This window comes from Cydia pomonella, unplaced genomic scaffold (assembly GCF_033807575.1).
Source record: "Cydia pomonella isolate Wapato2018A unplaced genomic scaffold, ilCydPomo1 PGA_scaffold_78, whole genome shotgun sequence".
NCBI classification, from domain to species: domain Eukaryota; kingdom Metazoa; phylum Arthropoda; class Insecta; order Lepidoptera; family Tortricidae; genus Cydia; species Cydia pomonella.
The window spans coordinates 8,381-69,328 of NW_026907911.1; the positions used below are offsets into that span (position 1 = coordinate 8,381).

The following is a 60,948-nucleotide window of genomic DNA, read 5'->3' on the forward strand; positions in this document are numbered from 1 at the left end:
CAACATGCCATATTTCGTGATTTTAAATAATAATCTTCAGTTTATTATCGGCACACAAAAACCTGCCTTAAGTATTATGAAGACAAATCACTGAAACGTCTTTTATACCGACGCCATTTTTTCGCATCGATCTAAAAAAACCTAAAAGCATTTCGCCACTGAGCAACTTTAGGATACTTAGTAAACTACATTACAGAATTAGTACGAAGGCCGTATTGTGTGTAAAACTAAAACGCACATCTGCCGTTTCGGAGTAGCTGAAGACAAGGCTGTCCCAGGGGGTCATCAAAGTTCGTCCCTTTACTGACCTAAGTGCTTCAGCTAATGACTCATTAACGCAGAATAGAAGCCTCTGAAACTACTTGTAATATTAAAGCTGTTTACTTTAGGGAATAGGGAATTCTCTGCGGTGAACAATATGTACGTAGTTTTAAGGATATTGTATAATGTACCTACGGGTTCAGTTTTACTATAATTAGAGCTAATATACAGAAAATAGTAATATATAAAAAAAACACTGTACGTTTCGTACCTAGCGGAAATTGTATTTCCATAAGCGTTATTTTTTTATTAGCCTATTTTAATGTATCTAATTACGATTTTTTACATTCATTTTATCAACTACATATAAATAAATAAATAAATATTATAGGACATTATTACACAAATTGACTAAGTCCCACAGTAAGCTCAATAAGGCTTGTGTTGAGGGTACTTAGACAACGATATATATAATATATAAATATTTATATATACTTAAATACATAGAAAACACCCATGACTCAGGAACAAATATCCATGCTCATCACACGAATAAATACCCTTACCAGGATTTGAACCCGGGACCATCGGCTTCATAGGCAGGGTCACTACCCACTAGGCCAGACCGGTCGATATGTTTAGTTAAAATACATAATTAATATTACAATTATAAATATTGACGACTGATTATTTATTTTGACGACGATTGATTATTTTGACGACCGGTTTGGCCTAGTGGGTAGTGACCCTGCCTACGAAGCTGATGGTCCCGGGTTTAAATCCTGGTAAGGGCATTTATTCGTGTGATGAACATGGATATTTGTTCCTGAGTCATGGGTGTTTTCTGTGTATTTAAGTATTTATAAATATTTATATATCATATATATCGTTGTCTAAGTACCCTCAACACAAGCCTTATTGAGCTTACTGTGGGACTTAGCCAATTTGTGTAATAATGTTCTATAATATTTATTTATTTAAATATACAAATGAAAATTAAACACCCAGAATATTTTTATACCATTTCCTATACAGATACCGCGATATTATTATTAATGCTCTCCGTACTGGCATTGGCAATGATTCCCGGAAAACATTTACCTGTTATCTATACTTTGGCAAGCCAACTTTTCAGTAAATTTGTATAGGGGATAAATCCTTCGCGCGTACCTACACTTTTCAATGTTTTTGCCTTTTTCTACTTATAAAGCTGGATTGCTAGAGTACTCTTATAAACAAATACATGGCAAGCTCACAGCACGCTGCAGACATTCACACATAGACTTTCCCGGACTCCGAATGATTGGATCGCGCCTTTGCGAAATAACACGTCACTCAAACGCATCCATAATAAATTCAATTTTCTCCGAACCGGCGAAATGACGACCGGACAGGATTAAACGCGTCGTATTCGCCTTTTGTTCGCCGCAACGCCGCGACGCTGAGCGACGCGAGCGATGTTTTTTTCCATCGCTCCTTTTTTGGTGGATTTCCCGTAGTTAAGCCCCGCAGCCGTCCGTGGTGAAAAATCAAGCCTGGTGCTAATTCCAACAAAAGGATTCATGTCTTTGAATTGGAAATGTTAGAGGCGTAGTTTCAGTTAATCCAAAAATATTGATTCAACATGGTTTCACTATCTATAGGATTGGGTATGTGTTATCTACCTACATGTTATAGTTCAGTTTAGAAACTTTTAAGAACTACAAAAGAAAATACCATTTTAAAATCATTTAAATTCAGTGTCTAATACGTGCGTGTCTCCTACAGGCTGAAGTTATAGCCTTATCTAAGTGACATTTCATGGCCAGCAAAGAATTAGTTTTCCAGTTAAAATAGGGAACAGAAACTGACCTAATGAATAAATAAGTAGTACTTAATAATAGTAACCGAAATGTTTTTTTTAAATATACCTAGCTAAGCTATACTTTGTACATAACCAAACTATTGGTAATAATGGCTTCATTTTGCAGCTACGCACGAACTCGATTCGTAAATATGTAATACGAATTAACCGTTTTATTACAAATCAAATAAGCAGTTCTTATCCAAAGCTGAATACGGATAAGTAGTTACATTGTTACTGGGCTTTCTCAGAAATGCGTACAAGCACTGCGATTCTCATTCAAAACCACTTAACAACAAATAAATGTAAACCTTATCACAGTGTAATACGGTTCCTATTGCACTTGTTAATCGCGTGAGATACGAGGTTGATAGAGCGACAAGATTGCCAATTAAAGCGTGTGTTGGCACTTGTTTTGTTTCTCGTTGGCAGCGAGGTAGCTCTTAAGTTACAATCAAGTGAGTGCGACCGTGTATCGGCGTTTTATGGTTCTCTGGTACGAATTTACGCTTAAGACTGCCGGGGCTAATTACTCAAAAGATATTACGTAGCCTAATATTATTAGTGTGTTATCATGACAACCCATACGATTTGACAGTTCGTAGACTAATAATGTTAGTGTAATATCGTTCGAAAAATGGGCCACTGCAGTATCGTGAATTCTTTGGTTGATGGTCTCATTGGAAGGTCAGGGGGTCTAGCCAAGATATCGACAAACGCTAAATGAAAAGAAAAAAAGTATTGGGATGACAGATGCTACGAAAAGTCACGTAACTATTTCCATACACTAATTTGAGTTTCAATTCCATACACTAATTTATGTTTCGATTGTGTCATCTTGGCTAAGCCCCCAGCGCTTGACAACGCCAGAGCCATGCGAAGACAACCGTAATTCGTGACAATTTTGTATTTTCATTTAGTTTTGTACAATACTTACGTATTAAATATAAGAAATGCTTGTTCTATCTATTGTTTCCTTAATATATTTTTCAGCTAATTTTATAAGTCATAGTGAAAAAAGTATTGGATACAAATAATAATAAACAATAAAATTCTTTATTGTGGTAGTGCAAAGAAAAGTTCATATTATAAACAAAGACGGACTTAAATGAGTAGGTAACAACAGGAGAACTTATCGCTATAAAAATCAATCAATCAATGTTCGTTTTTCGAAGTCAAACTTAGGATTATGTATTTCTATTTGTCGAAATTATACCTACTTTAACACTTATAACCTTTTAATAAAAAGTCTAAATTCAATTTAAAAATATTTTTCTCGATCCATTTCATGTAATAAAATTTTATCTTTAAAATTCCATAGCCGAAGTGCATTCGACTACCTATCGGATTCCATAATGGCAGTTGGAACTACCTATTTCATGTGCCTCATAATAAAGGCTGTGGAAGACACACCTTTACTTGTTTGTTTTATTCGGGAACCAGTATTTGTAAGAATAGGCTTTTGCTGCCAACACGCAGCGATAGGCGGGTAAAGATAATTATGTAGCCTGAACACGAAAGCAACTCGGAAGGCGACATTCATTTATCTTGTAAAAAATATTGTAGGTTGTTTTTTGTATTAAAGGTACAAGATATGATATTTAGAATTCACCGTCAGGTTTGTGAAACACTTGCTGATCGGTCGAGGACAGAGATGGATTAAGTTTTGCGCAGTAGAAAATGAGATAAATAAAAGGTGGATGCTTATACAACATACTTAGGAATGGGATGTGCATTAAGTACGTGTTGGTAAGGACCGACAATGCCGACGTGGAGAAAATATGGGCCGGGTTACCCATTAACATGATAAAAGTGATAAACCTAACGACGCCAAATAAACATTAAAAAAGTAGCCTACCACTGTACGTATAGAATACTAGTCTAGCAAGCAAGTCACAGAGCTATCTTTCGACGCTATGGTAAAGACGGCTAAAAACTAAAAAACCATTGGCGACATGTTTGTCGCCCCGTCTGGAGCCTGAGGCGTGAACTTCTTTAGCCAGTAATGCTAAACACTGTCCTTCTTTCGCAAGTCTTTCGCTTAGTGGAAAACGAAGTTCGATGGTATATGCTTAAACATGTAGGTATAATGAAAATAAAGGTTTCTAATAACGCCAGTTCATAAGATTAAAATTAACAAAGATTGCTACAAGAAGTACAGGGACAACGCGATAAACTTTTAAATTATAAGCGATGAAGTATAGACATCTCGTTAGTCACGTAATCTAGAAGTCCCAAGCTCGATTTATGTATATATCTCCTTCATTAATGCCTTTCAATTCTTCTTTGTGAGTTTATCTTCATATTAATTAACGATTCTCTTAAATAAAAACGATTGCATTGCTTACTCGAACAGCGCTGTGTTTAATTACTTATCCCGCCATGTATATTTAAAGTTGCTTAATGCTTTATTTATCAAATTTGCAACATGGAGTTCGCAGTACTCTAAGCTTTTAGATATGCAGTTTGTTGTTTATTTAGAATGTTCTCTTTACTTTGTGTACTTTCGCGGTTTGCGGTGCGCCGTACAAACGGAACCTGAGAAATTCACGTAGGCATGAATCGTGTTCTAATGTTGGGAGAAGCTAGGTTTCTTTGTTTGGTCTTTAGATAAAAAGTTGCAAATGATGTAGTTACTTTTTATCTTGACGTACGTAAGTACCTATTTTATACTTAATGAAACGTCATATGTTAAGAATTGTGCTGCAAAAAATCATTTAAGTACAGGTGCGACATGTGTGACAGGTGTGACATGTGTAGGTGTACAAATATGTTATTTAAAAAGACATAGAATTTCAAAGCAATTAAATATTAAAAAGAAACACACGAAACCGTTATACTTTTTCCAAAAGATAATCAAAATACCCTAAGTAGAGATACCCTAAGTAGATGTCTGTCCTAACCGCATAAATATAAAATATGATCACGCGTTAAAACACATTCTCAGTTTATTCGTTTTATATGTGTATTGTATCAAAGCTTAAGTTCCGGAGGTACTTCGTACTAAAATAGTAATTTACCTTTTCTTAGTAATCCTGTTACAGTATTATTCTGATCATTCTCAAAGCAAGTAACCAACCTTGAACTTGGATTGGAAATTGTTTTTAGAAAGAGGAAAATCTGGGCTCTCGTTCATTTACCTTAAAGTTTAGAGAGTAAACATAGAAGAAAATTTGGCACAGCTGAAATAAGTCTTTTGAAGCAAGGAAGGATTGGATTAAGAGCCCTTAATCCTTGGAGCGTTCTCCGATTTCACGAAATAACGCTCGATAGATGGCGTTGGCGCTCGGTACGCGAGCGCCGGCAACGCGACGCGCGTTTCAATGCAGACTAGAATAATCTTGATAGTTTTCAATATAATTTCAAGCAACATTAATTTTAGTGTCATATGATATCATATGGGCACTCTTTATTTTATTGTATATGCACAGTAGTTTTTTTTTTTTTATGTACACTTCTACTAAGTGTACAGACTACAGAGTGTACTATAACCCTTGCTCTTTATTCTGTCTCTTTCACACCAATGGAAAATGAAGAAGTTACTAAATGACTGCAGGTATAAATAAAGTATATTAGTGCGATAGAGAGACAGATAGTGTTTCGTTGTCGTATCGTAAACGATTGGCATGTTGGCCACACACTTGCTTAGTGCCTAGCCAAAATACCAATCGTTTGCGTATATTAGTGCGATAGAGAGAGAGTAGTGTTTCGTTGTCGTATCGTAAACGATTGGCATGTTGGCTACGCACCCATGATACCTAGCCAAGAAGCCAATCGATTGCGCATATTAGTGCGATAGAGAGACAGATAGTGTTTCCTTGTCGTATCGTAAACGTTTGGCATGTTGGCTACGCACCCATGCTGCCCAGCCAAGATGCCAATCGTTTGTGCATATTAGTACGAGAGAGAGACAGATAGTGTTTCGTTGTCGTATCGATTGGCATGGTGGCTACGCACCCATGCTGCGTAGTCAAGATGCCAATCGTTTGCGCACATTAGTGCTATAGAGTTTCAGTGTTATTTGAAATCACGTTAGGGTTTGTATTATTATTTTTGACCCGAATGAAGTCCATCCAGGTTCTTATGATGGAGTCAGGAGTTGGTCACCAGAACTCCTAATCTACTCATTATAACTCCATCGTGCTTGGGCTCAAAAGATTTGCCCTGACGAACACCATCGATCTAGATGAGGTCCAGGGTCTCATGACGGAGTCAGGAGTTGGTCACCAGAACTCCCCAGAACTCCTAATCTACTCATCATAACTCCATCGAGTTTGGGCTCAAAAGATTTGCCCTGACGAGTACCATCGATCTAGATGAAGTCCAGGGTCTCATGATGGAGTCAGGAGTTGGTCACCATAATTCCTAATCTACTCATCATAACTCCATCGTGTTTGGGCTCAATAGATTTGCCCTCACGAGCACCATCAATCTAGATGATGTTCAGGGTCTCATGATGGAGTCAGGAGTTGGTCACTAGAACTCCTTATCTACTCATTATAATTCCATCGTGTTTGGGCTCAAAAGATTTGCCCTGACGAGTACCATCGATCTAGATGAAGTCCAGGGTCTCATGATGGAGTCAGGAGTTGGTCACCAGAACTCCTAATCTACTCACTATAATTCCATCGTGTTTGGGCTCAAAAGATTTGCCCTGACGAGTACCATCGATCTAGATGAAGTCCAGGGTCTCATGATGGAGTCAGGAGTTGGTCACCATAATTCCTAATCTACTCATCATAACTCCATCGTGTTTGGGCTCAATAGATTTGCCCTCACGAGCACCATCAATCTAGATGATGTTCAGGGTCTCATGATGGAGTCAGGAGTTGGTCACTAGAACTCCTAATCTACTCATTATAATTCCATCGTGTTTGGGCTCAAAAGATTTGCCCTGACGAGTACCATCGATCTAGATGAAGTCCAGGGTCTCATGATGGAGTCAGGAGTTGGTCACCAGAACTCCTAATCTACTCATTGTAATTCCATCGTGTTTGGGCTCAAAAGATTTGCCCTGACGAGTACCATCGATCTAGATATAGTCCAGGGTCTCATGATGGAGTCAGGAGTTGGTCACCATAATTCCTAATCTACTCATCATAACTCCATCGTGTTTGGGCTCAATAGATTTGCCCTCACGAGCACCATCAATCTAGATGATGTTCAGGGTCTCATGATGGAGTCAGGAGTTGGTCACTAGAACTCCTAATCTACTCATTATAATTCCATCGTGTTTGGGCTCAAAAGATTTGCCCTGACGAGTACCATCGATCTAGATGAAGTCCAGGGTCTCATGATGGAGTCAGGAGTTGGTCACCAGAACTCGTAATCTATTTATCATAACTCCATCGTGTTTGGGCTCAATAGATTTACTCCGACAAGCACCATCAAATTACCATTATGATGAATAGATTAGGAGTTCTGGTGACCAACTACTGAGTCCATCATGAGACCCTCGACTTAATCTAGATCGATGGTACTCGTCAGGGCAAATCTTTTGAGCCCAAACACGATGGAGTTATGATGAATAGACTAGGAGTTCTGGTGATCAACTCCTGAGTCCATCATGAGACCCTGGACCTGATCTAGATTGATGGTGCTCGTCAGGGCAACTCTATTGAGCCCATACACGATGGAGTTATGATGAGTAGATTAGGAGTTCTGGTGACCAACTCCTGACTCCATCATGAGACCCTGGACCTCATCTAGATCGATGGTGCTCGTCAGGGCAAATCTTTTGAGCCCAAACACGTTGGAATTATAATGAGTAGATTAGGAGTTCTAGTGACCAACTCCTGACTCCATCATGAGACCCTGGACTTTATCTAGATTGATGATGCTCGTCAGGGCAAATCTATTGAGCCCAAACACGATGAGGTTATGATGAGTAGTTTAGGAGTTCTGGTGACCAACTCCTGACTCCATCATGAGACCCTGGACCTCATCTAGATCGATTGTGTTCATCAGGGCAACTCTATTGAGCCCATACACGATGGAGTTATGATGAGTAGATTAGGAGTTCTGGTGACCAACTCCTGACTCCATCATGAGACCCTGGACCTCATCTAGATCGATGGTGCTCGTCAGGGCAAATCTTTTGAGCCCAAACACGTTGGAATTATAATGAGTAGATTAGGAGTTCTAGTGACCAACTCCTGACTCCATCATGAGACCCTGGACTTTATCTAGATTGATGATGCTCGTCAGGGCAAATCTATTGAGCCCAAACACGATGAGGTTATGATGAGTAGTTTAGGAGTTCTGGTGACCAACTCCTGACTCCATCATGAGACCCTGGACCTCATCTAGATCGATGGTGTTCATCAGGGCAAATCTATTGAGCCCAAACACGATGGAGTTATGATGAGTAGATTAGGAGTTCTGGTGACCAACTCCTGACTCCATCATGAGACCCTGGACCTCATCTAGATCGATGGTGCTCATCAGGGCAAATCTTTTGAGCCCAAACACGTTGGAATTATAATGAGTAGATTAGGAGTTCTAGTGACCAACTCCTGACTCCATCATGAGACCCTGGACTTTATCTAGATTGATGATGCTCGTCAGGGCAAATCTATTGAGCCCGAACACGATGAGGTTATGATGAGTAGTTTAGGAGTTCTGGTGACCAACTGCTGACTCCATCATGAGACCCTGGGCCTCATCTAGATCGATGGTGTTCATCAGGGCAAATCTATTGAGCCCAAACACGATGGAGTTATGATGAGTAGATTAGGAGTTCTGGTGACCAGCTCCTGACTCCATCATGAGACCCTGGACCTCATCTAGATTGATGGTGCTCGTCAGGGCAACTCTATTGAACCCAAACACGATGGAGTTATGATGAGTAGATTAGGAGTTCTGGTGACCAGCTCCTGACTCCATCATGAGACCCTGGACCTCATCTAGATTGAAGGTGCTCATCAGGGCAACTCTGTTGAGCCCAAACACGATGGAATTATAATGAGTAGATTAGGAGTTCTAGTGACCAACTCCTGACTCCATCATGAGACCCTGGACCTCATCTAGATCGATGGTGTTCGTCAGGGCAAATCTTTTGAGCCCAAACACGATGGGATTATAATTAGTAGATTAGGAGTTCTGGTGACCAACTCCTGACTCCATCATGAGAACTTGGACTTCATCCGGGTCAAAAATAATAATGCAAACCCTAACGTAATTTCAAGTGAAAATGCGTTTTTCAGAAAATCGCAGCCAAATAACACTAGACCTTACTCATAGTGTTGTGTTCCTGCCGGTGAGTAAGGTTGCCAGAGCTCAACGAGGGGCGGGAGGGGGTTAGGGTCGGCAACGCGCATGTAACTCCTCTGGAGTTGCAGGCGTACATATGCGGGCCGTATGCTTGTTTGCCACCGACTTAGTATTAAAAAAAAAGTAACACTGAAAATCCATCAATAAGCGAGTCTGTTAGGCATACTGTAAAAAATGAACTTTTATTAAGATTTTCTAATCGCAGTATATAGCACTTCTCGGAACTCCGTAGCTGATTACGATCGCAACGAATGCCTGACAATCGAGCACAGGTCCGTCCTCTAAGCGCGCTCCGCGCGGACTGAGAGCGGGGCGTCGCTGCTGCGTGATTTATACGTGTTTTAAAAAAATATAAATTTACGGCAATGTAGGTCCCATAGTTACGATTTTTTTTTTATAGGTTAACATAAAGTTACAGTTTGCTATAATATTATTTTTAAAGCAAAATATGCGTACAATTTGCGGAAATAAAATATAATAAATCCCTGTTTTCGCCAAAAAAATGAAGAAAACTCGGAAGGTATTTTATCAGTTTTTTCAAATGAATCTTCGATTGTTAATCATTCCAGCCCCTCGTACGAGATATGTTGAATCAAATTGTAGTCATTCATGTACCAAATGATTCTTGTTTATAGCAAAATTGAGAACCGAAACGCCACATCTCACTGCAAAATTTGGAAAAGACTCCCAAAAAACCTCATTAAAAAAGAGGTTTAAAAGAGAAAATGAAAATTTGAACTGTTGGAGCCCCTAGTTTAGGAAACGATTATTTAAGTACGTTATCAGTTTTTGAATAAATACTAATAGTTACGTCGTAATCTTGAATGAAAAAGGAAGCATTTTACAAAATACGCTCGTCTGTAGGAATAAGGACTCTTAAGAACTTGAAAGGTATTTTAGAATTTTTTACCATACATTTTAATAACTCACTTCTGCGCCACTCGGACCGTACCTATTAATTATATTAAAACCGGTCACTCACGTTTTAAGCTCGACGTGAGGAGCCACACGCATTAGATCATCGATGCAGAACAGCATAACGACTCATGTAACATGTATTGTATACAATAGTGATATAATTAAGCTTTTCAATATCCTACTTTACTTAGGCCACTCAGCAAGCTTCGTGGCCTTAACACGGTGCTCGACTGAAAAGCTCTCCATTATATCACGATTGTATACAATTATATTTATATCATTCTCAAACCTCATTTATTTACCTGACTCAGAAAGAAATATATGTAACATACTTAGCTACCTACACATAGCTGCCATATCTGGTATCGGTGCCACTGGTAATTGTGTGTTATTGTGTTATAACGGAGTTTGCAAAAAAATGCTCTGTAACAGGATCCGAATTAAGGTGAAATTGGCCAGTGCCGTCGGATAAAAGAAAATTGAGGGTTCTGTGTGTAACGATAACGATTTTTAGTGAGTTCATTATTATCAAAGATATTTATACTTATAACTAATGTATGCTCGAATATATGGCGATATACCTTTGGTCTATCTATACTCGAGTAGATGGCGACACCGTTTGGTATTTAACACATATCAGTGAAAGAACATAGGTTAAATAGCCATATGTTATTCTAAGAGTTTTAGTCCTCTGTCGAAAGATGGCAGTAAGTTTAGTTGACTGTAAAATTTACTCTGACAATTTGCCTGTATACTAAATTATCTTTGATTATCACACACCTATGCTTTGAATGATTATTGTTCTATCGAAAATTTATAAACTGTCTGGCTCAATCTGGTGTAGAATTAAATATGTAGGGAGGGTCTAAGCCTAGATACCTTAGTTTAACATATACAGTGACAGATGTTATGTCAGTTTTGACTTATTAAGATTTGGCTGATTTGTGGAAATTGATCCACATATTTAATTGCTCATTTCATTTATTTTAATTGTTTGTTATTTTTCTTTATTGTGCCTTAATAATAATGTTCAGTAAAATCTACTAATATTTTTTACATGAATAAGTTTAGGGACCGAGTTAAAATTGGCAACACCCATAATTTATCTTTGTACTCGTATCTTTATAGTTGTATAATATATATTTGTAGGCGGTAGGCGTATCTACTCGTAGCATCGGAATTGAATTTTATTGTACAATTTTAATAGATGTCTATCACATATGTCGACATGTTGGAGAACTTTCATAAAGGGACCTTTGACGAGGGACCCCTAAAAGCTGCGTGCCGCTGCACGTTCAATTTGCATGCGTAACATGGCCGTTACAAGCGGAATTATCTCCAGCGCCGCCATATTTGTTTTATTTTTCGTCAGTTGACTTCGTAAATACGTGAGTGTAATTCGTTTTTAATGTATTGTTTATGAGAGGATACGTTATGTTCAAAAAAAAATAGTATGGTCGGCTTCGAAGGAAAATGGATATTTACCTTCTGTCTTTCGCCACCACCGGCAAATATGTTTTTATTTTGTATAATCTATTTATTTGTGGTCCCATGTTAGCCAAGCAAGCACTATGTTCTCTTATGTTATGGCAGAATAGCGCATCTTATTACATATTTCTAAACAGTAAAAGGGTAACTCTCTAAATGACTTTGTGCACTTTTTTCAGTAAGGTACAAGAAATATAAATTTACTCACATGTTTAGGCATATTCAGACTACTCTAGCGGTACTGCTGCAGTATTGCAGCACCAAATTACCCAGGTAATGTCAATTGTCTAGGACATCGACATTGATTTTGTCAGCAACGCTGCAGCAACTGGAATGGACCGGCCGGGATATGGACCGTGATTACCTTTTATATTGTTTTTGAGCTCTCGATATTTCGACGCAGTTCCATGCATCTTGTTAATGGGTAACTGGAGATAGCGGGTGGGTGTCAAAGTTATGTAGACCGCGCTCGGTCTACCGTCATTCGTGCGCGTCAGCTGCGTTCGCTTTCAACGTTACCACTAGTCGCGCTCACACTTGTTGTTGTTGCATGTAACTGCGTTGAAATATCGGGAGCTCAAAAACAATATAAAAGGTAATCACGGTCCATATCTCGGTCGATTTAAGTCTAACGCTGCAGCAGTAACGCTGGTGCATTCTCAATCCTGTAGGTACTGTAGGTGATTTTTTTAACAGCTGTCAGTCATATGTCATCTAGTATGGCCAGTGGCAATTAGCTGTCAGGAAGTTCAAATATAAAAAAGGGTTTAGCCGAGGAGTCAGGGGTAAGGTTCTTTTCCCATCGTTTTTCCCTTATACCACAAGCCGTATCCAACCGTTTTGCGAGGATCGTAGCCATAGGCACGACCTGCGCGGATGGTTTGGACACGTGCTACCTTGAATAAGGCTGACTCATATTGAATGGGAGGTAGGAATATGCTATACTCTGTAGGGGCCTGGAGTAGGTAGGAGTCTATAGTTCGGTAAGAATAGAATAGGGTGTAGTTTTGTGAAGATGTTTGCCACTTTCACCCGAGGAGGCGAGATATGTGAGGTTGGAAACCTTCAGTCTCGATCGCCCTGAAGGAATAAAGATCTGCAGGCGATTTCATTCTAAAAGTAGCGAGCATCTGAGTTACTCGAGAGTTGTATTGTGTTGTTTGAAGAAAAAATATATTATCATCAGAATCTACCTGGAGCGTTTACATTCCCCACCTCAGATAGACCGTACCCTTTTACAGTACCTATCAAGTTGGTTTTTGGAACAATATAAAATCCTTTTTATATTCTTGGTCAATCTTGGTGCATGCAAAAATGCATTAAAAATTTAATAAATCCTTAAGTTTAATGAGCCCTATAATAACCATAAAAGTACACGGCGGTGCTCTTTGAAAGCTAGCCCAACCATTCCCGGCAACATCTTGATACGGCTGACAATTCAATACGCGGCCTTCGGCCACTACAAATATCCTGTGACAGGCTTATCGTGTGTTTTGCCTAGTCGGTAAGGTCCTTTAGATAAGTCAAATTTAATTAATACTCTTCAGAAAATCTTGTAAAAATTAAAGTTCTTTTAAAACGCGATGTCAATAGGTTACTTAAGCAATGGTTGTAATATTTCTACTTGCAGTTCCAGCAAGAACTGATTATCGCAAGTAAACGTATAGGTATTTACCATTCTCACTTTATCAGATGTCTCTTGTTCTTGCAGAAAAACAATCAGAACATTCAGAACAGTAAGCTTTAGGCTTTCCAATATCCCTTTGGGATATTTTGTTCTTAAATATCCCATGGTGCTCAGCTCCCTTCTAGCTAACATTCATTACGCTTCAGCTAAAATTAACCTTTTATAATTTTGTTGTTGACAATTCTCGATTAAGTTTATATTGTGACCGTTCAGCTCTCGTGCTTTTAAAAACAATGTGATGTTTTTTTACTTTTTAGCGGACTCTATGGCCGCAGAAGTGAATAATATCTAATCAGACACTTTCCATTGCATTCCTTTACTCAACTCTAATTGCCTGTAATTCATATCTTAATATACTGACAGATCTATAAAAATATTTCATGGGAAAGTAGAACGGAATGCCAATAAATATTGTTAAGATTATACAAAGTTGACATTACGTAAGCTAGATTAATCTTAAAGCATGAATAGATTGAATCTAAGTAACAAAATAAATTCGAATAGGAGTACCTACCTAAAGGTAAGCACAAAAACTATATAACGTTATAGTAATCTTACAAGATTTCCAAATGTCCTGTGTCTATTACTACTTAATAGTTTCAATAACTTCGTCATGACCTTTTGCTCTTTGTTGATCAGATCTATCATAAATCCTTTGGTGATCAAAGGTATTATAGGTCCTTCCCTTTTATACACTCGGCGATTCATCTAGACTTCCAATGCCCTTCCAGCGCTGAGAATACGTTAGAAGTTGAAATTAAAATACCAAGTTTATTAAAGCCACGCGGGGCGCGACACGATCTTGATCTTGATACACTCAAAAAGACTGATAGGCGTTGATAATCTCAACCAGAATTAACCTTTATATTTATATTTTTCGTCAGTATGACTAATGTTTGTTACACTGCCGGTTACCGAGATACCAACATCGTGTCAACTAACCCCGGTCTCCCCAAGTTTTACGGCGTATTGTCTATTGATTTCCCCTTTTACGTTTACACTGGCTTTAAAATCATTTTTATGTTCGCCGAATCGAACAATCGTTCGCCAATTCGTCGGAATCGTTTTCATTCGTTTTATCGTTTATTGATGATGATCGCTATAAATACTGAAATCGGAATTGCTTCTTTGAGGTCACGCTCTGGTAATATAAATTACTCTGCTAATTTTAGTTTCGAATTTAATGATTATTTTGAAATTTTTGAAAAAAAAGCGGTGTTGGCCGTGTTGATATGGCTTCAATTCGGAGGTCGCGGGTTCAAATCCTGGCTCGTATCAATGAGTTTTTCGAAACTTACGTACGATTCGTACGAAATATCATTTGATATCTACTACTAGCTTTTCGGTGAAGGAAAACATCGTGAGGAAACCCGTGTACATCTGTGAAGAAATTCAAAGGTGTATGTGAAGTCCCTAATTCGCATTGGGCTAGCATGGTGGGGAACCCAAGCTCAGCAGTTGGACGTATATAGCCTGAATCATTTTATTATTATTGCTACCTATTATATTATTATTATTTTGAATTTATTTTTATGTTATTTTGAATTTTAATTACTACAGTCACATTATTCGATTATTTATTTATGCATGTATTTTGACGAAAATATTTTTACTCTGAAACTGTTATTTCGTAGGTTTATCATAAAATGTTAATAACTTAACTTGATAAACATTTCCGAATTTATACGACTATTTTCAAGTTAATGCACGATATATTTTTTGAAATATTCTACGTTATATATTTTACGCATTTATTTAACCTTATTTTATTCGTTTGTTCCAGGTATGTACGCGCAGACAACTGTAATGTACGCTTTTAAAGTAAGAGTCATCAGAACCCGCTACCTGTTCCCTTTGATCCTAATACGACTATAATAGGACCATAATGCGACGGAACTGATGTAGAATCTGTAGAGTCGGAGCATTTATTGCAGTGGAAGTTAAGGTGCAGTGTGTTGTTCCAGCAGAGTTTACGAAAAATCGTAGGGCTTTTTTATTATTATTATTATTATTTATTATTTAAGCCTTTTATTTCCAATAGAAAAATATACATACATGCACGAATAAATTATAAAAGCATTTAAAAGTATTTACGTTTTTCCTTAATTCTCTTAATCTAATTAAATTATATTATTTTGAAATTATTGGTTTTTTTTTTTATATAAATAATATTGAATATTGAGAAATAATAATTTATAACAATTTAAGTTCTATTGGATGTCCATTTATGGACATAGGCCTCCTCCATACTATGCCATATTTCCCGATCGGTGGCGGCACGGGTCCACGTGACGCCGGCCACGGCCTGGATGTCGTCTCTCCAGCGGCGTCTCGGGCGGCCGGGGGGGCGGCGGCTGTCTCTAGGGTACCAGTGTAATATTCTTTCGCTCCATCTTCCGTCCTTAATCCTAGCTGTATGCCCAGCCCATCGCCATTTTAATTGACATGTAAGTAAGTAAGTAAGTAAATATTCTTTATTGCACCAACAATTATACATTTTACATACATGTAAAACTACAAATGAATTTTAATGGAAAATAGAACCAGGTAACAACAGGCGGTCTTATCGCTAAAAAGCGATCTCTTCCAGACAACCTTTAGGTAGCAGGAAATTTCGAACTCATACAAAAGTCAACAGGTAGTGCAAGGAGCTAAATATGGAGACTTAAATACAAACACACATACTACTTATATAAGTATTAAAACAATACCTAATATACTAATAAATATACAATATATATATATATATATATATATATATTTATACTTACACATATACAATATATAAATGGCAACTTAAGATAGAGATAGAAAGTATAGTTTCAGCTGATTTTTGAAAATGGGGAGGGATTTAGCTAATCTTAATTCTACTGGCAGAGCATTCCATAACCGAACAGCCCGGAAGGTAAAAGAGCAATTATAAAATTTTGAAGTAGATAAGGGAGGAGCAAGAATATGAGTCTGAGAACATCTGATAGAAGAGAGATACTTGAAACGCTCTTTGAGATAAGGTGGTGTAGCGGGGTTAAAGAGAATGCCATAAAGGAGGGCAAGAACATGAGAGTCACGGCGAAGACGAATAGGAAGCCACTTGAGCTGAGAACGAAACTGAGACACATGGTCATATTTGCGCAAGCCAAATATAAACCTTATACAGAGATTCTGGAGGCGCTCAAGCTTATTCAGCTGATCCTGCGTAAGGTCAAGATAGCAAATGTCAGCATAATCTAATATGGGCAGTAAGAGAGATTGAGCTAGCGCAATTTTAGTGGCGTAAGGCAAGAAATTTCGAAGTCTGCGGAGCGATGCAATTGCAGCAAACATCCTCCTACTAACCTCACTCACCTGAGGTGCCCAAGAGAGACTCTGGTCCATCATGACACCGAGATTCCTTACCTGGAGAGAGAAGGGAATCTGAATACCGTCAAACACAATGGCAGGTAGAGAGCCAAAATCAATCCGGGCAGTAAGCTTTGAGCTACCTACTACCATAACCTGAGTTTTAGTAGGGTTTACCTTGAGACCGTAACGCTTACTCCAATCTAAGATGCTCTCCAAGTCAGTGTTCATGGCGCAGATAGTCTGTGGTAGATCGGCAACAGAGCCCTGAGAGTATATTTGAAGGTCATCAGCGTAAAGGTGGTAGGAGGACAAAATATTGGAAGTGATAGAGTTTATAAAGATAGAGAAAAGAAGAGGAGACAGCACGCCGCCCTGTGGGACACCAGCAAGCGTGTTGCACCACGAAGATCGAGAGGAATCCACCTTTATACGCTGCCGACGCCCTACTAAATAACTGCGAAACCAGTCAACTACCGCAGGAGATACATTAAGTGAACGCAATATGCCTAGCAAGATATCGAAGTCAACCGTGTTGAAAGCATTACTGAAATCCAAAAGCGATAATACCGTGATCTTACGATTATCCATACCAGCCCGGATATCATCAGTAATTTTTACAAGAGCGGTAGTTGTGCTGTGGCCTGAACGGAAACCGGATTGGTATGGGTTCATGAGCGCATGTCTGTTCAAAAAAGAAGTAAACTGCTGATGTACTAGACGCTCTAGAACTTTTGAGAGGAAAGGAAGAATGGAAATAGGACGGTAATCTGAGAAGGAGGAGGGACTGGACTTTTTAGGCAAAGGAATAACGTCGGCATCTTTCCAAAGCGATGGGAAAACATTAGAAGAAATGGAGCTATTGAGGATACAGGTGATAATAGGAGCTATGACGTCAATGAGAGGAAGGATCATGTTTCGGCTCAGGTTATCGACTCCAACGGCATTAGACGAGATGGCTATTACGTTCTTCTTAACGTCACTGTCAGTAAATTGAGCAAGAGAGAAAGGGGGATAGTCAGGAGTTGGGATATTTGAAAGAAAGTTAAGGGTGTCCAACTTAACTGACCCAGAAAAGGAGGCAAAAGAAGAGAAGTGCAGGTTAAGCTGGTCAAGGTCAACGCTATGATCGACTGAGTTTTGAGGTTGCTTCCCAACTCCAAGTGACTTTAGAAACTTCCAAACTTTGGCTGCCTTTACTGCTGCGTCTATTATTTTTGTTTTGTTGCGTATTTCAGTATTCTTCACTCTGTCGCTCAATTTAATGCCTAAAATAATCCTTTCGGCCTTTCTTTGGAAGATTTTAAGCTTATTTATAGTACTTTTTGTTATTGGCCAAGTTTGACATCCGTAAAGCAGAGTTGGGGTCACAACAGAGTCCATAACTTTCTTTTTGAGTTTTATATCCATACCCGACTTAAGTATATGCTTGTATGACCAAAATGCGCTCCACGCCTTTTTAATACGCCGCTCTATTTCATTTTCAGGGAAACGATGTTGTAGTGATATTAATTGTCCTAGGTACACGTATTCAGTTACATACTGAACATTTTTCTGATTAATTGTAATCGGTTCGGGATTGCTGTTCGTCATAACGCATGTCTTTTCTGGGTTCATCTGCAGACCTCGCTTTTCGCTCTCGTGGTTTAGTGATTTGAGCATATAGATAAGGTCTCTTCGATTTTCTGCCATTAAAACTATGTCGTCGGCGAAGCGGAGGTGATTTAAACGTTGCCCGTCTACTTTTATACCGCAATACGACCAGGCCAAGTTTCTGAAAATGTCCTCCAATAGGGCCGTGAATAGATTGGGTGATATTGGGTCTCCTTGTTTTACCCCGCGGCTTACCTTAAATTTGTCACTCTTTCTTTCTAGTTTTACTACCGCCTTACTTCTTTTGTATATTTCCCGTATTAAATTTATATATTTCGTTTCGATTCCTTGATTTCGCAATGCAATCCATAGAGCCTCATGTGATATTGTGTCGAAGGCCTTAGAATAGTCGACGAAGGCTATGAATAGGCTCTTTCCGTGTTCTTTGTATTTCTCTATCACTTGACGTAATGTAAATATATGATCTATTGTAGAGTAATTCCGCCTAAATCCCGCTTGCTCTACAGGCTGTTGCGACTCAAGTTTTTGTAGCATTCTGTTCCGTAGTATACTCGTGAAGATTTTATATATGCATTGTAGGAGGCTAATTGGGCGGTAGTTATTCATTTCGAGAGGGTCGCCCTTTTTGTATAACAGAGTAATTACTGATGTTTCCCATTGCTCGGGGATTACTTCTTTGTATATAATATTGTTAAATAATTCCGTTAATATTGGTGTAAGAGGTTCTTTTAGGGCTTTTACGATATCGTTAGTCACTCCGTCGTCTCCTGGGCTTTTCATTCCTTTGAGCGAGCTAATTGCATTACGTACTTCACTCTGCAGCAACGGAGGCACAAGGTCAAAGTTTTCAATTTCGTCTTGATAGAGCGGTATACTGCTGAATTCGCACGCTTTGTAGAGATCCTGGTAATACGAAGCGGCTATTTTTATTATATCTCTCCGGTTGCCATGCTTCTGTCCTGTGGTGTCTTTTAGAGATGGGATCCAGGTCTTATAATCTATCAAACGCTTGTCACCTCTTTTCGCTGATCCCCTTTTGACGAGTTCTTCTTCTATGATTTTCATCTTGTAGTTATTTTTGGCATCTCTAAGTTTTTTACGTATTTTATGATATAGTTTAGTAAGATTCCTTTTTTCAGATACGGTTTTCACTGGTTTGTTTTTCAATAATGTTCTTTCATTTATTAATTTTTGGATACTTTCTGTCATTATTAATTCACACTTAGTGGTTTGTGATGAACAGGGTAACTTAGTAACGCAATGTTTAATTTTATTACTTATAGTGGAGTATGTTTCTTGGACATCTATGAAGCTTTCTGATTTTATAGAGTCTTCGAAAATATTCTTAAGTGATTCTTTTTCTAGGTCGTTGAATCCTGCGTTTCTTTTTTTGAAATTCTTCATCGCTTTTTTGTGTATGTGACTTATTAAATATGTTGCTCGCACAAGCCTATGATCTGTAGGGTGCGAGGTGTCAATAACTTCTACGTTTTCGAAAGCTCGTATTTTCTCCTTTCTCTTTATAATAAAATCTATCTCATTGAAAGCTTTTTCGTTTGGAGATTTCCAAGTCCATCGGCGTTTCGACTTTTTCTTGAATTGTGTATTCATGATGTAGAGCTCATTTTCCTGGCAGAAGTCAATCAATGCTTTACCTCTGTTATTTCTAGAGCCATAGCCCCACGGTCCCATGCATATAGCATCTTCAGCGGTTGGGTGTCCAATTTTGGCGTTAAAGTCACCCATTAAAATGGTATTTTCGTGGGTGTTTTCCAGGCTACGTCTTATTTCGTCATAAAATTTATCTACGTCCTCGTCGGAAGCTTTTATTGTAGGCGCATATATTTGTATTATATTTAAATGAGTATTTTCAACCATCAAGTCTAATCTCGCCACTCTGTCCGATATCGGTTGAAATTTTATAATGTTTGCATTAAGCTCCTTTTTTACGATGAATCCGACGCCATTTTTGCCATTTTTTCTGCCAGTGTATAGTAAGGTGTAGTTTTCATATTCTTCGATATGTAAGCCTGCTTTTTTGACTTCAGAAAGCCCCAAAATATGCCATTTAATATTTTTTAAAGCAAATTCTAGTTCCTCTTGACGACCGACTCCGACTAGGGATCTGACATTTAGTGTTCCAATTATTAATTTATTTTCAAGGTTTTGTTTTTTTAATTTTAAGTCTTTATCACATATATTAGTATGCTTTATTTTTCCTACGATTGTCTGAGTTTGTATGGAGGGTGATGGTCTTCTACTCCCACGGTGACCAACCGGCTTGGGAGAGTTTTGTATTTTATTCGTTATTTTTTTATTCCTTTCAGTAGTAGAGGGAGGCCATGTTGATTGCTATATTTTGACTGGCTCCTGGGTATCTAAGTCGGATTCAGATTCTGCTGGTGGTCCGGTTGTGCGCCAGTATGACGTAGGGCTTTATCAGATCATAATATACAGTTGCCAAAATATGAAAAGCATTCTTAAGGACTTTTTGTAGTAACTTCATCGAATCGAAACCTGATTAAACAACTTTCACTTAATAAAAAAATAACATAAGTCCAAAACGCGCCATAAGTGATTGTAACTATGCGATGTGTTATTTTTCATGGAACTCATCGATTACTTTTTAGTCATAAATAACTAAAAATAATAATGATATCCGCGCACGTATGCACGGCCGTCCGCGCACGTAGTGCTCGGCGAGCTGCGTTCGGAGTAGGACCAGCGGCGGTAGCATGGAAGGATTTTTATCTCCTGTCACTATGCCTTTACTTTCGCACTTACATACTTGTTAGAACTCGCTGTACCTTAAATATAAGATTAGGGCAGTAAAACGTAATGGTGTACGAATAATTTGCTCCAGCTGCGGCCGGTTTTATTGCGATATGGATCAGAATGTTCTAGAGTAATTTTAGTGCGCGAATAATTTTATTCACGTGTTTATAGTTTTTTAATTAACTGTAAATCACTTTTATCTTTTTCATGGCGAGAAATGATAAACTATCACCGAGCAAACAACAAACTATGCCGTGCAGCGGTTCATTTGCCTTTGCTCTAGAGTATGAAGAAAAAATTAATCATACTATCACTCCAAAAGAAACTTTTTTTATCATATTTGACAGTTCAAATCAAAAGGGACCTTATGGCGGTTGGAGCTTACGTCGTAGTACCGCATTAGTATTGGCGCGCCGCTAATAATGGAGTAAGCGCCGACCATCAGAAGGTCCCTTTTGATTTGGACTGTCACATATAGATAATCTATTGTAGATTTTCTAAATTGAAGAATATTTTTTAAGATATTCCTTTTCATTAGCTCTTTTTTACTATTAACCTGTATAAGAGTGGATCATATTTATCAGCAGATAAATCACCTCAACCACAGTCTGAAGAGTAGTCAAGCAGCACCAAGTTTCAATAAAAGTTTCCGACTTTCTTATATGTAAATAAATCTAATTTATTACTAAATATAAGTTTTCCACTAAATATCAAGATTAATGAATTCGCCCCAAAATACCCCACTCGACTTCACCCTTCCTTCATATCATTTTTCCTCTTTGACACTTGCCACTAAAAGGAAGTTTCCTTTGAAGTCGCCGTGGCCGGTGGTCCTTTATACTTACGCATATGGCTTCCGTCGCATTCGCGGCCATTATGAGATCATAGTGAAACATTATGCTAAACGATCGTGGAAAGCTTTATTGCATTATAGTTGCAAGTGGTTTTGTGGAAATGGTTTGAAGTTTCCACCATTTAGAATATTATTTTATGTGTTAATTAGATTCATGCATTTTCTGGAAGATGTCAATCGATTCTACTTCCGTCAGATTCAAATCAGACTTTAATAAACCAGATCTATTGTACCCCAGAAACTTCCAAATTGCGAGTAAAAACGCCTCGTACAGAATGCGCGCGCCCGGTGACGTCACATCACACACGACTGTGCCAAAATGTAATGCAAAAGAATCATAAGTTATTCGTTATTTACGCCGTATCTTCTTTAGTAAAATGTTACAAAAAAATGCCGACTTCACATTAATTGGTGCTGAACTTTTTTATTGAAAAAACAGTTAATAATATATATACAACGTGTCCCAAACCTCAACGATAAGCCGGCACCAGAGGATGGAGCTGCTTATGATTAGTCGAGAAAAAATAAGGAAAAAATATATCTCAATTATTTTAGAAATTACAGAAAAAAATGAAATTCATCGAAAATCGACATCCCTAATGGTATTTTTAACGACCATGTCACAAATATTCAAATATTACTGTTTTTTTTTTTGTTTTTGGAAACTTAAGTAGCCCTGCTATCTAACACAGTTCTTAAAAATACCATAATACATGTAGTTTTTACACAAAAAATAATCAAAATTCATTTTGTCCCTACAATTTTAAAGATTTTTTCTTACAGTCCACTTTCAATCATCATGGTGTAAAAAAATAGTATCGACACCACTATGGCAATTATTTTCAAAAGTTGACGCAACTAACCAAGATTCCAAAATGGTATAATACTTTGGGAAACCTAGTCACAAAAAAAAACAAGGAATTTTTAAACAAGAATCGACATTATTTAATGTTGGCGGTAATCACTTTTACTGTACCCAAAAAAGGATTTTTGTTGTTGAAAAATGTTGAATAAATGCAAAGAAATGGTACAATTTTTTTTCCTTTTTTTAAATTCATTTACTACATTATTAATACTACAGTAAATGTTCAAATTGCCTGCCACCGGCATTAATACAGACATGACATCGCCTGAGAAATGATCGTTTTATCCGTCGTGCATATCTTCTACCATTGATATGATCCGCAGCTTGTGTGATTTTTTGGCGAAGCTCGTCCAATGTTGCTATGGGTTTTGACTAGATTTTGTCTTTAAGACAGCCCCAGTAGAAGTCCAGGGGGTTCAGGTCGGGCGAACGGGGTGGCCACAAGATAGGACCAAGTCGCCCGATCCAACGCCCTGGATACTCTTGGTTTAAGCATTCTCGCACTGCACGGGCATAGTGAGCTGGGCAACCATCATTTTGAAACCACATGTTTTGTAAATCACGTAAAGGCACGTCTTCTAATAATTCAGGCAAGTCGTTTTGTAAAAAGGTCAAATAGCCATCACCATTAAGGTTTCCTTGTAACTCAAAGGGTCCAATTACATTTCCATTTAAGATGCCCGTCCATAAGTTAACCTTGAATTGATACTGAGATTTGTCTTCTCTCATCAAGTGCGGCTTTTCATTGCTCCAACTATGTAAGTTGTGTAGATTTGAATAGCCATCTTTCTTGCAGGTTGATTCATCCGACCATAGAACTTTGTCTAAGAATTGGGGATCTTCCCTGTGCTTTTGCAGCATCGCACGGCAAAATGCGACCCGATGTGGATAGTCCCGCGGTAGTAACGTCTGCACACGCCTGTAGTGATATGGGTGAAGTCTGTGACGTTTTAGAATTCGATGTGCAGAACTTTTTGGTATTCCCGTAGCTAGTTCTATGGCACGTACCGAGGTAGTTGAATCGTTTTCTATTTCATTGAGAACTTCTTCATCGCGTTCCAATCTAGGTCTTCCAGTGTGTCTCCTGTCAAATGGTAAACGACCTTCCGCAAAGGCTTGATGTACATTAATAAACACTCGATAATCCGGATGTCTTTGAACATTTGGGTACCTTTCTCGATACAATCTGCTAGCAGCGTTAGCATTGCATCGGCATTCTCCATAAATGAGATGCATATTAGCGTATTCCAACGGTGTGTACGGTAGCGGCATGATAAACGCTAAACAATCCAGAATACGGAAAAAGTCCAATACACAAAACACAATCACAGTCCAAAATAATGCCAGGTCAGTACAGTTTGCAGATCACCAGTCCAAAAAGCAAAGCCAAGAGTTGTTAGTATGAGAGCCACATCAATTAATACGGAACGGTGCACAGCGAACAAAGGATCAGAGTGTACTGACTTGAAAATTGTATTAACTACCCATATTTTCCATTGAAATTTTAAAACTTGCAACAACAACAACATTTAAAAATGTCGGTTCTTGTTTAAAAATTCGTTGTTTTTTGTTGTGACTAGGTTTCCCAAAGTATTATACCATTTTGGAATCTTGGTTAGTTGCGTCAACTTTTGAAAATAATTGCCATAGTGGTGTCGATACTATTTTTTTACACCATGATGATTGAAAGTGGACTGTAAGAAACAATCTTTCAAAATTGTAGGGACAAAATGAATTTTGATTATTTTTTGTGTAAAAACTACATGTATTTTGGTATTTTTAAGAACTGTGTTAGATAGCAGGGCTACTGAAGTTTCCAAAAACAAAATAAAAAACAGTAATATTTGAATATTTGTAGACATGGTCGTTAAAAATACCATTAGGGATGTCGATTTTCAATGAATTTCATTTTTTTTCTGTAATTTCTAAAATAATTGAGATATATTTTTTTCCTTATTTTTTCTCGACTAATCATAAGCAGCTCCATCCTCTGGTGCCGGCTTATCGTTGAGTTTTGGGACATGTTGTATGTATCAACATCTGTCAGTTTATTTTTGAACTTCTCCAGTGACTAGCTGCCAGCTTGCTCAGTTCTCCTTCTGTTGTCTCTCTATGCGGTTTCATAATTCAGGTGTTGATGATTAGATGGTGCTGTATCACATTATTCACATTGGTCGTTGAAGTTTGTTTTTTCCTTTTGGCCTATTTTGAATGTGATTTATGGCAGGCTGAAAATAGAATGTAACTTTTGAGGAGGGCCTTTTTTTTAATAAAAAAATTGGAAGGTTTTCGAAAGATGGAATTGAGGTTTTGTTTTTGAAAAAGAATGTCAGAAAAAGATTTGCGGCAGAAGAGGTTCCTCTAGCCGCCGCCGCTGGGCGCTAGCCGGTTTTCCTCTTTGAAACTCAGGGGCGTTTCAGTCAGTTCTAGCCACGTGAATTTTCACCAGCAACAACTTGTGCAATAACGTGTGGCGTATTTGCCGCCAAGGCTCAGGGGCACGTAATTTTTTGACCCTCCCGTCGATTCACAAATTCCGGGAGGGCTCCAATAAGACCACCAGCTGACGACCCGGGCCCGTCTAACACGAGGCTCGCCAGGTGACGTCGGGGTTTGCTACTGTTAAGCGCCGACCTCAATTTAACCTATTCGCAACGGAATTAAAGTTTTCATCGATATTCAGTCTAAAGTCCTAACCCTTTCTTTATTCTGATTTGCCTTCTCCAAATTGTTACCAATTTATTGTGTTCTTACGCTCCTTTTTTTACTTTTGTAAAATTCCTGTAGATGTCTGCAACCCGCATTTTTCTCAAATTATATTTTTTTCTAAATTTCAAAACTGCTCCAATAGTCGAGCCATTACATTTTCGGCGTGAAAAGTAGCTTTCCTTCATACACTTTTTTTTCAACCATCACTCCATTTCATTCGCCCTATTTATAAATATTTTTTTCCTCAGCCAATTTTTTACCCGATTTTTTATTTTTCTATATTTCAATAACCTTTATGCGGACAGCTGTCTTACTCGAAATTCTCAGTCTATAAAAGTAAAATTTTTGGAAGCAAGTTTTACCTTTACCTACCTATATTTTTTGCCATTTCAGGTAAAGCAGCTACCCTAAAATTCCTTATTCAGTGTGGAGCAAATGTGTTAATGCAAGATACGGATGGCGAGACTGCTCTTCACAAGGCTATAGCTAATAAGCGTACAGACCTGATCAACATTTTACTGGAAGCATGTCCTGAACTTGCTAATGTTAAAGACAAGAGAGGTCGTGTTGCAGCCGAACTTTCACAGAACTGAATAATTTGATATTTGGAGATTTGAGATTGGATCCTAGGCAGGTATAAGTGTGGATTGTTATCAAAATAAAGTATTGTGTGGGCCCCGTTTCATATAATGATAAAGGACTATTGGAAAATTTTGACTAATATTTTGTATAAGTATGAAATAGGTGCCTATATTGTTTACATTATATTATTTTATATTGATGTGAAAGCCATAATTATTTTATTGACATCGAATATTGTTTTCTTATTATATTTAATATAATTTAGTTACGTGGAAATTACGAAGTTAAAGCTGTATTTTATGTTAATCAGTTATTTATTCATTGTTATATTATTTTTTAATTTTAAAGAGTTATTTATTTATCTTGCAGCCCTGTTAGAGTATTATTTGCGTCTGGAGGTAATTGCGTTAGGTTTATTATATGTTATTATGTTAATTAATGATTATTATGATTATATAATTTGCCTAATATTGCTATAATAGAACCTGAATATAAAACTATTTTGTTACTTGTAAGGCACTTCAAAATACACAAAGGTTTTAAATTAAGTACCTAGTATAAGTATAATAGAGGGATATTTTTGGCGAAAATGCCATTTTAAAAATACCTACCGTTTTAATTTATATACTTAATGAAGTGATGTTACAAATGTTAGCAACGTTTTTAAACAAAATATCACTATACAATTTTCTATTCTATTTTATGTATAGGTTAAGATTAATAATGACTTTTCATCAGTTTCATCACAATATAATTAAGGCAAGGTACTGTAAGGACCACGCACTTAATGAAACGGACATAAGAATTTCAAAGTGCATTTTATCAACATATTGTATTATCCTCGGGAAAGATCAGATGTCGTCACTTTTTAATTGCTCATGGCATCTCTTGACAGCCACTATCAAAGATTCTTCACATAAGATTAAGGGTTATTTTAATTAGTAATTGATATTTACTTTATTCATTTATATAATCGGCAGAAAATTCGTCTTCATATCTATTTCCAAGTATGTGAAGTGATTTTGAGATTGGTTGTTGAGTCTTTTTGGTACCTAGTACCTATCTCTTAGTGCTATGCCTAGTTTACACCTGACGGATTCTCAATTAAAGTTATTCTCATTGTGGTGCAATGTTTTTGTTTAATTATCGATTACTTGCAACTACTTAGTTGTTAATCATAAGAACCACACGTGTTTTGAATGTATAGATGTGTCTTTTGCAGTTTAATATCCATTCCAATTGGTTAGTCTTAAGTTTTATCTAAATTGTCGTCATGTGTAAACAGAGCATTTATTTCGTAATTTGGAAAATTTTGTAGCGGTTATCGCATTGTAGGAATATAATCAATTTTATATTTTCCACTTACACCTTTGTACTAACAGTAATGTTTTAGTAATAATAAAACGCATGAATGTAAAAAGTGTTTTATTACTGTACAATTCCATTTAGTACAATCAAGATAAGATGGATAGTTTTTAAACATTGCGCAAGAGATAAAAGTTACTAATTAATCAACTTATAGTTAATAATCAAGAAAATAACGTATAATAAAATAATCAAATTTAAATTAATGATGTGGAGATGATAAAACTAAAATGTTTACAAAGTTAAACTGAAATTTCTACAAGGGAGAATTTTGGAAACATCTCATATTTTCGAAATATTTTTTTTCCGAAATTTCAAATATCGTGACTTTTCGTAACTTGCACATTTGTAGGTCCAATTTCTATAGTCTAATTAATCTAATTATACTTTTGTATATTGTTAATACTACATCAGTAGCTATGGTACTTACCGCTACATGCAGAGTAGACAAGACATACATTTTTAAATAAATGTTGACCACAATTCCTTAATTGAAATTTGTTGGAGCCACTTCAATGAATCACATTAGGTTTAATGGCATAGCTTGACGCTTATGTGCTTTTGGTGACCTATTTTAATACCGTCAAACACGACATACCTTTGATCTAGCCCTGATAAATTGTACCTATACAATTTTTATAGCAACGACACCCGTCTAATAAATAAGTTCGATATTCTATTTTTATGACTAGATCTGGAAGTTTGGTAGCTGTTCATCGGTGGAGGCCATCGGTGATGGTAGCATGCTAGCAAAGTTGTAAATCAATTGAAGGTGTGAAATTATAGAGCTCCAGAACAAGCTCATTTTTACTCGGCTACGGCGATACTAAAAGAAATGCGGCGCGGATTTGTATGAATGAGGACAGCCAATGGACATGACTTTATACCTGGGATGATATCGACATTGAGACATAGTACTAGAGTCAACATCTGTAACAAAAAGTTTCCGCGCCTCAATGAAGTGCCGGCACTTCATTGCATTTAGTACGTCTCAGACTACTCGCTGGCCCAATATTACAGGGTTCTATGTTACATTTTCAAGATAGTTGAAAATGTTGAAATTCGACTCAATGTCACTATGAGTACTATGACAATGTTCAAATTTCAGTTAGATAAAAGTGAAACATAGAACCCTGTAATATTGGGCCAGCGTACTGGCGACATGCCACGCATGTAACGAAAATTTAAAAAAAAATCAATAGTATATAGTACGAGGGGGGTAAATGAAATTTTGGAAGCGAGGGACCCGGCGGAGACCAGAGTTGGCAACATTCTTACCCCCACACAATGTTAATTACACAATGTTTTTCATCACACTTGGGAAGAAAAAACTAATTTTTAAGCGGAATGTGACATATCAAACATTTTTTTCAATAATTATCTGGTGCTTTATTTCATGCATGGTGTGAAATAATTTATCTTATAAAATCGAATACCCTATTTCAGGTATCTTACCAGTCAACCATAGGGCAAATCTGAAATGTGTCAAGGTGGGTGCACAAAAAAAACATATTACCTCCTTTTTTACATAATTAGGCGTATTTTTGATTTCATTGTATGAAATCAAAAATCAACAATAGTCGCTCTTTCAGCAGACCCTCATTGAAGTCGTCTTTTTTTTTCTTAAAAATTATGTAATTTGTTGACAGGTTAGGTATTGAAGACACAGACCTATTCGGCATTCAGCCACGATTGAAAATTTACTTATGTGAAAATATTTTAAACGGCTATTAAATTAATCAAATTAAATGTTTTTAAACATAAACAAACATATTAAATTATTAACGGCAGTATTTTTACAGTGAAACTCATTTACGCCACTTGGTTTGTACGAATTACTGACATAATTAAAAAAATAAAGTTATAACTCCCTTTTTTTTTCACAATCCACAACTCCCGCGGGAACAATATAGGCCTTTGTCCTTCAGTACGCCTGCATGAAATAAGATCTTTTTCGAGCAAGTGTGATGAAAAAATTAGAAATGCCTTTGTGCGTTATGTAAATGTATTCTAATAATATCAAGAAACAATAAAAGCAGTAGGTATAATAACAATCCACTACGAAAAACTCTTCTTTGAAGCTCATTTACATTATGCCATTTTCTTTGGCGCAAAGTAACACGTACATTTCGCAGATGTAACACGTAGATACTAATATACCTAATTGTTTGCAGAATATATATACACAATAATGATATATTATTCTTTATCTCGTTTTTTTTACTTATATTTAAACGGTTATTCGACTGATTATAAAACCTATTTGCTGGCCTACTACTCCGACCTTCACCATCAGCTGCCAGACCCCCAGAACTAGAAATAAGGATCAACTAAATTAACTAGAGGGCGGGTTTCGTTTCTTCCAAATTTGAGTAGATAGCTCCTCCTACAAATTTACGCTTAAGTGTAGAGTGTAGAAATCATTAAATATGCCTCGCATTACATTACAACATGATCTTAAGATAAAGTCTACAATGTTCATTATATTGCGATGTAATGTAATTTTTTATATCTTTGAAATCAGTCTATGTAGGTAAAATGATCAAACATGACTAGAAAATGTTAAATCAACAAATCGTGAGTAAATTCATACATAGGATATGAAAGTGTGTCTCTTACTAGCTTATAACCTATAAATATTTATTTTGTTCATAAATATAACATTATAAACAATGATTTAAAAATAATTCAGTAATAATAACAATTCACTAATCATTAGCAACTATAGACCTTCATCTTCCATCATTAGGAATCTTCTTAAGCTCGTGGGTAAAGGCAGTGTTGATATATATTGAAATAATATTTTTTTCATAGCCATAGATCTAATTTGCATTCTACAAATATCTGATAGGCTATGTGGTTGTCTGCTGGTATGATATAGCCAGTGGGCTGTTGTGCCCTGTTTAGGGACCGCTGAAGTAGGATCAGGTGTAGTTATATGATGACCAGCCTTTATTAGCATACGAGCTAGATTATTCGAGCGTCGCCTACTCGCTATTGATAGGTTGTCTAAACCGCAGGAATGCAAATCACAGGCATTGACGTTGGCTCCGTAGCGAATTTGCAACACCGCCGCGTGGTCTCTGGAAAACAATGAATTAGTTATTGCGCGTTACATCCTCTCCATATGAGTGTTAAAGTGGACAATGACTTATAACGACTTATGTCTGTTTTACTCTGTGGTAACTTTATTAAACATACAATAATAATAATAATAATGCTTTATCTTTTCAATGAGGAAACTGTAAGTCTAGTTTTATAGAAAATGTCCAGTTTTATATATAACTATAAAATACTGCTTGTTTCTTAAATAAATATTTCGATATGTCTTGTTACATATTGGTTACGGTATAGTACTACGAGTATATAGGTAACATAATTACTCCTGAATAAAATGTACAAAAACCTTCTGTCAGTCACAAACTAGAGGTAACCAATGATTTCAAAAGTAAAGATAGGCCCGTTCATATAATCCCGACCGAACATTCTCGTTTGGTGTGCCTGGGTAGAATTCTATAACGCGATTGGTTGATGAGTTCGCATTACGCGCGCGATTGGACGTAACTAGTGGCATTAGACTACACGATTGGCTCGTACTCGTGCGGGACACTCAAAATGACACCGCTGAACTGCTACCATTCTTAGTACCCGTGAAGCCCGTCTTTACTTTAGGAATATAGTACATTGTGTATTAAGGGCGGTAAACAAGAATTTACGAACAAGTGTTAATTAAGCCCGAAGCCGATGACGGTGGGCTCATTCCATCTCAGTGTGCTGGTATAAAATTACACCGTTTACGAGCAAGTGTGATGAAATAGTACATTACTATAGATAGAGGACGGGACACGAAAGGTTGCAGAAAATAATATAACTTACTTGTGTAATAATAATGCTCTGTTCAGGGCAGTGTCGCCGGTAAGCGCTATTGCGTTCATATCTATCCTATACTCTAGAAGGCAGGTTAGCAATTCCTCAAATATTGTAGGACAGTCTATACTTTCAACAGCTATGTGAAGTGCGGTGGCTCCAGTTATGCTGTTACATGAATTAACGTGGGCCCCTGTAAACAAACGAATTATAAAGTTAACAAAACGTCCTGCATTCTGGAATGCCCTTAACACCATAAACATGTCAAGCACTCACCTACATTATTAGTACAAGCTAGCAATTATAAACCTTGCTTGAAAGCATGACGCTTAGGTACTTTGACAAAAAAATAAAAAACGGTCGAAAAAAACAAACTAAGAGGCATAGCTGTGATTGATAAACGTCAAATTGTGTCAAAATATTTTAAATAATGTTAATATCCAGATAGGAAAATGGGGACTACTTTGTATGAAAAGGCAGTTTCGGGGCAATCGTCCACTTTCATCTAAGTATATGAATATACAACTAAATAACGAAAATTGGTTTGCAAAGTTTGAAGACGATATTAAATAATGTCAAATAATCGGTAGCAGTCAAAGTGGCCAAATAGTACATTACATCATACTAAATATTTACAGTATGGTGTACCAAACTATTTGGCTACTTTGGTTGCTACAAAGTATTTGACGCTGACTGTACACGTGGAAATTAAATAGCTTACAAAAAGTATTTACCCTTTTCCAGCAAGATTCTGGCAACCCTAGGCTGTGACAACCTCACCGCCAGCAGCAGAGGCGTGTCGCCATTATCGTTGTGGAGATTCAACGCTCCGCCGTAATTTGCAAGCATTTTCACAATTTCCTCCTAAAAATGTAGGTATGTAAAATTATAATATTATACTCAATGGTTTTTTTAAGTCCGTTAATTTCAAGGGTGCATCCCTGAGCTTAAATTAAATAACTTTATTAAAAAAAACGGTATTCTAATTAACTCCGTTTTGGAGCTAATCAATGATATATAATACATGTATAAAGTATATAGAGACAAATGGAAGGTAACTGGTACTTATAGCACAGGTTCATACCTATTTTAAGTATCAGCGAAAAACTCTTGGACAATGAATCCTATGTAATATATTATAAGAAATTATGTATTAGGTGTAAACTTTTGAGCTTAATAAACTTATCTTATCTTATATTTATTTAAAAAACCGGCCAAGTGCGAGTCGGATTTGCGCACCGAGGGTTCGCACTCGAGATTTGGTCAAATATATTAATTGAATTGAAGATAAATATGCTTATACCTACCCTTTATTGCCTGAAAACCTTAACATACTGTTAGTGATTAATAAATCTAGTCAGTAATTTTGAAATTAAATTTGTTCCTACACCTACACCTAAAATATTCCGTTGGACGGCCCCATGTTTTTTTTTTTTTTTATACTACGTCGGTGGCAAACAAGCATACGGCCTGCCTGATGGTAAGCAGTCTCCGTAGCCTATGTACACCTGCAACTCCAGAGGAGTTACATGCGCGTTGCCGACCCTAACCCCACCCCCCTCGTTGAGCTCTGGCAACCTTACTCACCGGCAGGAACACAACACTATGAGTAGGGTCAAGTGTTATTTGGCTGCGGTTTTCTGTAAGGTGGAGGTACTTCCCCAGTTGGGCTCTGCTCTAGATCTGGAATGACATCTGCTGTGCTGTGCCCTACCACACAAGGCGAGATGACATTCACATTGCCCATACCTCTCTTTTGGACGTAGTTTAAGGACATACCCGGGTCCAAAAAATCCAATAAACATCCATGTCCCATGTCCATGTTTCTGCTATAATTAGATCATTTGGTGTAGGTATTTTATATTTATAGTTTTAACATACCTGTCTTTGTATTATTGCATAATGTAAAAGTTTGTGGGAATGTGTTATTCGAGCTCTGGACAATAACAATACTTCGACTACTTCCGGAAATCTGCGCCAAACCGCCTCACAAAGAGGCGTGTATCCTGGAAAAAAAGGAATTTGGTGTCAGAATTGTCGCATGGTCGGATGGTCAGGATGGTCGCGGTTTTGCTCGGGGTAGTGAGGTAATGTTAGCTAAGAAGAGATCTTGAGAACTGTGGACTGTTTTTTATAAGAACTAACTTGGCTAGGAGCAACACTCCGCTAGCGTGACTGTAATCTAAGGACTGATGTTTACCGAACGAGTGCGTGTGGTAGAATGCCCCTGGTAACCGTATACTGTTTCGGGCGAACATCGACATCCACACCATCTCCCGATAAAGGTGACTATATAGCGGTGCCAAAAGTTACGCAACCAAAAACTAAATTGAATTACACAATAAAATAAACAATCCTACTCCTATGACACTGACGATATCCAGCGGACTAGAGCGGTAAAATGTATACAATAACGTTACAGGAACTTAACGGATCAACAATAGCCGCCCGTGCATTTAAGTAGGATATACATATATGATGTAATGTTTAATTTTACATACATAAGTAAATACTAGACTTAAATCGACCGGGATATAGACCGTGATAACCGTTTGTATTGTTTCCGAGCTAAAAATATGAAAATTGCTTCTAAAAATTTATTTTTTATTTTTGATCGAATAAAGTGAATAAAAAGTAACAATTTTAAACAATGATATCCGTGACCGCGGGCGCGCACAGCCATCTCGCTCACGCTCGCATGCTCAGTGAGGGTAGAACGTGAACTCACGGGGCCTTAACGGTGACAAACGGCTTGGTACAATACAACCGACCCCTGTTATGAAACTTAATGCCTCGTAGTTTTATATTCTTCACTCACTCTCACTGAGCGTAAGCGTAGTCGGAACGCGAATATCATGTTTTGAATTTTAATTTGTTGTAAGGTTTAAAACAGAAAAAGTATTCGCGGAGTTACCTCAAAAATAAATAATTTTCATATTTTTAATAGCTTTTGTGCATAAATTATTACAATTTTTTAAAGTGCGTTGTAGACCTACGTTCGTGATTTTTTTCTATCGAGCGAAAGTCTAAAAATCTGGATTGGAATCGCTGAAGTTCCCAGAAAAAAACTTAAGATTGATAATTACATTTTTTTTTTTCAAAAACTCTACTCTCTAAAGTTCTGCCTAAGTCTCCTTAACTAGTTAAAAAGATATAGGCAAATATAGTTTATTATTCAAGTAGGCATATTACAATGCGCTTATGAACGTCAAATAAAGCTACACCGGCTTATGTTATCAATAATACTCATGTACCATGAATTTCCTCGCCGTTAACATTAGCTCCAACTGATATGAGGTATTTGACCACATCAACATGCCCTCTGCCGGCCGCTAGGAACAGAGCTGTGCGCTCACTGGTGTCCCTGGCTTCCAAGTTAGCACCATTGTTTACTAGCATTTTGACCTGAAATAAATTATGTAACTGTTTAACTTGAGCCTTTGACCTACGTTATTTATACAACTACTAGCTTGTTTAGATCCAAAGAATACCATTCACTTTTTAACGGGCATAAGACGCCAGATAATACGCAAAATTGAACCCTATACCTTTGCAATAAAGTTCATAATCATTATTACAGTCTGAAATATATTCGTTCTGCCATATAAAAAGCTTAAAGCAATTTACTTTTTTTTTATAGCTAGAATGTTAGTAGGATGGATAGACAGTATGTACGGTGACAAAAATCCGAATGTGTTGCCAGAAATACTCAAACAAAACTACATAGTTTTTAGGATTACAGTCCTATAAACTGTTTTGCCGTTGACTTGTAGAAAAGGTTTTGTATATAATACTGATAAAATCAAGTTTTTCAATCTCGTACCTTACTTAAGCCACTCAGCAAGCTTCGCAACCCAAACACGGTGCTCGACTGAAAAGCTTCCTTTATACCGCGGTTGTATAAAATACTAAAAAAAAGGGATCGCTCATTTTTTTATTATCGGTGTAACATCAATGTTGTACTTCAAAATAAGTTATGTCTGTTAAAATAATAATAGTAAGTACTTAATAAATAAATTTTCAACAGTAGGACATGATGTCACGATCCTCAGCATTGAGGGACCGACTGAAGAAGAATTATGTATTTAACATAAAGAATATTAAAAAATGTTGAGTGGTAGAAAATGCCATGAGGCATTAAAGCCGCATTTTGTACCTTTCCTTATGTCGGATAAATTAAAATGATTAATACATGACATGTAAATTATTGATTTAAGTACCAAATCAATAAATCCATTAGAAGCTGCATAGTGTAACGGCGTCATTTTCTCATGAGTCTTGTTGTTGACATGGCAGCCTGCCAACAACAGCATTTTCACAATCTCCGGGTGATTCTTAATAACGGCGACGTGTAGAGGGGTGGAACCATCGCCGGCCATAACTTCCACTTTGCTTCCTAAGATGGATAGAATACTCGTTAAATACCCCAACAAATACATAATATTTTTATTTATTTATTGGTAAGGTACTGTTACACGCTACTGCCAATGGGCACAGCCCTTTTATGAAACAGCTGATTTATATTTAGTCAGAGGCTTAGCTCATTTATCTTTCATCCATAGTAAAAGTTGATCAGTATTACATGTTTACCAGAGAGACAATGGTCAGACATTACAAAATCAGCCTATACCGGTATAGGTATTTAGGTAGTCAGATGCAGAGAAACGTGACCCCCCCCCCCCCCCCCCAAACAGTCTATGCAGGGGGGGGGGGTCACGTTTCTCTTCATCTGACTGTACATGCTGGACTTCATACTTCATTATTAGCTATAATCTCGGCTCTGCACGCATGGGAATCTACTACTGGTTGGCATTTCATTTCTTATGGGGTGGAGAGATCTGAAAGTAGTAACAAAATCTATGACTATGATCTCTTGACAATGAGAAGAGGCTGGTGCCAAGAGTATTACAGGAATTGTGAGGTTTGCTGTATGCTTGTCTCATTCATTATTATTTACTTGTTTGTTTTCAAGTTTAGGACCACTTTATACAATATTCTGTGCTGTGTAAATTAAGTGTTTCTAGTTAGGACTTTTACCTGCATCTAACAACAATCTCACTACCTCTGCATGTCCCCGTTCAGCTGCATAGTGTAATGCAGTTCTCATAAAAGCATCTTGCTGATCAATCCCATAAATCTCTATTGATTGTGATGCAATTGCTGCACCAGTGCATTCTAATATGGAAGCATACCATCTGAAAGTGGGAAAACATAAATAAATAAACTACAATAAATATAAATAGCTTAACTTGTAATACTAATAATTGAACACAATTAAAGCACTGGACACATTAATGCTGCTGCTTTACCAAAATTAATTTGATTAAATGTCCTTAGATTAAGAAACCAAAACCTTAATCGTATCGGGCTCAAAGGTCCCCATAATGCCTGGAGCATTCCCATGTGGGACCGTGCGAAGTGCATGGTGGGGGTAAGTAAAGCGATCCCAGCGCATAAGGTGGTAAAAATTTGAACTAACTGCGGATAGCATACATACATGGCTCTAATATGGCTCGAAATGAAACTTTGATTTACGATTACTCCTGAAATATTCATTTAAATTGTATGGTGTAAGGGACCATTGTAAGCTGTATGAAATGCTTAATATAACTAACATATTTATTTTGATAATTGTTAATAATGTATCCATGTAAATAGCTTTGCAAATGCCACATATTACGTGATCTTTTTCTAGAAGTTACGAATATATATAGTAAGTTATCCTTAAAAGATAGACATTTAACATCGCGGACTTTTTTGTAGACCTATGAATGAGAAACAACCCCACCATACATTGTGTTGTTATAGCTCAAACGGATTAGGCAGCGTTTTCGATTAAAGCTCCTAGCCAGCGTGGTTTTTTTCCGACAACATCTTTATATTTCAAACAATTTACACAAAACCTTAACAAGTTATATATTTAAGCCTTCCTCAAAAATCACTCTATTGATAGATAAAAGTCGTATGAAAATCCGTTCAGTAGTTTTTAGTTTTGGAGTAGTTTTATAAGATGTAGTGAATTGACGTTTTCCCCTAGACTTGCGGACACTAGGTTGTGTGACAGTCGTGCACGCTCCCAGCCGTTTCATTATATTAAGAATGAATAACATTAAAATCTGTACATTCACAATTTATCACAGTGATATAGTTTATTTATTTAGTCGTATGGCATATTTCAATTCTTGGTCGCTTTACAAATTTACAAATTAATATCTAAGGTCTTCACCCAATGGGCTGCGTTTTCGCTTAGCTTAAGTAACTCCAGAGGATCTCCCTTGTACTTTCTTTTTGGACACTCATGGACAATGTGGTAAATGGACTGTACAGGTGCTCCACAGTCGCACTTCGGTGTATCTCGCCACCCACACTTAAACATAAATTCTCCGGATCGCCCGCTTTCAGTGCGAAGTCTATTTAGTTGGCACCATTGCCGTCTCGGAGCCGAAAAGCCCTGCGGTTTGCTGGTAGGATCGTAGCTGGCATGGGATGCCCTGGGCAAGTTAGCAGTCCAGTCCTCCCTCCATTTATCCTTGATGTTAAAACTGCTTTCTTTAAGTTCCTGTGCCGTATTGGCCGGTGGACGTCGGGATTTTAAGCGTAGCCTAGGCGGACAGAAAAAATCAGAAAAGACGGGTAGCTTTGGATTTGAGGCAATTTTGTTTGCTTCCTTTAGCAGGGCTTGTTGTCTCCTGAGATGAGGCGGGGCAATGTGGCTCAGAGCCGGCAGCCATTGTGTCGGAGTGGACTGTATGGTACCGGTTATGCACCGCATGGTTTTTCGGAGCTGGACATCGACCTTCTCCACATGTGCACTATTGAGCCATACGGGTGCGCAATATTCACCAGCGGAATAAACTAGGCTGAGTCCCGTCGTACGAAGCACGTCAGCGCTGGCTCCCCAAGTAGTTCCAGTCAGCTTGTGCAGAATATTATTACGGGTTCCTAGTTTTTTGCTCAACTTACAGAGATGGGAACAGTATGTAAGAGAGCGGTCTAAGGTTACGCCGAGATATTTTGGCTGTGGATTGTACACAAGGGTTTTACCGTCAAAGTTTACTGAGGGGGTGTATGAGGCCAGTCTGTTATTTAGGTGGAATGTGGAAATCTCTGTCTTGCTAGCATTTGGTACCAATCTCCACCTTTTAAAGTACAAGTTAAGTAATTGCAAATCTGTGGTGAGTTGCGTTTCGGACGATTCAAAAGTGCTGTGCTGGTGGGTTAAAGCAATGTCATCAGCATAGACAAATTTTCTGGACGCTGTTTCTGGGAGGTCATGGGTGTACAGATTAAACAGCAGTGGCGCCAGTGTGGATCCCTGTGGTAGGCCGTTGTGTAGTTTTCTAGGACGACTCTGCTTATCTCCTAGATGGACGACAAATTCCCTATTACATAACATACTGATTATTAGGCTGGTGATTCTTCGACAGGGGACAGCTTTCATTAATTTGTAGTGTAGGCCATGCCGCCATACCGTGTCGTAAGCTGCAGATAAATCCACGAAGACAGCTACTGTTTTTAGTTGTTTTTGAAATCCTGTCTCAATATGCGTTGTGAGGGACAGTACCTGATCTGTACAGTTACGACCCTCTCTGAATCCTGCCTGCTCCATGGGAACGACTTTTTCAATAAGGGGTGTGATTCTGTTAGCAAGTAGCTTTTCTAATAGTTTGTATAGGGAGCTAAGCAGGGCTATTGGTCTGTAGCTTTTTGGGTCATCTGCTGGTTTATTTGGTTTGAGGATGGCTACTATTTTGGCGTAGTTAAAGGTAGAAGGCAGTTTATTTCTGGCCAGTATATCCGCATAGAAGTTCGTCAGCCATTTTCTACAGTTAGGCCCCAAATTCTTTATAAATTCGTTGTATATGCCATCCTCTCCAGCTGCTTTGCCTGGTTTAAGGAGTTTGATAGCGTACGTTGTCTCCTCTACTGTGAAGGGTCTGGAAATGATGTTGTCAACAGGGAGCTCTTTCTTCCAGTTTCGGGCAAGTTTCTTAACGGTTTTAGTATGAGATCGTTCTCCTTTTGCGCGTGACGTTTCTACGATTTGGTTGGCTATCGAATCAGTTAGTTTTTGAGACACGCATACGTTCTTTGAGCCCGATTTGCCCGTTAGTTTGTTTAAGACTTTCCACGCCTTCCTACTAGAGGTTTTGAAATCCATCCTTTCCACAGTGGTCAACCATTTGCTTTTCCGTTCCGTATCCAGCGACTCCAGTAGGTGCCGTCCTATTTCCTGGTCTTCGGATGATTTGTATTTTTGGTAAAGTTGTTCACTCTCTTCACTCCAACCAGGGACATAGGTTTTTCTGTAACCACGCGGGATGTACTTTTTTGCTGTTGTAGTTGTTAGTCCGACAAATCTCGTATAGTTCTCGGCAATTGGTGGGATCCACCTAATGGCAGAGTCCATGTCTTTTGCAAAGGCAACCCAATCCGCCTTCAGCAAATTCCATCTGGGTAGGGGCATTGATTGCATTAAAGGGATTTGGTTTCCTGTCTTCATCAGAACTGGACGGTGTTGGCTGTTGGGGAAATTGGACAGAATTTTTCGTGTAATAGGAAAGGGAACACCTGATGATTCACATGACACGAATGTGAGATCTGGGTTATAGTCTCTCCTCCATCGGGCAGATCTGAAGGATCCCTTATCCTTTGCATCAAAAACCAGATGGAGATTGTTTTCTTCTGCCCATTGCAGCAGGCGTATCCCGTTTAGGTCATTGGAATCGTAGCGCCATGACATGTGGTGGCTGTTAAAGTCACCCGCGAAGACACAGGGGTGTGGAAACACCGGCAGTCCATCTCCCCATTCCTGGGCAGGAGGTTTGTAGATGTTGACGATCGAGGTCTCCTGAACTTTTATTGCTATCAGATAGTAGTTGTTGGGGTTTCCTTTAGGCGGCAGGATCGAGATGTTATCCAGGCCCTCCCTTGCGTAGGTTGCAATTCCATACTTTGCGTGATTGTGTGCGGCAATAATGTTGTACCCTGGGATATTTCCTCTGGACTCCAGATCTTGCATGTCTTTAGTGTGCGTCTCTTGTAGCAATAGGACATCCACATGGAGCCTCGTCAGCATTTTGTGCAGGACTTCGCACTTCGCCAAGCTAATTCCCTCGACGTTTAGCTGGCAGATTAGTAGATAAGGCCCAATATTTATTTCTGAGGGGGGGCTCTTTGCAGAATTGTGTGGATTCATCTTTCCGTCTCGTATCAATTTGCATCTATAGAACATTCGTTGAAGCGACTCGAATATCGTGCTGTGAGGTTATTTTACAACAACAGGTACAGCAGCCAAAGTTTGTTACTCGTTTAGCGCCACCCAGGGGATACGTGCAGGGTGTTAGTGGCAATTCCTGCGGACGTGAGTAACTTCATCCCCCAAGTGATATAGTAAATTTAGGGCAATAATGAAAATTAATATTTAAAGGGGTCAAATCAAAATGGTGCTGGATTTTTTTCTTAACATCATATAGGGTGGGCAAATAAGAAGTTTTGTTTTTAAATTCTAACTACATTAAGTTCAAAGATTATTAAGTATTGGTTTAAACTTATATTATTCAGGGTTGGCAAATACATGCGGAAAATAATGTCTGACATATGTCCAATTTTCAGCATAGTATTCGCACATTTTCAACAATATCTTAGTAAATTTGTGTTGGTTAGTCGATTGGCTAACCCTGAATAATATATTTATGAAAAAATATTCAATAAATTTTGCACTTTAATGATTGGTGGTGGTGGTGGTTTTTTGAGTGGTGAGGGCTTGGAACAAACTCCCAGAAGATGTGGTTTTAGCACAAAATGTGAACCAGTTTGCAATGCTGTATGGGGTGGCGCTTGTAAAACCCACAAGTTAAAATTAGAAAGAGCTCAGAGATCCCTGTTAAAGTTCATGACATGTAGATCATATAGATATCCAACGAGTCTATTATATAAACAATGTCAATTGCTCTTTGTTAGACAACTATAAATACTTCTGTTTACCCCTTATGATCAAAAAAAAATTACAAGTAAACGAACTTTGACTAATGTACGTGCACCATATAAATGTAGACTAGCCACGGCCAGACGGCAACAAAGATTTATGGGCATGTTTTTTAAATAATAAGATTAACAAAACTAAACATACATAAACATGAGTGTAAGGAAAAAGTCCTGGTTGCTGTCACTAGACTATGAACAAACTGAAAGCACGCACGCACGCACGCACGCACGCACGCACGCACACACACACACACACACACAAAAATATAAATGTAAAATAAATTGCACTGTATTCTTATTAGAATGGCATTTGTTTTCTAGTATTAAAACCAGCCTTAATTATCTACTTTAAGTCGGTAAATGTAGTTTAATAAGTCATAATAGTTACTATTCTGTTTGGGAGAGGACACTGACTTCTGTAACACAGGTTTTTACCTAGCTCAGAAGTCAGGGACTTCCACACTAAAATGTACTTCCCTTAATGCCAATAAAATTAATTTTTATTTTTATTTATTTATTACTTTAAAAATAAATTAGACAAGCATATTATATCTACTACTCATTCATGATAATTATCTTTATCAATACTGGATACAGGTCATATCAGTTGTCATAACTGCCTGCCTGCTTATTAAATAATAATAATAATTTAAAAACAAAGTGTATCACTCTTATTTGCCCACCCTGTATAAGGCATAGTGACTTTAAATCAACAAAATATACAGTACTAACGGTACTAACTTATACATTGAAGTCCAAGTCTCATCTTCACTGGTGGTAGGAGCCACATTGCCAATCTCTTCATCCCACTCCAAGTCATCCTGTGGTGAGGGTGTCAACGATACTGGGCTCAAAGGAGACAGCAAGCTTGTGATTCTACTCTCATCACTACTTGAGCCATCACTGTGTATGAACACAAAGTATCCGCGGTTGACATCTCTATTAGAAGTCTGACTGGGGCCTATATTTTCAAGTTGCAAACCCATACATTTTCTATCACTGGGGTTCTTGTATTTAGTAAGTGTTTCTTCCTGAGACCCATCATTCTTTATCTTGCGCTTGTGAGTTTTTAAATGACGCTTTCTACTTGAATGTGTAGTTTGTCTAGATTTTGTTGTATTAACCAGTAATTTGACTATACTTATATTTCCTATATTGCATGCTTCACCTAACGAAGTTTTGCCATTTTTTGTTATCTTATTTGGGTTTGCGCCTGAAATCAAGAAAAAGGGTTGAAAATGATTACCTGATAGGTAATCTAATTTTAAAAATATCATACACCCATCCTAAGTGTAAAATTTAAGGGCAAAGATATACAACAAAGTAAATATTTATTATTTACCTCTGTCTAGAAGGCACACAATCGATGCTTGGTCTGCAGATTGTACTGCTTTGTATAAATTATCCTCTAATGGACTTTCCATTGCCTCTTATGTGTGTAGGATTAACAAACCAGACCAATGCAAAATAATAAACAATCTAGATAGTAACGCAATACATTACTTTGGCTCATGTAATGATTGGAGTATTGTTTTGTTGATTGATCACTTTCACCATTTCAACCTTGTATAATATTTTACATTTTATTGTACGCGACCCTACTCCAGGCCTGTATAAAAATTGAAACCAAACTAAATTCATTAAATATGGAGTATTACCAATTATGTTTTTTATCAATAACAAATTGACAGTGTCAATGACATTTTATAATTGACGTAATTGACACTTGACAGTGACTGAGCTATAACCGCGAAAGTCGAAGTTCGTCAATTACGGGCATTTTTTTCTGTCACTTTAATTACGTCTTACGTCTTAGTCCGAGTAAAAGAGAAAGATCCCGGTAATTTGCGAACTTCGTTTTTCGCGGTAGGCCCCCTGAAGTACAAGATATATATATTCTGTGGTATTGCGAGCGTTCAGACAACTTTCTGATTTTATTGGTTATTTAAGTCCTATAGAGCGCAATAAGCATCTAGTGCACCATGAGTGCATCAAACTGGGCACCTATGTGAGTGCAACGAATTTAACATCAAATGTCTCAATGTAACGCAAGTCACAAGCGATTATCAGTGAAGTATGTCGAGGCCCTTATCTGTCGTATCCCTTGTCTAGGTTTGGTCTAGTCTAGTCTATGGTATTTATTTTTGGAAGTCAAGTCAGTGTAGTGGAGAGTAGTATGTGCGATGAAATATTTTTTTGTCTTTTGGTATCAATTTTATCAGTGTCCTCTTCAGTTACCAAAGTAGAAGCAACAAGTGTTTAAATATATCATCGTTCACAACTCAGTGTAATTATGAACAGGAATCCATAAGTCATTTTGGTCCCTTCAATCGTCTCGCAAATTCCGGAAATTGTTTGACATCCTGTCGTAATTACGTGTTTTATGCTACCAGAAGCAAAGAGGACATTCAAAATCAGTAAGTAACAACAGAGGAATATTAACTTTCCAACAATCTGCCACTCTGTAATACCTACTTGGTTTAGTATTAGCAGCGTGAATGCTACCTTGAATTTATTTTTGATTAAAAGGTCTTTTTAATAGTTATACCTTCTATTACCATTTCTGTCTTAACTCTGTTTTTCCTAGGTCATGGTTGTCGTTTGTATTTACAGCAAATTCATAACATGGTGCTAGAGTTTCTACACAATGTCAACTGAAAGTTGCTTAGTAAAAGCAATCTACTCATTCAAAGGCAAGAATAATGACGAACTGTGTTTCAAAAAGGGTGATATTATCACCGTTACTCAGAAGGAGGAAGGGGGCTGGTGGGAAGGTACCTTAGGGGAAACCACTGGGTGGTTCCCTAGTAATTATGTTACAGAATGTAAAGGTAATGTTTTTTTTCATTGCAATTATGATCATGAAATAAGTCTGTTATCTAACAATATATAATCCTAATGTCCTCATTTGTTTATTTTAGAGTAGGTCAAGTTAATGTATTCAAGATGCCAGTAAATACTTAAAAAAAATATACATTAAAAATATGTACTACTTGTTCATGACAACTATCTTTATGAATACAGGCCATATAAGTTGTCATAACTGCCTGCCTGCTTATTAAAAAATAAAATAATTTTATTTTTTATTTTTTTGTTTCTGTTGATCTTTAACACTCAACAATTAATATTATATTTATTTTAGATCAAGCTGGATCTTTAACTACATCTCCTATTAGAGCAGCATCTGAAATTCAAGCATTTAGAAATGTTGTCCTCAAAGACATCATTGATTCAGAAAAGGCACATGTGGCCGAGATGCAGGGGCTGGCCAGTAATTTCCTACAACCCCTGGAGAATAGTGATATGTAAGCAAACAAATATATTAATTCCATTCTTTAACCAAGCATGCCTAAAATCATACAGATGAAACAAGAGTACAAGGTGTACAGTCATCTGCAATAATATCTTACACAACAAGGGCCACAAAAATAGGTGACTCTCTTATCTTTCAAATAAGATTGTGCCAGATACATTTGGACCGTTTGTTGTGTAACATATTATTCCAGGCCACCATACCTACTTTTTATCCCTAGTTTGTATTAACATTTGGTTGTATGAACTTTTTTTATTGTATAAATTTAAAAATATAATAGTCTGTTAATCACAAAGTAATAAATCAAGTAATCAAGTAAGTAATGAAACCTGAGGTGGATGAGCTTTCTGTTATGTTAATAGCCTGGGCTGTGGATTTGATGGTATGCTTTTTTGGTTAAAAAAATTACAGTTTTGTATCTAGTATGATAAGAGTAAACATGTTTTAACTAAAAAGAAGTGCTGGTGGCCTAGTGATAAGAGCATGCAACTTTCAATCCGGAGGTCACAGGTTCAAACCCTTGCTCGTACAAATGAGTTTCTCGGAACTTAATGTACAACATGACATTTGATATTTACCAGTCGCTTTTCAGTGAAGGAAAACATCGTGAGGAATCCGGACTAAGGCCCCAACAAGGCCTAGTTTACCCTCTGGGTTGGAAGGTCAGATGGCACTCGCTTTCGTAAAAACTAGTGTCTATGCCAAATCTTGGGATTTCTAGTCAAGCGGACCCCAGGCTCCCATGATCCGTGGCAAAATGCTGGGACAATGCAAGGAGAAAGAAGAAGAGATGTTTTAACTACAATTATTTTTAAACTTAGTTAAATTATGTGTAACAATCATAAAGTCCAAAGCACAAAATTGTTTTTAGGCTAACAAGAGATGAATTCAAGCAATTGACTGGTAATATAGATGAGGTGCTACAAACTCATGAACAGTTCCTTTCCCTGTTAGAAGAATGTGCAACCAAAACAGGCCCCGACCAGCGGGTGGGTGGCCTTTTCCTGCAATGGGCTCCAAAGATAAAATCAGTGCATCAAACATACTGTGCTGGCCACCCTAAAGCAGTGTGCATCCTCGACAAATACAAGTAAGTCAATTTGTTTCAAGGATTGGATAGTAAATTTTATCCTTTTGAGTACAAATGGATGGCATATTGATAAAAGTATTGTTGCAAATGTATAGCTATGTTTTAAATTTAAAATAATGATTTTAATCAGCAGCTTAAACATTTAAATGATCATTCAGTTTTATAGCCGCGGTTTGAACAACTGCATTACAGAGACTAACATTTCAATCCCCTCAATTCTTAGGGAGGAACTTAACACATGGATGGAGAATGCTGGTGCCGTATGCCCTGGAGTGTTAGTACTAACAGCAGGACTATCCAAGCCATTCCGTCGCCTCAGCAAGTACCCGGCGATGCTACAAGAGCTGGCACGACATGTTCACGAGGCACATCCGGACAGGGGCGACACACATCGCGCTTCAGTTGTTTACAAAGATATAGCTGTAAGTATTAATGTTCACTGCGGGCCTGTCCAAACCATTCTGTCGGCTCAGCAAGTACCCGGCGATAGCAAGTGCTGGCGCGACATGTTCACGAGGCGCATCCGGTCAGGGGCGACACACATCGTGCTTCAGTTGTTTACAAAGATGACGCTTTAAGTATTATTGTTGTCTGCGGACTTATCCAAGACATTCTATCTGCTCAATTCTCAATTCAATTATTCCTTGCTTTGTGTCTTTGTACCCGGTGATGGCAAGTGCAGGAGCGACATGTTCTCGAAGCGCATCGCTAGAGATGAGGGAACCATAAAAATAAAAGCTACTTTTATGCATAAAACGTGTAACATTTCTACCATGTCGTTGTAATCCCATTAAGGTGCCGTAGATTCAGAGAGCGGAGTTTTTTAAAAATCCTACCTTCTTTTTATTTTTACATAACATTACGCTTTTCAAAGATTTTCTCTATAGGGACTTCAGCGATTCGAATCCGGATTTTTATACTTTCGCTCGATAGAAAAAAGTCGCGAGTACAGGTTTAAAACGCACTTTAAATATTTGTTGCAATTTATACACAACACCTAAAAATATGAAAAAAGCTTCTAAAAATGCGCAATTTTATTTTTGAGGGAACTCAGCGATCAAATTAAAATTCAAACACATGATATCCGCGGTCCCGATCACACACATCCATCTCGCTCACGCTTACATTCAGTGAGAGTGAGAGAAGAAGACGAATCTACGGGGCCCTAAACACACGCCCCCAAACGTCAGTTTAGGTACCCAAATTTGGACCCGGGTACGTCCTTAAGCTACGTCCACAACAGAGGTATGGGCATTGTGAATGTCATCTCGCTCTGTATGGTAGGGCACAGCACAGCGGATGTCATTCCAGATCTAGAGCAGAGCCCAACTGGGAAAGTACCTCCACCTTACAGAAAATCGCAGTCAAATAACACTAGACCCTACTCATAGTGTTGTGTTTCTGCCGGTGAGTAAGGTTGCCAGAGCTCAACGAGGGGCGGGATGGGGATAGGGTCGGCAACGCGCATGTAACTCCTCTGGAGTTGCAGGCGTACATAGGCTACGGATACTGCTTACCATCAGGCGGGCCGTATGTTTGTTTTTGTAGTATAAAAAAAAAATTCTGTATGGTACCTAACTATGCAATCCTGTTGTAACATTTCTTTTTTCAATATGTCAAACGAAAGTAACGCAGCGACGCTACACAATAACAATCGACACAGTCTAATCGGCATAAAAATCCACCATATGTGATAACTCCAAATGCCCCTCTGACGCGGCATATACGAGTAAACAAACACACATGTGAAATTGTGAAGTATAATTAAAGGTTTCAAAAATATCCCGTTTTTATTTGTTTTACTTACGTAATTAGGAACCCAAACTAGGACGCTCTTTCAAAAATCTATTTTTACCATTACATTTTTAGCTTTGAAAGTTTAATTTTTTTTATTCCGTCCAGAGTGGCTGCGCAGCATTACGGCGGCAAAAAGAGCTAGAGCTCCAAGTAGTAACAGGAGAAGTGCGCGGATGGCCCGGTGGCGAGCTGGCGGCACTAGGCGATGTCTTGCACATGGGAAGTGTAGCGGTGGGCCCTTCGCACCAAGACCGGTACCTCGTGCTTTTCCCTTCCGCGCTTCTTTTGCTGTCTGTTAGTAAGAGGGTGTCCGCGTTTGTATATGAGGTAAGTTAAATATTAAACTGCGGTTCAGATGTAAACCACAGACGGTTTATTTTAAATTGTGACAAATATTATTCAAGTTTGTCTCACTGTAGTACATTAACACACTTACAGCAAGGTTCTCTTAGGTCAGGGGTTGGGGGGAACTATGGTTAGTAAACCTCATGTAGCTCTTCTAATTGTCCAAAAATACCTTTAAGTTATCTTTGTTATTATACTTCAAAACATACATTATGTGATAAGGTCTGTCACAAAGGTTTTGACTGATAAAATGTAATACAAGGCTTTTAATAAAAAAAGTTTGCCATGATTTGAAAGCATGTTTTATACTGATCAAAATGTAATATAATCAGTTTCAAATGTAGATCACGTCTTTATTTACTACTTGTTTACTTTAAAATTATCGTTAGACGCGAATACGCGGCTGGATTGTGAAAAATTATACTTTACAAAAGGGAGTAAATTCAGCGTCACATTAATAAAAGGGGTACAATTGTTTACTTGTATGAACGTACTTTATTAGAACATTATTTTATCACCAACATTTAGTTCTCCGACAAGTCTGTACTTCAGCTAATACCCTTCAAACTTAGGGTACTTTTCAGTGACACACTAATTTTTGACTGCCATCCAACAAGTAGGTTTGGTAATACACGTACAGTTGCAATTTTGGAAATACCAATTCACATGACACATGAACTATACACGGTGGCCAAAAAATATGTGCATTCCCGTTGCGAGGAAGTTTTTGGACTTATACTGAGCAACATTTACAATGGGACCTACCCCGAAATCGCGAAAAATGGGAGGGTAAAAAAAACTTTTCCGATTTCGGGGTTGGTCCCATAGTAAGAGTTACTCAGTATAATCCCAAAAACTCCCTGGCAACGGGAATGCACATATTTTTTGGCCACCTTGTATATTTTAATATATGTAGATAAAAGATCCAGCTTTTGTTTTATGTATTAAAATTCCACATATAAAAAAGATAAATAAATAAATAGGCATAAAAATCACCTTGAACAGGTCACGTGTTTTTTATAACATTTTTCAGAATATTACATGGAATTAGGGAAAACTGAGACAACATATTACGTAAATTTATATTGTAAATATTTCAGCATTAAATAAGCTTTATATATATATATGAATAATAAGGAATCTGCACCTGTAGCTTTTTTACGAGTCAAAACCTTTTTGACAGAACTTATGACCTGACTAAGTATACCTCTCATTCTTGTCGAATTTAAGTAGAGTACTGATATCTTACTAGCAGATGTGACCTACCATTCTCATGGTTAAATATTAATTTTTATCATGCTTACTGTTGCATCTGAATATCCTGATTCCATTTTAGGGTTGTCTGCCACTCACCGGTATAACAGTCTGCAAACTGGACGACTCTGAAACAAGGAAGAATGCATTTGAAATTAGTGGTCCAATGATAGACACCATAGTAGCGGTGTGTCAGACACGAGCGGAGGCCGATAACTGGGTCAGTTTGTTGCAAAAACATTCGAACAACAGCATTCCTGTTCATGAACCTGGACAGCCGCAATCGCTGCCACATGTAAGTATATTAATTTAGTTATTATTTAATTATCTATCCATGTTACTTAAAAGTAGCTAAGATACATTCTATATCTTTCATGCGCAAGCAAGATAACCTCTATAAAAGGATCGTTGTATGTGTGTAAAATCCTGGTTTGACTAATTTATTTTGTGACTAGAAGGGAACATCTTTTAAGTCCTTGGTCAGGATTAATACATTCTCAGTCGTGGCGCGGTACACAATGTCCTGGGTGTAGCCCGTATACCGCCCTCGTAAGCAATATCTCATAACAAATTATTTTGAAAATATAATTTTAAGATAAATAATTTAAGGCTTAGCAGGGCTATAATAGCGCCTGAACGGATCACTATGTGTTTTGGCTACTTTGTTACTGTTACAGATGACTGTGAAGACTTAATTAGTATTGTTTAAATAGTTGCAATATTAAGGTATTTTTATGATGTTTCACACAGCTGACCCGTTCTCCTTCTGAAGGAGCGCTGTCTAGCATCAATTCTAGCCGTCGTAGCCTTTATCATGTGACTTTGCCACCGCCAAGTTATCCCTCTGCATCACCTTATTATTCACTTACCAAGTATTTTGCGAGACTAGTTAAGAAAAAGGTTATCACTAGACAAATGTTGCGTAAATTGTTACATGAACGGACATGGGCAAAAGCCTTTGAACTAACGGGAATACCCGTAATGAGAAAACATAAGAACCATATAAGGCTAAGAATAGAAAATGACGGGACTGTTGGCACCGAAACAGATGGGTCGGATAGCGATAGTGAGAGGGAATCTGACACCACTGAGTCATATACAAGCTCTAGCTATGCCGATATAGATGATTTGCCCTGCCCTAAAATGCTAAGACAAAATGCTCAGGATATTACGAGTCCTAGAACTGCTTCCTCGGTTAGTAGTTGGGGAAGTAATTATGGCTACGTCCGCTACATGGATAGCACAAATAATATAAACCTCGAGGAGTCCGAATTAATTAGGGGAGATTGTACGAAAAATATATTTTTGTCAATTCCGTCCCACACGAATATTTTTCAAGCCGTGAATAGCCCTGAAGACACTCCTTTACAAAAATCCCAACGTGTGCAGAATTGTGTCAGACGTCTACTTGCACAACATTCAGAAAGTACAGAAAACTCTTCTTTTGAAGTGAGACCTTATATGGCTTGTGAAGATTTGGTAAACATTGACCAGGATATTCTAATGAATACGTTAGGATATGAAAATTCTGATTTCGTTCCTACTAGGCAAAGCTTTCCCATTAAGGTTAAAAAGGATTCCGTCCCAAAGCTATGGAAATCAACAGAGGAAACACATTCTCAAGATATAGTCGAAGAGAATTCAATAACAGATATATTGCAAGAAATCGCACCACCATCCCCAAAACTCTGTAACGATTTTATTTACCCTGATCATCCAGTCATTGATCCGCCTCCAATGTTTAGAAACGAAGAAGATGATGTTAAAGTAATTAACATGAACCTTAATACCGATATTCCTTTTCGTAAGCATTCTCTTAATTCTGACAAAAGAATCAGGCGTTCATTGTCGAAGTCAATGGTGGAAACTGAAAGCTTCTGTAAAAATAATGAACCCTCGCTTCAAAGGATGAGTTCACAGTCTGACGGAAATAAATTATGCAAGAAGTGTGAATGCTGCAATAGGTCTTTATGCCCTAGCCCGAGATCTTCGGATTCAGGAGTGGTCGGAAGCTGTAACTTAGCATCTCCTGAGTTGAACTTGCATGAATATGCTGGCGGAAGCACAGGAAATGACTCTGATGGACATGAAAAAATAGTAGAAAATTTGTCGCAGGGAACTTTTGATGACCGCCGTAAAAATTTAACACTGTCCGAAATAGAGGCAGCTAATTTCGAAGATCAATGTAGGTGCACATCTCCTTTCGGTTCTACGGCTAGAACTTCTTGCGTGACGAGTGTAACGTCCGAAACTAGTCTTGACGTGATGGATTCGTCAAATATCCACACGACTTCTACGTATGCAGCCACCCCGCCGGTGTCGTCGCCACAAATTAAAAGGACTTCCATTCGTCATAACATCGACCGATATGTGCCAGAGATCAAATTAAAACCCAAGCCTCCACCACGTATCTACCGCAAGCCCAGTACCCATCTAGAGATTCCAAAGAATGTTCGACAGCCTGTACCCTGTCAATGGAGTACCTTGAATATAACAGAGCGTACAAAACCTAGTCTACATTACCACATGCGTATATTCAGGGAGAAGCCCGAAGGTGATGATATGAAAACTGATAGACCGTCTCGTGTGAATCAACGTCGGAATTGTGATGTTTTTGATCAAGAAAAGGTCCAAGCAAAAAGAGGAGAAAGTGTGGCAACTCGCAAAACTAGATCTCGCAGCGAGGACTTATCTAAATTCCAAAAGGATTTAACTGAAGCAAAGAGTGGCTTCATGGTGTATCGTTCGGACTTGTATGCGCATTGGTGGATGAAAGCAAAGTTACCCATAACAGTGGTCACCGACTCAGGCAAGGATAATATTTTTGTAAAGAGAGACTGTTTGTACATCACTGGTTTGAAGATAATAATACTTACTGCCTTGAAGTTTTGTAACCATTAATGCTGTCATTAGTTACCCCAGTGTTGCAGTGCTTTACTTGATCATCCTTGCCTGTGTTTATTCATCTTACTAACTGAAAAAATACCTGCCACTGCAACTAGATACCTCATTTACTAACAATTTAAGAGAAGTGCATGGATATGCTTTTATTACCTGTGCCTATATCAATCACTAGAGGTACAAATGTATAAAGTACTATGTGAATATACCTACCTACCAATACTAAGTGAATGCGATCGATTCGAAATCCATTTGAACCTGGGTCCATAAAATATTTAGAAAATTAAAAAGCGATAGTATTCAATGAAACGTTTGAGTACCGTTATAATAGTATAAATACGTATTAGGCACTGAGATTCAAGCTGAGATGGAGCCGGGTCACAAATGTGGGCTATAAAGTGTGCTTTAAATAGATGTTGAGCGGATGTTGTTGATGAATACTCGGTAAACAATAATGGAACTGTCGAGACATTACAATATTCCAATCAAAATAAACAAGTTCGCAAATTCTGACATATACCGTCATTTTTCTAACTCTATTCTGTTCCGATTTTCAAGCAACACTCACCTAACCTGAATAAGTGATTACCTAAATTAGATATGTTAAAGTATATAGGTACGTTGTGTGGTATTTTTGAAATAGACATGCATGTATAGTCTGGATTGAAGAACTTATGTATATTTTTATTTTTTTATAGATGGCCATGACAGACGGCAATAACCCTGATTTATCGTCGGGTCTAACCAGCCACAAAAGATCACACTCATTCAACAACCATCAAAGCTATTCGCAGCATAACCAGCAAACGTCAAAAAGTAAACAAAAAAATCAGTCGGCACGCTGGCTTTTAAATTCTTGCGACTCTATTGATCAGTCGCCTGCCAAACCAAATAAAAATGCTATCGGCAAAAAATTCTCATCCGTTGATTTCATCGACACGGCGGGATCGAACTACAGCAATAAAGGTAGGTGAATGTACAATTACTTGATTTTCTTGTAGAAAGAAGTTGTATGTTCGAACTGATATAAAATGTCTATTTTAGGGTGGAGTATAACATGTTTGCGCCCTGCGCCGCCCCTGCGGCCGCAATCCTTTACGGTGGGATCCGATGAGAACATAGGCCCGACGCATCCGTATGCACCACATCAACGAAAGTCAAATTCCTATGAAGAAGACGCTCTTATTCTCAAGGTCATCGAAGCCTATTGCACTTCGGCGCGCTGTAGAAATGCTGTAAGTTCTGGTGAGTATCTCATTTCTTTCCTATCATGTTGGTCAGAAAAACATTAGATTAGGTGTGTTGCGTCTGTGATACTAAAAATAGATTCTGTAGTTCTCAAATTTTATGACTAATGGTCTGACTGGACTGCGTGTTGTTCGAGTTATTCCCAATTGCTTTGCGATTTCCTACCTAATGAAGTCTCCAAAGTACCTTTTGTGTTTGTCGCGAGTATTAACGCACTAATTTATAATTTTCTGAAAGTTGTATGCGTATTGGACAAAACTCTGTTTAATTTGGACAAAAGTTTGACAATTTATACAATAACTGTTATGCTACCCGTTTCCTAATATCTAATACTAGTAAAGGGTTTTACTAACATTGCTGTATATTTTATTATGCAGTACCCAATATACCACTGGAGATATTCGAGGCTACAAGGAGGAGACATGCCAAGTCAAGAAACCGTATTATCAGTTGGTTTTTAGAATGATGTGTAATAATCAACACCCTGAACCAAATATAACGCTAGTCATAAAAAGTAGCGCTTGTACTTTTATACTTGTTCGACATTTTGTTGTTGGTGTTGTTAACGATTGATACTCGTATTTATTTATTTACATACGTAAACACTCACTATAATATATACATATTCCTAAGTGAGCACAGACTTTTATAGTGCATGAGGTTGCAGCATGCTTTACTAACTTTTCTTACTATATAATAGTGATTTACTGTACTCATACAAACTATTGTTAAAGGAATATTATTTTATGTAATTAATTTGTACGGCGTACCTATTTAGAAAAATCCATTAATGCTAAAATCTAGTACAAAACGGCTTTCTAGTCCAGATAGAAGTAAAATATACTCGTACTATGAATCTCATAATAAAACTATGTAGTAAATACTAGTAAGTAATTCATCGCATTTTTCTCTCCTTACCACTGAAATTAGAGACATATAAAAGTAATATTTAAGTAGAAATGTTAATATTATTCATGCATTTTGTAACCTAACTGACGTAACTAACGAGCACGTTGAGCACGTTAATGTTGGTGACCAATGAATTTGGTTCCAACTGTGCTATGTTGTGCACCCAGCATCTAAGTACATGTATTAACCCAGGTGTATTTATGTGCCACGGTAGTCTGAAACTTTCTATTTTGTTACATGCGGCTGCCTTTATATCGCACCTGCAGTGGATTGCGGTCACTTGTCTCTTGGTAAAGTACAATATCACGCACCCGCTTCTAACATTTTTCACTATAACTACACTAAATTGCCTATCGTCCAAAGAAGTGACACCCCTGACTACGTAGGCTGCAGCAAGTCTTCGAAAGTGAAGCGTAACAAAAGCTCAGCTGCCGACACTTACCTGTACCGCGGCCCCGAGACGAGGAGGCTGCTCTCGGAACGCAAGTTCCAGATGAACCGTTCTAACCCGAATCTATGGGAATGTTCAGAGGAGCGCAGGCAGAAGCTGTGCGAGGGTCGGGAACGGCGCAGCGGGTCGCACCCGAGCCTCGCGGCGGCGCTGCGCGCGGTCGCTCCCGCCTCCGCGCCCGCGCCCGCCCCGCTCGGCGCTCCCCGCGCCGCTCGCTCAGCACGGTCCTCCACTTGGTGCTGCGGATCTTTCGTCAAACAACTCACCAAATCTCACCACTTCGACTGACACAAGTAGTTCCTCTCTTTTTCGATCATTTGACCCTGGTCCTCAAAAGGCGTCTATCATTCAATTAATCCATCATTAAAAATTACATGAATGTGCGTGAACAATTGAACATTGACCCAGTTTTAATATTATTATTATTACTAAACGATGACTCATACTAATGACATTTACTTAGGACTAAAAGAAATTGATTCTGTTCGTACCATTATTTTTAATGGATGTGGCTCTGTAACGATTTAACCAAAGCGATATTTAAAAAAAGTGTTAAAGTTCTAGTTTAACCATGATTCGAATTGGAAATAAGACGGGAGGAACCCTACCTGGGTGTAATTTAGCATAGTAAAGGAAACTACATTTTCTAGTCAGAAAAGTATATTTTGGAAATATTATCGTCTTATTTTCTTTTGCGAAAGCTAATGTGACTGGCTTGTTATCGCCTTAACACGCGTATATATATTACTATAACGAGTGCAGTATTATTAATATATTAGGTTAGATTTACAAATCAATTTAATTTTATAGGTTGGCTTTTTGATTGTATTATAGATAATAAAATTGATGGTGCATATTGGATGTAATAATATAAAATGCATGCGCATTGAATTGTGTAGAACATTATTTATACTAATATGTTGGGAGTAGTCCTTAGTCCCGGGTTTAAGGTGTGACATGGTAGGTGAAGCTTTATGAAAATTGCGTCAGTATCCAAAACGGCTCGCAGTTTCATTTCTCAGGTGAGACTATTTCGGGAGCAGTGGCAGCAGCCCGCCGTTACTATATTAATGATTTAGTGCTATAAGGAGCGTTTTGTGCTTTGTAACGTTCCTAACTACAAAAGTGAATCTGTTTAGCTTAAACCAAAAATCAAACTCACCTGTAGGTACTTATCGCGCGTTAGGGAACAAATTCGAGTATTTTTGAGAACGTATTCCAAAAACGTTTACTACTTATATGTATTTTACAATATTTTCTTTAATTTGTAAAGTTTGTATACAAGAAGCATACCTATGTCATATTGTTAAAACAATATGTATATTGTCTTAACCATCTATCAAGTCGATTTGATAATTGAAGAAGATGCTTTAAAATAGAATTACACATTATTTTTGATTTGGGCGTGTTAGAATCATCGCAGTGAGAAGTTATAGGCTGTGCCAAGTGTAGTTCAGCTAGCAGAAAAAGCTTTTATCGAAAATTAAATTTTAGCAGAAGCTTTTATAAACTACTAACTACTACTAACTTAAATATACTAGTAAATTTATATGCGTATCACAAAAAAACGAAAACAGAAAAAGATAAATATCAGTTTAAACGTCTATGTTTATGCTCGTTTCAAAATACTTTATTGAAAGATACGTGTGTCGCTCAAAATTTAGCATGCGTGATGAGTAACACACGGTGCGTGCGACAGGTTAGATTTACTTAAATGTTTGATTAAAAACAATTTTGTGCCGTCAATAGGTGCCATATAAGCAAATAAGCATAACATAAACGCAATTTTCACTATACGATACCTATTCTCGTACCTACTAATGTTGTTTATTTAAGCATACTATATAAACATCATGGAACGGTATGCGAATAATTTCGAAAAATCGACACATTGAGTTCAAATGTAGTTGGTAAAAGTGTAAGTAGATTAAGGATAATGTGACAAGTAAAATATTTCTTTTTTATTGTATGTTTTTCGTAGAGGATTTCAATTATAAAAAATAGCAATTAGGGACATATTATGTGTATCTAAATATTATAAAATCTTGCGTGTTCAATATATGTCGGAGACGCTAGTCGCTACGAATACGTTGGTCTTCTTTTTAGGGTTCCGTCGTCAAAAGAAAAAACGGAACCCTTATAGGATCTTGTTGTCCGTCCGTTTGTCTGCCAAGAACCTTTATCTCGGGAAGGCGTTGAGGTATCGATTTGAAATTAAAACCTTATACTCAGGTCTAGAGTCCCTTGAAGCTGTAAAAATATCAAACTTCTATGTTACCGTAAAAAAAGATACGGAATTCAAATTTATAGGGTACTTCCCGTTGACCTAGAACAAGTAAAATTGTCTTACACTATAACTACAGGGAAAAATCTCAAAACTATAAATTTGTAAAAAATAACAAAATAAAAATTTGTACGGAACTCTCGGTGGGCTATTCCGACTCGCACTTGTCCGATTTTTAGATATAAAATTAATGACATCCAAGTAATCTATATATTCTACCTTATAAAATGTATAATTGACCTGAGTACACGTGAGGAGGTTCCTAATAGAAACATGAGTGAACATTAGGTGTTGCAGTGGGTAATCAGAGCACCAGGGCGGCGCGGCGTGTTATTCGTTAAATATTGAATGCAAACACGCCACTGCAACCGTGCAACGTGTATGTAAATACCCGGCCACTAGACTACAGCAGTGCCAACTGCAATATTGCAAAATACCTAACTCCGTTGATCGTTCTTATGCCCGAATTTGTTACAATGTAGATAACGATCATGCATTGCGCGTGGATAAGGATTGACGCTTTTTATAAATAGAAGTATAAATTAATTATAAATTTATCGTTATACATATTCTACATGTGATGTTAAATCCGAGGTGTACAAAAATAATGTTTTACTGTGGCATAATCTACCTGGCAAAACATTTTAGGTATTTCAAACAAGCTTGTAGCTAAGGAGGCAATTATAGCTGCTTAATGAATTTAATATTCCTATATGTACAATGCTTTTTTTATATTATTCAAACATTATTACCAATTACTTACCAATTCATTAATGGAATGAATATTAATTTGTTAATACATATTATACAAAACTTAAAAACTGTTAATATTGGTAACTTTCTATAAAACTTCGTAGCCTGATATTTCTCCGCTTTATTTTACTAGGGCCGCAGACTACTACTTAAAGCATAGATGTGCAAAAATGTTTGGGTCATACCTCCTGAGTCTCAGAGGCTCTTATAAAGGCTTTATTCCAAAACGTAATTTTAACTTTGATTAAATAATTCAAGATTCCAAAATCAGAAACCAAAGTAACGATTCTGGGACTTAGAAGGCTATACATGTCCGGGTAAGAAGGCCAAAAAATGTTGTTACATTTTTGACCATTTTATTCGTATAAATACAGGGATAGAGATCAAAATAAATCCTGGGCTTGTAAATATGTATGAAATATGTTTAAACTTTTTGTTATGTTATACTAACCGGGACGTGATACCTTATAATAAAATTATCCAACGCAGTGAAATAGTGCTAGGAAAATAAATTGCTCTATGAATTCCTTACCACGTAACAAATCCTTACACTCTAGGCTCATGGATACTACTCGTGATATATCCGCAAATTTTTAAGTGTATACAAATAAATAAACAGTTGAGTTTTGTGTAACCTCATTTTGCTTGCGAGTTGGTCGGTAAAATTATAAATAAGGTATAATTATGACATTTATAACTTACAAAATCAAAGTTTCTTGATTTCTCTCTAATATCCGTATGTCTAATATTATTATTGCTTCTACGTGTTAAATGTAATCTCAATTAGATCGAATAAGGACGTTGTATTGTCTTTCAATTGGAGTCAGGAACGCAGGAATACTAAATTAATTATTTACTTCCCCCGTCCCTTTACGAGTATGGTGATTGTGTTTGTAACAAAGATAGGAATAACATGGATTCAAACATCCAAGAAATGTCTTGGACGGAAATACGACCACCATACTCGTAGGTGTCTTGTTGTATTTTTTTTGTAATTGATGTAAGTACTAATTTAATTAATTCGTTTTAAATAAAATGCACACCATGTATTTTACTCTTAGCGTTGCCTTACGGATTTGGTGGAAAAGACATAGATAAAGTGCGATTTTTTCTTATTGACTGTATTGAGTAGCTATTTATAGCATTTTATTTAAAACAATATTTATGTAACCATGAGATGGTATGATGAAAGAATACGCCATAACTTAAATATTTTATGTATTTTTCGTCCTGTGTAACTGTTTAATTTATGTGTATTATTTATATACTTTGTTTTTGACAACCAATGTTTTAGGCAGTTTTAAAAACTGTAGTGAGTATATTAAAACTATTAAATATCGTTAATATATATACTATACATACAGTGTTGCATTGACATAAATGTTTATCTTACGACTAGTATGCATATACATATATGTATTATAGTAACTACATAGTTTATAATTTATTTTTTGAGCAAATTATATGAAATAAATATGTACCTACAACTTTTCTATCTTAACATTTAATATTTAGTACCTCACCAACTTAATGTTGTTCCGGTCGTTATTCATTCATTTAGTAACAACCTACATAGCTAAGTCTAACTGTCAAATACACCAGACTGATTCGCCACTGTTCTACCTACTTGTGCCGAAACTACCAGCAGTTATATTGGTGGAATCCATTTGTAATACAGTAACTGTAACTTTATACATTAGCGTTTGCGTCAAATCCGGTAGTTATGATATTTTGTAGATTTGTTTATGATGTTGGCCCAATGAATAATCCAAGTTTGTGACATCGAGCGCCGAACGCACTTCGTCAAAAAAATTATAGTACCTTCTCAGAATGTTTTTAAAGTATAGACTAATTTTTCTACTAAACGAGTTTTTTCGAACTTGAATTAGTATCACTGCAAAGCAGGACGCCATACATTTTTTTGTAACAATATGTAGCGGATGGCAGTGACAACTGGCATAGTAATTTAATTATAGATATTAACATTTTTTTTTTAATCGGTCAACTTGGCGTTTTATAAGCATGGATATAATGTTTTCGTCCCTCAATTATATGAAAATGATGTATAACTTGCCCTAGTTGCTAAGAGCAGGAAGAAATAGCATAGATTGGACCCGGTGAGCCGACTCGGAAACTATAAGGTCTACAGAGACAATTCTAGTCTCGTATTATAGCAAATTTAGTCTACTTTTTTCGTTTCTTGACAAAGTTGCGCTCGACGCTCAGGGTCACAAACTTGAATTATTATTTGAGGCAACAACATAAACACGTCTGAAATAAATTAGAACTACCGGATTTGTCGCACACGAACCCCATTACAAAAGGCGACTAAGTCACTGGATTATTTTATTGATAATTGTAAAAAGCAAGTTTACACCGAGTTTAATACGCCACACACAATTGATGAACACAAATTTCACGCTCGGGCACCTTCTGTACCTACTACCTATGACCATTCTCTAATAATATATCACAGATATGGTTTAGGACACTTAATTTTACTGCCTTTCTGCAACGAAACTACTCATACGCTGCTACAAGGTGGGTATTCAATGATTACATAGACAATAAGCAAAAAAAAATGAAAGCCTGTATTCCGTTAGCTTTCAATTTTGTTTCCAGAATGCGACGACGAGAGCCCATTGACGATTGAAGCTCTAGTGAGGTCGCCTTCCCTGCCTGCACACCCGACTGCGGCGCACGGGTCGCCGAGCTTGTGGGCCGTTGTTATGCGATTACAAAACGAAATGAAAACGCTCAAATTGGACGTTAAGAACTTGCAGTTGCAACTGAATGAGGAGAAACAAGAAAGAAATCTTGCCATTGCTGCTTTACAATCTAACAATATTTTAAAAGATGTTAAGGAAAGTAAATGTTAATTAATTAATCCAATGACTGCTTATACCTGGAATGAGTATTATAATAACAATAAATGTATTATCTTATATTTCATATTTTTCCTTTGATCACTGTATAGATATCCTAACCTACCTACTTAATTTATAAAATTAACAGAAACTGATCACAATAAGTACAGACAGCTATAATTCAATAAGACTGTCTCTATTGACAGGTACTCGAAACCTCGAGAATTATATTGGTGAAAATTCAAATTGTAGGTAATATATTTTCTCGATGACAGCAAAAATTAAATGTGTATACACATGTTCACAATATT

The 60,948-nt window shown here is 37.4% G+C and overlaps 2 protein-coding genes across 5 annotated transcripts; one reads left to right on the top strand and one right to left on the bottom strand.

Annotated features, from left to right (window-relative positions):
* Positions 1–27,618: 27,618 nt before the first annotated feature.
* On the bottom strand, positions 27,619–43,104 carry LOC133534289 (ankyrin-2-like). The gene is made up of 9 exons (XM_061873392.1): positions 42,768–43,104; positions 42,167–42,638; positions 36,476–36,633; positions 35,659–35,834; positions 34,693–34,843; positions 33,320–33,444; positions 32,173–32,302; positions 31,448–31,631; positions 27,619–30,654 (listed from the first exon to the last, which is right to left on the bottom strand). Exons 1-9 carry the CDS (start codon positions 42,847–42,849, stop codon positions 30,294–30,296), a joined length of 1,839 nt encoding a protein of 612 aa, XP_061729376.1. The 5' UTR covers positions 42,850–43,104; the 3' UTR covers positions 27,619–30,293.
* A 263-nt stretch (positions 43,105–43,367) lies between these two features.
* On the top strand, positions 43,368–60,717 carry LOC133534287 (rho guanine nucleotide exchange factor 7-like). 4 transcript variants are annotated; one of them, XM_061873388.1, is made up of 11 exons: positions 43,368–43,842; positions 44,039–44,256; positions 44,568–44,730; positions 45,610–45,828; positions 46,052–46,250; positions 47,731–47,952; positions 49,307–49,519; positions 52,824–53,091; positions 53,170–53,370; positions 53,751–53,822; positions 54,549–56,439. In XM_061873388.1, the coding sequence occupies exons 2-11, from the start codon at positions 44,073–44,075 to the stop codon at positions 55,019–55,021; spliced, it is 2,214 nt and encodes a 737-aa protein (XP_061729372.1). In that variant the 5' UTR covers positions 43,368–43,842; positions 44,039–44,072; the 3' UTR covers positions 55,022–56,439. The 4 variants fall into 4 exon arrangements, with proteins under 4 accessions (XP_061729372.1, XP_061729373.1, XP_061729374.1 ...); XM_061873389.1 differs by lacking the exon at positions 53,751–53,822 and having other exon boundaries at positions 43,371–43,842; XM_061873390.1 differs by lacking the exons at positions 53,751–53,822; positions 54,549–56,439 and adding an exon at positions 60,393–60,717 and having other exon boundaries at positions 43,375–43,842.
* The last annotated feature ends 231 nt before the right edge of the window (positions 60,718–60,948 follow it).

Coding starts and splice junctions, on each gene's coding strand:
- LOC133534289 (XM_061873392.1), bottom strand. CDS start 42,849: ATGGAAAGTCCATTAGAGGATAATTTATACAAAGCAGTACAATCTGCA. Junction 35,835..36,475: donor GAGATTGTTGTTAGATGCAG/GTAAAAGTCCTA, acceptor TATCCATCTTAG/GAAGCAAAGTGGAAGTTATG. Junction 30,655..31,447: donor AGAGCATTATTATTACACAA/GTAAGTTATATT, acceptor ATTGTTTTCCAG/AGACCACGCGGCGGTGTTGC.
- LOC133534287 (XM_061873388.1), top strand. CDS start 44,073: ATGTCAACTGAAAGTTGCTTAGTAAAAGCAATCTACTCATTCAAAGGC. Junction 45,829..46,051: donor TGCATCCTCGACAAATACAA/GTAAGTCAATTT, acceptor CTCAATTCTTAG/GGAGGAACTTAACACATGGA. Junction 49,520..52,823: donor AGCCGCAATCGCTGCCACAT/GTAAGTATATTA, acceptor ATTTTTTTATAG/ATGGCCATGACAGACGGCAA.